Source organism: Aquarana catesbeiana, linkage group LG06 (assembly GCF_042186555.1).
Source record: "Aquarana catesbeiana isolate 2022-GZ linkage group LG06, ASM4218655v1, whole genome shotgun sequence".
NCBI classification, from domain to species: Eukaryota; Metazoa; Chordata; class Amphibia; order Anura; family Ranidae; genus Aquarana; species Aquarana catesbeiana.
The window spans coordinates 25,311,325-25,383,413 of record NC_133329.1 but is presented as its reverse complement, the minus strand read 5'-3'; positions in this window follow the sequence as shown (position 1 = coordinate 25,383,413).

Here is a 72,089-nt window from a genome sequence, read left to right as displayed (position 1 = left end):
TTCCACTGGTTCCAGCATGCTTGACCCCATGATTTGCGAAAAAGGTTTTTGTACCGTTACTAACAGATCTTTATTATTATATTTATCAGGTAAGTCCCGTATCCGTATATTTTGCCGGCGTTCCCTATTCTCAATATCGTCCAACTGATCTCTATAGGTATTCAACATGTCTTCCTGCTGTCTGATAATGTCTTGGACCTCTCCCACAGCTTGTTTAATCTCGTCTTGGACATCTTCCAGCACTTCCACTCTATTTCCCACTGCCACTATTTCTTCCCTGAGTTCCTCCACCACTTCTTTACATGACCTCTCTACCGTGGATATTAACTCTTGTATGTCTGTTTTTGTGGGTAATACTCTTAACATTTCTCTAATGCCTCTAAAGTCCTGGTCATTGCTACCCTTTATTGGTTCTCTCTCTATTTCTGTATCCTCTATGAAGAGTATATGTTCCTTAGTGGCACCTTCCATCAGCTCAGCATGGGGTGCAGGTGATGTTAATCCATCTGTTTTTTGGATTGTCTCTGGGGGACCCTTCCCTATTCCTGCAAAACCCTGGTCATCTCCCTTTGGGTCTGCTAATAGGGTAGCAGTTCTTATTGGGTCACTTGAGTTCTCTTTGGGGGTTACTTTCAGGATTACTCCCGGCTTGTTTACTAACTGTAGTGCTCTGTCCTTGGAGGGCATTAGTGTCTCCAGCCCCTGCCCTGTTGGGGTATCCCCCAGCTCTGGGAGTCCATCTTTGCCTTTTTTAAGTCCATTCCCCCACCAAATTTCTTCCATACCTTTGGGTGTCTGCGGACTACCACTCTGCTCCAAATCAATGAGCGTTGTGTGTCCATTGCAGCCACCTCCACTTCGCTCCTCTCCTCCTTCAGACATCCGCCTGCCTCTCCCGTTCGTAAGCGGGCTCCGGTTCTATGGGCTGTGGATGTGGGCAGTGTGAAGCATGGGTGAGCCGCGGCCGGCTTTCCCCTGAAGTCCTCTAATTTCTGGGCTTCCATATCGGCGCATCTCTGCTCCTGCAGTGCCACTGATCTTCTCCCCTCTCTGCGGCATCATGTATGCTCTCAGTCTGCCGGTCACGTTCCTGCTACCCCCTCCGGCTAGCTGAAGAGCTGCATGCCTGCGAGTGGTCATCTCTACCTCCACTGCAATTCCACCGCTCTCTCTCACCTGCTGCCTCTGTGTGCAGCTAACATCTGGAGCTGAGGCTATCAATCTCCAATCAGGTGCAGCTTTCTCTCTCTATGGTCCGGGTGTGTGAGGGAGCTCTCACTTCACACGTCTACTCCTCCCATCCCCCCAGATCAAGGTGATAATGAAACTAAAGGTGCTGTTTCCAAAATTGTTTGCCAGACATCATCTGAAATATCCCCTAGGTCTATCTCCCACCCTCTTCTACCTGGGCTGACACCATTATCTTGATATGATCTTATAAGTTGGCCGTATAAAGATGAAATAATGCCTTTTTTCTCAGTCGCCACTACTAATGAAATTAAGAGTGGCATAGATCTTATCACTATCTTTTCCTGTTTAAACTGTACCGCATGCCGTAATTGTAGATATTTAAAAACATTACGATGAGGCAATTGAAAAGATTCTGTCAGGAAAGGGTCCATCCGCTGGTAAGATATATCATTTGGCATGCAGTACTGGGGTCCACCAGCAGGTGTCTCCTGGCAGTGTTGAACTGTCAGGAGAATATTTCCCTGCTGGTGTCATTTCATCTTTTGGCCGCAGTACTGATGTCCACCAGCGGATGGATCCTGGCAGTATGGAGCAGACAACACTCCCTGCGCTCAGGTGTGACTTGAAGCCAATTAGAGTCAGCCCTATAAATACCCTGCAAGCCCTCACATGCTCGCCTTGGTATCTTTCTCCCTGTGCCTTGACCTTGCTGCCTGTATCCTGTTTGTGAACCTGCTCTGTCCCGCTCTGCTCTGCTCTGATCCGATCCAATCCGATCCCTATCCCAGGCCCATCCTGTTCTTGTCCCTCCTGATTCCCTTGGATCCCTACCCTGCAGCTTTACCATCCATCTTCTCCCCTTCCTGCTGGTTTCCCGTCCTTACCCATCTGCTGACCTCCTGTGTATGACCCTGGCTTGGCTAACGTTTATGCTTCTGGTTTATCCCTTGTTCCTGCTTACCTGCTGTGTATGACCCTGGCCTGGCTGACATCTGTGATTCCGGTATTGCCCCTTGCTGTATATACTATTGTTTGCTGTGGGTTTGTTGTGTTGGTTTTGCACTGTTTGTATTTTCTGAGTTATCACTTATTTTTAATAAATATTATTTATTCATTTACATACATTTGGGTTATCTCTGTGCAGTCCACATAGTCTGGTCTACTAATCTCCTGATAGATTCTTTCAGATCGTGAAAGGAGTGTAGAACGTTATGTGAATAAAGCTGGGCTATATATTGAATCCCCTGGGAACACCAACGCTCGAATCCCTCCAATTTACATAGTTCCTATTCCCCCAAAGTGGTGAGTACTCCGAAGCCCCTTTTTATTTCATTATATTCCTCATTTCCTGCCAGACCCTATTCATAATTGTCAATGTTGGACCTTTAGAGGTATAAGCGAAAGCTCCAGATTCCAGCTGAGCCAGAAGATTGTAACAAGAACAATTTCTTAATAATAGGGCCTATATAAGATCTTCTCAATTCATAACTCCCCAACCAACAAAATGCTTGCTGATAGCTTAATCCTAGGACTTTTCCTTTCCATAATAGCCTTCGAAATAGTGATTCTATTTTTTTGAACCATTTAAGAGGTATCCATATTGGTGAATTGTGAAGGACGTATAATAATTGAGGGACCCAAATCATTTTTATAAGGTTTGCTGGGCCCACCACCGATAACGGCAGCTTGATCCACATCATGCTCTTAAGTTGGAATTTGGTGAGAATAGGAGATAAACTATATATTAAGTAATCTTCTACCCTAGAATGTATCCATATTCCCAAATATTTAAACAATGACACAGTTTTAATTTGCTAAACCTCTCTTAATATGAACAAACTGGTATTATCTAAAGGAAGTATAACAGATTTATCCCAATTAATAACATATCCAGAGAAGAACCAACATTTTGTATAAGCTACATTAAAGAACTTAAAGAGTTATCTATCCCCAAGAAGCAACAAAGCATCAGCTTCATACAATGAGATTTTCTCTAATAAATCCACAAATAGATTCCGATTGCCGGACGACTTCAGCCAATGGTTCAAGGGCCAGTGCAAATAGCAGAGGAGACAGGGGACACCAATGTCTAGTACCTCTATATAATGAAAAAAATTCTGAAACCAAACCATTTATTTGCATACAGGCCCTCAGAGCAGGGCCGGATTGACCTACCGGGATACTGGGACATTTCCCGGTAGGCTGCTTGACCTGGGGCCACTTTGAGCTAAGCCGTGGCTGTGGGCAGCTGCAGTGCTCCCCCTCCCTCCTCCTGTCACACACAGCAGGCACAGAATTCAGTGTGAAAAGTTTGTCCGCACTGTGACAAAAGTCCCGCCCTCCTCCTAGACCATCTCGCATGATAGACGCAGTGTTCTGTCTATCACACGAGCTGGTCTAGGAGGAGGGCGGGACTTTTGTCACAGGCAGCGTGGCCGAACATTTCACACTGAACTCCGACCGTGACACAGAGTGATGGATGGAGATGGATGCCTGCTGTGTGCAATTCAGCCAGGCACTGACTGTAGTGAGGCTGCAATGATGAGCACAGTAATGCTGCAATTATGGGCACAGTGAGGCTGTAATTATGGGCATGGTAAGGCTGCAATTATGGGCATGGTAAGGCTGCAAATATGGGCACGGTGAGGCTGCAATTATGGGCACGGTAAGGCTACAATTATGGGCACGACGAGGCTGCAATTATGGGCACAGTAAGGCTGCAATTGTGGGCATGGTGAGGCTGCAATGATGAGCATGGTAAGGCTGCAATTGTGGGCATGGTAAGGCTGCAATTGTGGACACAGTAAGGCTGCAATTGTGGGCACGGTAAATCTGCAATTGTGGGCATGATAAGGCTGCAATTATGGGCACAGTAAGGCTGCAATTGTGGGCACGGTAAGTCTGCAATTGTGGGCACGGTAAGGCTGCAATGGGCATGAGAAGGCTGCAATTATGGGCACGGTAAGGCTGCAATGATGAGGCTGGTAAGGCTGCAATTGTGGGCATGGTAAGACTGCAATGATGGGCACAGTAAGGCTGCAATTATGGGCACGGTGAGGCTGCAATGATGGGCATGGAGAGGCTGCAATGATGATGCACGGTCAGGCTGCAATGATGGGCACAGTAAGGCTGCAATGATGGACATGGTGAGGCTGCAATTATGGGCATGGTAAGGCTGTAATGATTGGCACAGTAAGGGTGCAATGATGGGCACGGTGAGGCTGGAATTATGGGCACGGTGAGGCTGCAATGATAGGCACTGTGAGGCTGTATTGATGGGTACAGTGAGGCTGCAATGATGGGCACAGTGAGGCTGCATTGATGGGCAGTGAGACTGCCATGATGGGCACCGTGAGGCTGCAATAATGGGCACAGTGAGGCTGCATTGATGGGCAGTGAGGCTGCATTGATGGGTACAGTGAGGCTGCATTGATGGGCACAGTGAGGCTGCATGGATGGGCACAGTGAGGCTGCATGGATGGGCACAGTGAGGCTGCATTTGATGGGCACTGGTGAGGCTGCATTGATCTCCTGTACCATGCCCACAGCCTCTGACATCGCCTGTACCATGCCCGCAGCCTCTGCCATCTTGACATCTTCTGTACCATGCCCATAGCCTCTGACATCTCCTGTACCATGCCCACAGACTCTGACATCTCCTGTATCATGTCTGCAACCTCTGACCATCTCCTGTACTATGACCGCAGCCTCTAACCATCTCTTGTATCATGTCCACAACCTCTGATCATCTCTTGTCTTATATCATGTCTGCAGTCTCTGAGGGAGTCTGGAGAGGAGTCATGAATGGGAGCGCCGCCGGGATGGGGGTCATGGGAGAAGTCAGACTTGTGTGAACTGTAGAGAGGAGACTATAGGAAAACCATAGCCACCAAACTGGAGCAGACTGATTAAGCCCTGTAAGGTGCACCTGAGAGGAGGTCAGTGGCAGCACCGCCAGGCCAGTCTGGGGGGATCACTGATGTAAGGGGGGAGTGAATACAATAATGTAAGGAGGCACTGATATAAAGGTTTCCCCCTTATATCAGTAACCCACCCCCCTTACCTTAGTGTATTCTTTCTGCGGAAGGTCGTCTCTGGTCATCAGAGTGCCCCCACATTCCCTAAGTCCCAGGTGTCCCCCTAGATAATTGCTCCACTTTTACAACTTTTAACTGAAATTTGCTGTTATATATATATAGTGGGGATGGAAAGTATTCAGACCTCCTTAAATTTTTCACTCTTTGTTATATTGCAGCCATTTGCTAAAATCATTTAAGTTAATTTTTTTCCTCATTAATGTACAAACAGCACCCCATATTGACAGAAAAACACAGAATTGTTGACATTTTTGCAGATTTATTAAAAAAGAAAAACTGAAATATCACATGGTCCTAAGTATTTAGACCCTTTGCTGTGACACTCATATATTTAACTCTGTCCATTTCTTCTGATCGTCCTTGAGATGGTTCTACACCTTCATTTGAGTCCAGCTGTGTTTGGTTATACTGATTGGACTTGATTAGGAAAGCCACCCACCTGTCTATATAAGACCTTACAGCGCACAGTGCATGTCAGAGCAAATGAGAATCATGAGGTCAAAGGAACTGACTGAGGAGCTCAGAGACAGAATTGTGGCAAGGCACAGATCTGGCCAAGGTTACAAAAATATTTCTGCTGCACTTAAGGTTCCTAAAAGCACAGTGGCCTCCATAAGCCTTAAATGGAAGACGTTTGGGATGACCAGAACCCTTCCTAGAGCTGGCCGTCCAGCCAAACTGAGCTATTGGGGGAGAAGAGCCTTGGTGAGAGAGGTAAAGAAGAACCCAAAGATCACTGTGGCTGAGCTCCAGAGATGCAGTCGAGAGATGGGAGAAAGTTGTAGAAAGTCAACCCTCCACCAGTTGGGGCTTTATGGCAGAGTGGCCTGACGGAAGCCTCTCCTCAGTGCAAGACACATGAAAGCGCCCATGGAGTTTGCAAAAAAAACACCTGAAGGACTCCAAGATGGTGAGAAATAAGATGCTCTGGTCTGATGAGACCAAGATAGAACTTTTTGGTCTTAATTCTAAGCGGTATGTGTGGAGAAAACCAGGCACTGCTCATCACCCTTCCAATACAGTCCCAACAGTGAAGCATGGTGGTGGCAGCATCATGCTGGGGGGGACTGTTTGCAATTGAGGGAAAGATGAATGCGGCCAAGCACAGGGATATCCTGGACGAAAACCTTCTCCAGAGTGCTCAGGACTGTTCAACTGTTCTTGAATGGCCCAACCAGAGCCCTGACCTAAACCCAATTGAGCATCTCTGGAGAGACCTAAAAATGGCTGTCCACCAACGTTTACCATCCAACCTGACAGAACTGGAGAGGATCTGCAAGAAGGAATGGCAGAGGATCCCCAAATCCAGGTGTGAAAAACTTGTTGCATCTTTCCCAAAAAGACTCATGGCTGTATTAGATCAAAAGGTTGCTTTTACTAAATACTGAGCAAAGGGTCTGAATACTTAGGACCATGTGATATTTCAGTTTTTCTTTTTTAATAAATCTGCAAAAATGTCAACAATTCTGTGTTTTTCTGTCAATATGGGGTGCTGTGTGTACATTAATGAGGAAAAAAAAATGAACTTAAATGATTTTAGCAAATGGTTGCAATATAACAAAGAGTGAAAAATTTAAGGGGGTCTGAATACTTTCCGTCCCCACTGTATATGTTTCTTTTCTTCAGCATCTGTTGAGTCTTGATCAAGGGGACTTTTTGAACCCTTGAAACATGTTGGATTTAACTGTATTGGACTCTCAATAAATACAACTCTGCTGGTGCTTTTTGGCTTGTACGCTGGTTGTCATGAGCAGTGGCGTATCTAAGGTATAGCAGCGACATGGGGGGGGCAGCAAAAGCCGCTCTCGCACAAAAAAAACCCACCCTTCCTCCCGTGGCCATCTCCCGCACCAATATAGCCTCCGCCCCTGCGGCCGGCCTGCTGGAGTGTGGCTCCGGCACAGCAATTGCTTATGTTGCTACTTGGCCTGGGGAGGGGAGTGACAGGCACCCCCATGATGGCCGATGACTGCCCATATTGGATACATATAGGGTAGACTAACAGTGGTGGAGGCGAAGCCTAATGCTCCACCTACCCCTCTCTGCGAGGCATCATCTTCTCCCCGGAGCAGAGAATGTGACGTGAGGTGTGGAAGAGAAGAGGACGGGAGAAGGATTGGATGACGGCCCGAACCCCCAGCAGCAGAACCAAGGATAGCAACCTAGTAGCAGCCAGGTACTACTTCTTGATCGTCATCATGTTCATGTGTGTGTGTGCCAACTGCCAAGCAGAAGCAAGCAGCCAAAAATAGTGCTCAGTGGATTAAATAAATATGCATAGCCATATATATCATAAATAAACTGTAATAAAGTGTTTTGTGAACAGCTGTTGCACAAAAAACTTTATTACACTTTATTTATGATATCCATGGATATGCATATTTATAATTTATTTAATGTATATTGAGCACTATATTTCTGTAGCACTGACCCCCGAAGGAGCTGCTGGTATTTGATTGGGCCTGTACCCCCTATAACTTGGCTCAGTCCCCTTGACACAGCTGTGGTGCAGTGTTAGTGTGAAACTAACAGTGAAGGATAACCCCAAAATGTGCAATATAACAACAGTATACCTTTGTTATTACCTGGTTATCCAATGTTCCACCTGCTGGAAAAGGAAGAACACTCCACACAAGTTGTACTTAACCAAGAACGTAACTTTTACTGGAATCAGTATAAAAGTAATATTACAATATTTGCACTGTCACACAAACATAGTGAAACAGCCCACTGAGTATACACAACAATCTGTACACATAAGGTCTTAACTGACCCCTGGAAGTGCGTCTCCGAGTGGGACTAATGATCAGAGCACAAACGCCTTAACTCTGAGCACCTTCTCACTTCCAGCACACTCTGGCAATCACAGGAATGCAATGTTAATCAATAATGCACAACACAATTCCTAGCAAGCTCCCCCTACTTTATTATGCAGTTCCTTTTATCTTTAGCAGGATGCAAGGCCTTGCAATGAGAGATGCAGTCCTTTCAGTCTTCTGTCTTCTGCTAGCTATTTATAAATTGTAATCCAATGGTTAAATAAACCAGGGTTAGACAAAGTAGATGCCGAAGACTATTCTCGTGGTGCAGTAACCTGCAACTGTCTCCGATGCAATTAACTCTGTGCAACACAGTGCTATTAGTGCAGTGAAGGATAGGCTTGAGGCCTATTTGAACTCAGTCTCTAGTTCCTTCAATCCTCCTGTGTGGACCCCAGGTGCTTGTACTGTACATTACATCACCCAGGATGCACAAGAAGAGAGGAGGGGCCATCAGGGAGTGAGTGGTCTTATTATTACAGGCATTAGCTGAGCCTGTGTACTAATTATTTTTTACAGGAGTTTAGAGACACCAGGGCTGCCACCATCAGGGGAGGGGGGAGGAGGGGCAGCCAGTACAGATGTAGGGGGCCTGGACTCCAACAGGACCACAGAAGGCCCCAGGATACTCTCCTGGTCCCCCCACGTAGTGTCCTCCCCCCTCACATCCCCCTGTGTCCCCTGTCCACACTGCATTCCTCTTTGTCCTCATCACACTGCATCCCTCTGTCTGTCCCCAGCATCCCTTTCTGTTCTTGTCACACTGTGTCTCTCCCTGTCCTTGGTGTCCCTCTCTGTCCCCAGCGTCCCTCTCTGTCCTCGTTGCACTGCACCCCTCTCTGTTCCCAGTGTCCCTCCTTGTCCCTGGTTATCTGAAAGATGGGTTTCAAATGTTTTGACAGGGGCACAGTTTCAGTGCTTGCCATAGGTACCATTTTCACTAGATACGCCTCTGGTCACGAGGACAGAAAGTAAATGAAAAGAGCTTGTAAACTTTTACAGAATCTCAAACAACACAAAAATTTTGTTTTCACTTTAAAATGGCACTGAACAGGGGGCCTTGCAGTACCCTGCCTTAAAAACTCCTATAATGGTCTAAATCTTTCCTCTTGTCTCTTTCCATGCCACTTACAAAATGCCTATTTGCACCCACTTCACCACAGTGGAATGTTCACTCTTCCCTATTTACATCTTAATCTGCACTCCCCCCACTCATAGGCCAAACTCTGACCCCGCAACATACCCTTCAAGATTGGGACTTGTGAAATATTCTTGTAGTTTCATTTTCCTGCATCTACCTCTCTTGGGACTCTTCCGTACCCCTGTATTCCTTCCTCCCTGCCTATGGTGGTGGTCAATTGGGGTTAAGTATGTCTATGACTTGGCATTGGCTAATACCAGCCCTTTACCCCAAGCATCGTACACAGACAAGATGTTGAGGTAAAAAACAAAGAACAGACCTTATTAAACAGAAATACAGGTTTTTATACACTTTAGGGGCAGTCCCCACATGAACAATAAAAACAAATATTACACATTGGGTTAAAGATCCCACAATGGTTCGGTAAGGAGGTAAAGTTGCATCCCGGTCCTCCAGTTCTCTGTGTGTTCCGGGAGACATGGACTTGAATCCGAAGTAAAACTACTCCAAAGGTCCCCCAGGCACACACCTCCCAAAGAATAGACCCCCTCAAATGCCATGGCCCATACTCAGTAGGCAAGAGGCTGGCCTGAAGTGCCCTCAAAAAAAGCCCCTGTCCTGGTGGGGTCTGTCCCAATCCCTATTCTAGGTGTTTGTTTCCGCACTGTATGCATCTCTTACAGATTCTTTGGGTCCAACTAAACTACCTTATAAGGACAATTGTGAGAAGGAGTTGGGCAAAACCCCTGATTAGGGATGAACCAAACACCCCCCCCGGTTCGGTTCGCACCAAAACCTGTGAACGGACCGAAAATTTGTGCGAACGTTAGAACCCCATTGACGTCTATGGGACTCGAAAGTTTGAAATCAAAAGTGCTCATTCAAAAGGCTAATTTGCGTGGTATTGTACTAAAAAGGGTTTGGGGACCCGGGTCCTGCCCCAGGGGACATGTATCAATGCAAAAAAAACTTTTAAAAATGGCCGTTTTTTTGGGAGCAGTGATTTTAATGATGCTTAAAGTTAAAAAAAAAAAGTGAAATATTCCTATAAATATCGTACCTGGGAGGTGCGTGTTTCCCGTGCTTAGAACAGTCCCTGCACAAAATGTCATTTTTAAAGAAAAAAAAAGTCATTTAAAACTGCTTGCGGCTTTAATGTAATGTCGGGTCCTGGCAATATGGATGAAAATCAGTGAGACAAACAGCATGGGTACCCCCCAGTCCATTACCAGGCCCTTTGGGTCTTGTATGGATATTAAGGGGAACCCCGCACATAAATTGAAAAAAGGAAAGGCGTGGGGCCACCAGGCCCTATATACTCTGAACAGCAGTATACAGGCGGTGCAAACAAGACAGGGACTGAAGGTTTGTTGTTAAGTAGAATCTGTTTGTAATTTTGAACTGGTACATTTTTAACGTGTTTAGCTCCAGCCAAAAAATCTATTTTAAGCTTTTTGGAAAACATAGGGAAGGGTTATCACCCCTGTGACATTTGTTTTGCTGTCTGTGCTCCTCTTCAGAAGATTTCACCTCATTTTTTGTCCCAATGACAAATGTTTTTTGAAAATGTGGGTTTTTTTGTGAAACAAGGATTGGTGATAAAGAATCAGTGGAAAAGAGAAACGTTTTTCCCATATTAACTCTAACAGGAGAGAATTTCCCTTCCTAGGGGTAGATTTCATCTCACTTCCTGTTGTCTCCTTCCGTTTGCAAGTAGGAGTCGTTTGTAAGTTGGATGTTTGAAAGTAGGGGCTTGCCCTATATACTCTGCAGAAATTTGGGCCTTAGGTGTTGTTGTGGCCACAACACTGTAAGCCCTCATAGGGCCCTGCTGTGAAATATTAGATCAAGAATTGTAATTACATGCCCCTGTTGAACAGGGGCTGAAAAATTGGGCCTTAGGCACTGGTGCTGGTGCCACAACACTGCAACCCCTCACATATACTCTAGTTGAAACGCAGAAACGAGCCCTGCTGCGAAGTATTGCATCAAAAATTGTAATTACAGGCCCCTGTTAAACAGGGGCTGAAAAATTGGGCCTTATGCACTGGTGCTGGTGCACTGCACTGCAACCCTTCACAGATACTCTAGTTGGAACGCAGAAACGAGCCCTGCTGCAAAGTATTGCATCAAAAATTGTAATTACACGCCCCTGTTAAACAGGGGCTGAAAAATTGGGACTTAGGCACTGGTGCTGGTGCCACAACACTGCAACCCCTCACATATACTCTAGTTGAAATGCTGAAACGAGCCCTGCTGCAAAGTATTGCATCAAAAATTGTAATTACAGGCCCCTGTTAAACAGGGGCTGAAAAATTGGGACTTAGGCACTGGTGCTGGTGCACTGCACTGCACTGCAACCCCTCACAGATACTCTAGTTGTAACGCAGAAACTAGCCCTGCTGCAAAGTATTGCATCAAAAATTGTAATTACACGCCCCTGTTAAACAGGGGCTGAAAAATTGGGCCTTAGGCACTGGTACTGATGCCACAACACTGCAACCCCTCACAGATACTCTAGTTGGAAAGCAGAAACGAGCCCTGTTGCAAAGTATTGCATCAAAAATTGTAATTACACGCCCCTGTTAAACAGGGGCTGAAAAATTGGTCCTTAGGCACTGGTGGTGGCGCCCAGAACCAAAAATGTTCTTACAAGCTATCAGCGTGATGATTGAGGAGGAAGAGGATAATTACTCAGGGATAGTCACTCAGCACCAGCATAGGCAGTCTTTGAAGGGATCTGAGATTTCAAAAAAAATTATTCGGTTACATCAGCATCAGGTGCTTGGTAGCTGGTGGTGATCCAAGACTCATTCATTTTTATGAAGGTCAGTTGATCGACCGAGTCGGTGGACAGACGCACCCTGTGATCAGTTACAAAGCCTCCAGCAGCACTGAATGTGCGTTTCAAAAGAACGCTGGATGCAGGACAGGCCAGTAGCTCAATTGCATACTGTGCAAGCTCTGGCCAGTGATCCATCCTCAAGACCCAGTAACCCAGAGGATTTTCGGTGGGAAAGGTGTCCAAGTCAGATCTTGCCCCTAGGTATTCCTGAACCATGTAAAACAGACGCTGGCGATGGTTGCTGGAACCGATCATACCTTGGGGCTGCGGACCAAAAAATTGTCTGAACACATCGGTCAGACGGCCACCTTCTCCACCGCTCCTTCTTTGACTGACCGAAGCCTCAGCAACACGTTGTCCAGAAACAGGAGTTTGTAACCTCCCAGTCTCTGGGAACGCATTGCACAGACCTTTCTACAAGGCCTCCCAAAGATGTTTCATCCTCTGCTCCCTCTGCGATGGCAAGATAAGGTCCGCAACCTTACCCTTGTAACGTGGATCAAGGAGGGTTGCCAGCCAGTATTGGTCCTTCTCCTTGATACCACGAATACAAGGATCTTTACGCAGGCTTTGCAGGATCAGGGAGGCCATGCAGCGTAGGTTTACTGAGGCATTCGGTCAGGAGTCCTCTGGGTCACTAAGGACGACATGGTCCGCAGCCACATCCTCCCAGCCACGTACAAGTCCATGTGTTTCTTGGGACTGATCCCTTAAAGACTGCTGCTGATGCTGAGTGCCAGGCTCCACCTCCACACTGACACAATCCTCCTCCTCTCCCTGTGTTCGGTGGGCACCCAGGAACACTGTCTGGATAAAGGGGACCTTGAGAGCTAAGGAAGTCCTCCTCTTCCCGCCTCTGTTCTGCCTCAAGTGCCCTGTCCATTATTCCACGCAGCATGTCACTGCTTACCATCCTCGTGGCTTCCTCAAATGGTGACAGGACAGTGCATGCTGGGACTGTGATGTTTTAGGGGGCGTGGTCACCGGGTGATGTTGACCACGCCCCCTAAAACATCACAGTCCCAGCATGCCCAGGGACTCTGACATCATAAGGCTGCGGGGTCTCCGCCTATATAAGTCACAACGGAGCCCTCAGAGAGCAGTCCAGCCGGAGAGAGCATCGTGTCAACATCTGGAGAAGAGAAGAGGGAAAAAGACAAGAAGCCCAGAAGTCCGGACCTCCGCTGGCAAGAGAGCGGCCTGAAGACAGCGGAGGAGCCGGCCGAAGACCTGGAACACTGGGAGAAGAGGCCGGAGAGAGCGGAGAAGAACCAACCGGATGCCGGGAGAAGAGGAACCGGAGGGACCCCCGAAGCCGGAAGAAGACCCCCCGGAGCTGTTTAATAAATTATTTTAAAAACCTGTGTAGTGTGTTTTATTATTGACACTTTTACCCCATACTCATTCACATAGGGTGGAGGTCCGGGATCTGGGGGCCCTCTTATTATAGGGGGCTCCCGGATTCCGATAAGCCCCCCCGCCCGCAGACCCCGACAACCAACGGCCAGGGTTGTCGGGAAGAGGCCCTTGTCCTCATCAACATGGGGACAAGGTGCTTTGGGGTGGGGGGCCCCGCAGGGCGCCCCCTTCCCCAAAGCACCCACCCCCCCATGTTGAGGGCATGCGGCCTGGTATGGTTCAGGAGGGGGGCGCTCGCTCGTCCCCACCCCCTTTCCTGATTGGCCGGGCTGCGTGCTCGGATTGGGGTCTCGTATGGATCTTAGGGGGGACCCCACGCCGTTTTTTCAGTGTAGGGGTTTCCCTTTATAATCCATACCAGACCTAAGGGCCTGGTATGCCCCACGCTCGCCGCAATAGGAAAATTTGTTTTTCCTATTGCAGCGAGCGCGAAATACAATACTTTTTTTTTCTTTAAAAATGACATTTTGTGCAGGGACTGTTCTAAGCACGGGAAACACGCACCTCCCAGGTACGATATTTTTTTTTTTTAACTTTAAGCATCATTAAAATCACTGCTCCCAAAAAAACGGCCGTTTTTAAAAGTTTTTTTTGCATTGATACATGTCCCCTGGGGTAGGACCCGGGTCCCCAAACCCTTTTTAGGACAATACCATGCAAATTAGCCTTTAAAATGAGCACTTTTGATTTCAAACGTTCGAGTCCCATAGACGTCAATGGGGTTCTAACGTTCGTGCGAACTTTCGGTCCGTTCGCAGGTTCTGGTGCGAACCGAACCGGGGGGTGTTCGGCTCATTCCTAGTAGACAATGGGCACCCATTAAGAGTGCCCACATGGAGAGGGAAGGAGGGTGAAAGAGAGTGATTAATGTGGAGCCTAGCTCTGGGTTCAGAGTAAATCATGTACCCAATTAAAGAAGCTTTCACCCAACCTGAACTGAGCCAGGACCTCCCAGAGGTAAGTCCATTCGAACCTGTCAGAAGCTTTGGCTGTGTCTAAAGAAAGAATGACCCTACCTCCTGGATTATTCACTGGTACCTGTAAGCTGAGAAACAACCAATATTATCAGCCATTGACCTAGTAGGAATAAATCCTGACTGACCCCGATGTATTAGTTTACCAATAACCGGAGAGAGTCTGGTGGCAAGAACGCAAGCAAGGAGTTTGACGTCCATATTCAGCAAAGAAATAGGGTGGTTGAGTCCGGGAGGAGTTTGTCCTTCCCGCATTTGGGTATAACTACTACAATGGCCTCATTCATAGAATCAGGTAGATGTCCTGTTTTAAAAAAATTAAAAAAGGGGGGAGCTGCGCTAAATTGATTGATCTATGAGGCAATATTCCATACACTCACAATGTAAACGGATAGTGTACCACAACAGGTGAAATTGTGATTAATAAAAAAATGAAAATTTCTCTTAATATGGGTACACTGCCACAATGATTAAGCACCAATGCACCAACGGAAAACCTTCATTGAAAAAAGACAGCAATATCTGAAGAATATAGTAACAATATAAATGAAATAAATATTGACACCTAAATTTTTAGTGACAGTGAAAAAATGCTGGACTATATAAAAAAATAAACAGCTAAATATTGCTGAATAGCAAAGTCCATGTGTGATAATAGTGACCATAAAAAAATCAATCATGTATCAAAAATCGAATCCAAGAATAATATAAATATAGCCCATGCAGGATAACTGGTGACTCTTCTACGGTGACATAAAATGGAACACCCCAAGAAAACGTGAAAGATGAGAAATGCCTCCACCACAGCAAACACTGCCGCTTACCAGATCTCGGTGGTCCCTTATTACAGGGGACCACACTGAGCAGATGGCTATTACCCCAGCCCGGAATCTCTGTGGCATACACTAAACTCTTCAGCCTCAGCAGTGATGGTCCTCACACAGGTCAGGTCAGGCATGGTAATTGAATCCCCATAGAACAACACAGGTTCACATAGTGTAAAACCTTCACATTTATTTTAAATATCATAAGACAAATGGAGACTTACAATTAAGCAGATAAGATACAGCATTAAAAAGAATCGAGCCAGCCGGCCTCGAATAAAGCCCATTGCTTCCGGAACTAGGCGTATTGCGGTGATGTCAGTGTGACGCTACTCCCTATGCGTTTCGTCATACAACAGGGCGTCGTCACTGGGGAACTATTTTTGTTTATTTCTGTTTGGTGTTGTATAACATTTTGAGTTGCAGCTTAGGTAATTTTAGGTAATAGTGCAGTTTTCCTTTTATTATAGATGTCCTGTTTGAGCTGCTACACGAAGGGCCCACAGTTCCATATCAGGAATATATCTCCACTGGAAGGTCATAGGAGCCTGGGGACTTGTGATCTGGGGCACCCGCCAAAGCTTGCGACAATTCTTCAATGCTAATAGGAGAATTCAATGCAGCCCCGTCAAATGCAGACACTTGGTAAATAGGGCAGTCCCGTAAAAAGAGTGTAGCCTGAGTTTTAGAGGCATACAAGTCTGTATAAAAGTGATGAAATATGGATACTATTTCAGAATTAACAGTATGTATATCCCCAGACATATATTTTATCAAATTAATAGTGGAAACATCCTGCTGCTCTCTAGCCATCAGAGCCAGAAAGTGGTCATTATTTTCTCCCTCTTCAAAATAACTCTGTTGAAAGAAAATTAGTTGCTTTTTTCTTTGACTGCTGACAAAACCACAAAGTTGTAAAGGGATTGGGCCTTGACCCAACTACTGTGAGCATTTGCAGTAGGATTTTCCACTAGCTCCACCTCCCTACGCTGCATTTCATTCAAGACAGTATCCTCCCACTCCCTTGACCTTCGTTTGATACCGGTAATTTTGAGAATGATAAGACCTCTTAAGAACACATTGAGTGAATCCCTAATAGTGGCCTTAATAGCGGACCTCACATTAAGCTGGAGGAACTCAGCCAACGCTTTAGGGACAGTTTTAGGGGTTGGAAACAACATTAGTCAAAATGGATGAACTCACCATAAGGGCCTAGTAGATAAGTCAGCTGTAGCCAAGCGCACCCAGAATGGAGAGTGATCCGAGAGGAAGCGAGGTTCATATCGTTCAGTCCGCCTCTGAGACCCCGGTTCAATCCCAGCCATGGCCAATCTTTTTTCAAATCCAAAACTTAAATTGTTCACAAAGTAGCTTGATTGTCTAATTGTTTTTTTGTTTATTTGTTAATTGTTATTACAGTAGGTGACCGCGAGATTGTTCAAAAAATCAGTGCTGTATCGGCCAGATTGACCCCCTCGAGCGAGCCAGCGCCAAGCTCTATCGCTCATTCATTGTTTTTTTTCCTCTGGATTCCTGCCTAAATCACTTTCACCACTACTGTACTGTAGGTGTCGTGCGTGCTTTGTTTTCTACAGTACTGTATAGTACTTGTCTTTATGTGCCCTTTGGCTCATGACGATGCATCTTGTGGGTCGTCGCACTACTACTGTGGCTAAAGAAGGGCGTGTGAATCAGCAAAACTACAGTACAGTAGGTGGTCCAGCGGCTGTTTGTCAGCCTTTAACGCCGAGTGTCCAGAGTTCGATTCCCCCAGTTAACTTTTTATTTATTGTCTTTTTATAATAGAGTATATTCAAGTTCAGTGCTGTATGTATTTGATACGTGTTACTGTATGTTTTAAATGTCTAATAATATATGCATATTAAATAGAGTATTGTAAATGCAATTGTTTGCAAATCATGTCTGCACAGTTTAGCGTCTGTACTGTACACTTCCATTTTTTTTACAGATGTTTTAACATACAGTACAGTATCTTATCAAATATCTCAATGCTGTTTCAGGGTCCTTTCATGCATGCTGTATGGTAAAATTGATTGGACAGTACTGTACTGTATGTGGTCCTGCGTGTGCCTCCCACGGGGTAATCTAGGTGGGTGGGGCTCTGCTATGTACAGTAATGTAGTACTGCTTTTCAGAAACCATTCGTCCTGGTGCGCAGCACGATCGCCTGTCCGCCCCAAGTGCCGAGTTTTTTTTTTGGGGGGGGAAATCCAATCATTGTGAAATACAATAATAAAAGGTGCAGTTTAGAAATACTTATTTGTGTTTATTTATTCTGTTAAATGTGTATTTTGTGTAATGTTTTGCTCCTGCCAGGAGGTTCTGCCGTCTAAGAAGCGCCAGCTGCATTTAAGCCAGCGCCGCAGATAAATATTGTAGACAATAGATATGGTAGAAAGACTACATTAAAAGTACCATAGACATACTGTAAGAAACATACTTCCCCCCACCCCCATGTACATAACAACTCAGCCAGTTGGGGTGTTGGGCCAGTTTACAGGCACCGCCCATGGCGCTCATTCTCTTCCCTCCCTGGCTCTCAAGGTTGCAATGTGAACAGAGCAGGGGGAGGGGAGCTGTTATTTACAGTAAGCTTGCTGAGCCAGAGCTGAGAGAAAAAAGAAAAAAACAATACAACTGTAACCAGAAACAGAATTAACACAAAATAATTAACTAACCCCTTAAAGCAGCTGATGTGACTCCGTGTCCTCCTGGGCATTGTATGATTAATCAGGATTTCACTACAGGTCAGACTTGTTGTCACCGAGCTTCACATATTAGTATAAACACAGGACACCTTCTCACAATAGCAGGAGCTAATTACAATTAACAATACAAACCGTGATTCCCCCCCCCCCCTCCTCAGCCTAGTAGGCAACAAACTATAGTAGGAGTAGACTGTCCAGCTCCTACCCAGTTCTAGAGGCCAATGTGATCAGCTCTCTCAACTAACATGTTGAGTTCAGGATCAAACAAACCAAGAATAGTCTTTACATATATCCTGGGAGATATTGTGGATAAATATTACTGTCCCATTTTAAGTAATCCAAGATATATTTTCTCAGTCACCCTGTGCCCAAAAGTGACTCCCGTCACAAACTATTTTTATTTTATTTGTTTTTTACCTCACTTTAAACTTGTTTCATATTTCCCTTGCGGAAAAATGATTCAAATAAAACCAAAAGCTTTAGATGCAGGCTAGAGTAGAAGGAATTAAACATTGTTACAGTATGTTGCTTCATACTTACAGTATAAGAGAAATGGGTCTTCCAATTTGGAAGATTGAAGATCTCCTAAAGTGAAGAAATGGTCAAATAATTTTAAATCAATCTGCACTGCACAAACCAAAAAGCTCATGTAATTTTCAATCTAAGCCATAAAAAGGAGTGAAGTATACCTATAAAATTAAATCACTATATGCTGTATAGAATCGTGTGGTAATACAGCTGAGGAGGAGATGATATCTTGAATTTACCTAGAGTTTAGAACTTTTAGCAACATTAAAATATTAAAATTATAAGTTGACCAACATCTTCAAAAAGTATATTTATTTAAATGAGACCGTGCTAATTAGCATGTATTATTATGTTTAAAACTTCTAAAAAAAGGTACATTCCTAGTCAAAAAAAGAAAAGAAATCTAAAATCAATCACTTTCTCATAACTAAATTTTATCTGGTGAAACAAATAAAGTAACCTTTCTACCATAACCCTGCAATACAAAATTACAAAATACAGTGAACAAAATAAATAATCATTGAATCTTAATATTTAAAAAAAATGTAACAGTGTCTAAAATGTGTTTCATAGTTGGCAGTAGAAAATAATTCAGGCACTAGCAATCTATTTTAGCTATTGACAAAGGCATATCTATTCGTGTTTCTATCAAATGATCATCCATTTTCATTCACCAATGACACTGCCTTACAGTACCAATCTCTGTGGCTGAGTGTTCCTTTTTTCTTTTTAAAGAAAAACATGAATTCAAGAAAACCAGCCTGACCACCCCTCTTTTTTCTGCAGAATTCTGTCTGTGCATATTGACGCATTAATGCTTGAGGATGATGAACGGACTGCTGCACAAGTACAGAGGTTGCTGCTGTCTGAACATGGGATTAGCGTGGGTAAAGGACTTCTCAAAGTCCGTTGGGATTTGGGTCGGCAGTGGCGACGAGCTAAGTATAAATATTTTAATATTAATTAGAACTAATGTATAATCCGTTACCCCACGTACTGTACAGTAGATTTTTAAAAGTGCTTTTAAAAAATATGACAATCCTCTGTATTTACTGTACTGTACATTGTTACCGTAGGTTTTCACCAATGACAAGAGAAATCAACAAGCAGAAATCGGTGGCACACGCCAAGCTCTGATTCAAAACTTTTCACCGATGAATCCACAATTTTGCTTGTGAGATTTAATACAATGGCTTTCTGCAAAAAAGGACACCTGTCTAATAAGCCGCAGCCAAAACATCCAATTAAAATCCATGTGTGGAGTGGCATCTCAAAGTTTGGACCTGGACCATTGGTGCTATTTGAAAGTACAGTACTGTACAGCTGCGACAACCTGATTACAACTCCCTTAATCTTTTCATTCGATTGCTTTAATGTTGTGCATCTTCTGTCCTCACGGGTATTATGAACACCACCCCTATGGTGGCCCATAGGGGGCGCCAGGGTGCCGCCCCCCCCTCCAGGCAGTCTCAAAAAAAAATGTAAATAAAAATTTTTTTTTTAAAGCTGGCCCTTTAAAAAAAAAATACACAAAAAGGTCCTTAAGTGCACTGTGTTCGGACGCCGGATACAGTGCGACGCCGGACACAGTGCACTTATGGGAAGCACCACGTCTATGCAATCAAGAGATTGCATACGTGGCGCTTCATTTGCGGGCGTTTAGCCCGCCTTACGGTGCTTTCTGAAGCACGAGTAGCTTCCGCCCGGGGCTAGTATCTATTACTATGGCCGGGCGGTTTGATTGACATCTTAGTATGAAGTCACTTCCTGTTTCTCTCCAATTGCACCCAGGAGAGAGAAGCAGGAAGTATGAGAACAATGGAGCTCTCCAGGAGACACGGGGGAGGGGGGTTTGATTGTGACACATGCTGCAATCTGGTGACACATGCTGCAATCTGGTGACACATGCTGCAATTTGGTGACACACGCTGTAATCTGGTGACACATGCTGCAATCTGGTGACACAGGCTGCAATCTGGTGACACATGCTGTAATCTGGTGACACATGCTGCTGCAATTTGGTGACACACGCTGCTGCAATTTGGTGACACATGCTGCTGCAATTTGGTGACACATGCTGCTTCAATTTGGTGACACATGCTGCTTCAATTTGGTGACACATGCTGCTTCAATTTGGTGACACATGCTGCTGCAATTTGGTGGTGACACATGCTGCTGCAATTTGGTGGTGACACATGCTGCTTCAATTTGGTGGTGACACATGCTGCATTTCATGTGACACAGGCTGCATTTTATGTGACACAGGCTGCATGTAAGGAGGGACTCTGCAGGGGGCACCTGATGTAAGGAGGGACTCCGCTGGGGACACCTGATGGCATCTGGTGGCAGGGGACGTGGCTAGTGACATGCTCAGGGCTCCCACTGATTCTGCATTATGGTGAGTTGAATGATTTCATTTTATATTACAATGTAATAATAGAAATAATGCGCTTCAATTATCCTGACACCATAACAACCATGGTGCCGGGATGATTGAAGCACTAACACCAGCCGCCACTGCTGTACAGTACATGATCACTAAATTTACAGATCGGGGAATATGGCCCGACTTGTTTTGAAACTTTTTAATCTCATGGGAGCAATATCTGCAGTGGACTGAGAGGGTTAATTTTGATGGTGATAATCGCAAACTGGGAATCCCCGCAAATCTGAAAGCAACCATTCTCAACTTTGTCCACAAAAGATTCCAAGGGGACAATGTGCAAGCTTGTAGGGACAAAGTTAACGAATTCCTCAGGATGTCACGACAATGCCCTTTGTCAAAGTTGGAATAAAGACACTTGAGTTACAGTGTTAAATAATATCATATACAGTAGTTAATGTGCTGTAGACACTGCAGAAATAAAGATACATTATATGTGAAAAAAACTATTGCCTTTTTTGTTTGGTTGAACTATAGTAGAATATTGTGCACTGTTCAGTACCATTTTGCTGTGCTGTAGATTGGTGTGGGTGGGAGGAGGGACACCTTTTAGTGCTAGACAACCTTGTGGCCTGCCTACAGTAACAGACTGCCTAGGGCTGAATCTTTTTTCTTTTTTCTCACAGCTCTGGCTCAGCAAGCTTACTGTAAATTACAGCTCCCCTCCCCCCGCTCTGTTCACATTGCAACCTGTAGAGCAGAGGAGGGAAGAGAATGAGCGCCATGGGCGGTGCCTGTAAACAGGCCCAACACCCCAACTGGCCGAGTTGTTACGTGGGGGGGTGGGGGTAAGTATCTTTCCTACAGTATGTCTATGGTACTTTGAATGTAGTCTTTCTACCATATTTATTGCCTACAATATTTATCTGCGGGGCTGGCTTAAATGCAGCTGGCGCTTCTTAGACGGCAGAACCTCCTGGCAGGAGCAAAACATTACACAAAATACACAAATAAGTATTTCTAAACTGCACCTTTTATTATTGTATTTCACAATGATTGGATCCCCCCCCCCCCAAAAGGAACCTGGCACCTGGGGCGGACAGGCGATCGTGCTGCGCACCAGGACGTATGGTTTCTGAAAAGCAGTACTACATTACTGTACATAGCGGAGCCCCACCCCCCTAGAGTACCCCGTGGGAGGCATGTTCTGAACTACAGTACATAGCGGAGCCCCACCCACCTAGAGTACCCCATGGGAGGCATGTTCTGAACTACAGTACATAGCGGAGCCCCACCCACCTAGAGTACCCCGTGGGAGGCATGTTCTGAACTACAGTACATAGCGGAGCCCCACCCACCTAGAGTACCCTGTGGGAGGCATGTTCTGAACTACAGTACATAGCGGAGCCCCACCCACCTAGAGTACCCCGTGGGAGGCACACGCAGGACCACATACAGTACAGTACTGTCCAATCAATTTTACCATACAGCATGCTTGGTGCATGCATGAAAGGACCCTGAAACAGCATTGAGATATTTGATAAGATACTGTACTGTATGTTAAAACATCTGTAAAAAAATGGAAGTGTACAGTACAGGCGCTAAACTGTGCAGACATGATTTGCATACAATTGCATTTGCAATACTCTATTCAATATGCATATATTATTAGACATTTAAAACATACAGTAACACGTATCAAATACATACAGCACTGAACTTGAATATACTCTATTAAAAAAGTTAACTGGGGAATCGAACTCTGGACATTGGGCGTTAAAGGCTGACACGCAGCCGCTGGACCACCTACTGTACTGCAGTTTTGCTGATTCACACGCCCTTCTTTAGCCACAGTAGTAGTGCGATGACCCATGAGATGCATCGTCATGAATCAAAAGGGCGCATAAAGAGACGTACTGTAGAAAACAAAGCGCGCACGACACCTAGTGGTGAAAGTGATTTAGGCAGGAATCCAGAGGAAAAAAAACAATGAATGAGTGAGAGAGCACGGTAGAAATGCGCACACTGAAATATTTTGTTTCGGAATTTCGTTTTCGTCCGAAAAATACATTTATTTAGTTACTCCCGAAATTAGTTTTTATTTATTTCGTTTTTCGTTAAAAATTGCATTCGTCCGAAAATCCAAATTAAGGTTGAATCTGTCATTGAAGGCTTATGGTGTCTGTCGAATGTTCAAAGAAGATTCGACGGAGCAGCTAAACTGTACGACGCCGTATAGTTTACCTGCTCCGTCAAATCTTCTTAGAACTTTCAACAGACACCATAAGCCAAAGTATGTGTGTACTTAGTTCTAGATATTTTACTGCTCCTCCTCTTTGGTTACAATCAGCCAATAACATTGATCATCATCATTATTTTTATTTATCTTTTCTCCTCTACGTCAAATCTTTTCTCTCTATGTAGAATAATCTTGGACTAATAGAGTTAAGGTTAGGCACATTCGACCACAGGTTCGATAGACACAGATTGTTATTGTCATCATCATGTCGAATCTCCTATCTATATCTAACTGTTGTAGCAACGAAAACAAAAATAAAGCATTTGTTTATGTCAGATCTCTCGTTTTTTGGATTCTGCACTTTCGTTATCGTTTGTTCGTTAAAACGATAACGAAAATACCCGAAATTCCGACAAATGCATTCGGACGAAAATGAATGCACATATCTAGAGCACGGTGCTGGCTCGCTTGAAGGGGTCAATCTGACCGATATAGAGCTGATCTTTTGAACAATCTCGCGGTCACCTACTGTACGTTGTTCACGCTCCCTCTGTGATTGGACACAGCGGGAGCCAATTAGCGGGGCCGGCAGCCACGATGGACACAAGCCACCCATGATCATTCTCGGGAATGACAGAATGTAAACAAGGCAGATTGATTCTGTCAAACAGGGAGAGAGAGAGAGTTCTGGGATTTCTGCTAAACAGGAACACAGATCTTTTTCTTTGTCCAGTGTCAACATCCCCCACACATTTAGAAAACACTCCTAGCAGAGGTGTAACTAGAACCTTCAGGGCCCCGGTGCAAAAAAACATGATGGACCCCCTGACCCCCCCACCTCTTCCATCTGACCCACGGGCTTCCTATTTTGGCAGGGTGTCCATGGATATCCTCCCAGAACTCAATCACGGTAGTCCTTTACCATGTGATTAGCTATTTATATGTAAACAGACTTGCTGGATATCGGCAGCCCTTTTCTCCCACGTGTCTGTGTTAGGAAAAGAGAGGTGTTAACTCCAAAGAATGTCAGTAAATTGTTTACACTGATAATCAGTGCCACCTATCAGTGCTCATCAATGCCACCTATTAGTGTCCATCAATGCTGCCTATCAGTGCCGCATTTCAGCGCCACCTATGATTGTTAATTAACGCTGCCTATTAGTACCACCTATCAGTGCCCATCAATACCACCTATCAGTGCTGCATTTCAGTGCTGCCTATCCGTGCTCATCAATACTGCCTATCAGTGCCATCAATGCTGCCTGCCAGTGCCCAGTGCTGCCTGCCAGTGCTGCTTATCAGTGCCCAGTGCCACCTATAAGTGCCCATCAATGCCACCTATCAGCGTCCATCAGTGCCACCTATCAGTGCTCAATGCCCATCAGTGCAGCCTATCAGTGCTCATCAATGATGCCTATCAAGTTGTAAAGCGCTACGTAAACTGTTGGCGCTATATAAATCCTGTATAATAATAATAATATCAGTGCCACCCATGAGAGCTTATCAATGCTGCCTATCAGTGCCCATGAGTGCCACCTATCAGAGCTTATCAATGCTGCATATTTACTTATTTATTTATTTCAGGTACTTATATAGTGCCGTCAATTTACGCAGAACTTTACATATACATTGTACATTCACATCAGTCCCTACCCTCAAGGAGCTTACAATCTAACTCACATTCATACATACTAGGGACAATTTAGACAGGATCCAATTACCCTACCAGCATGTCTTTGGAGTGTGGGAGGAAACCGGAGTACCCGGAGGAAACTCACACAGACACAGGGAGAACATGCAAACTCCAGGCAGGTGGTGTCATTGTTGGGATTCGAACCATCGACCCTTCTTACTGCTAGGCGAGAGTGTTACCCACTACACCACTGTGCCACCCCATATCATATCAGTGCCCATCAGTGCCACGTATCAGTGCCCATCAATGCTTCCTATTAGTACCCATCAGTGCCACCTATCATTGCTCATCAATGCTGCCTATCAGTGCTCGTCAATGCTGCCTATCAGAGCACATCAATGCCCATCAGTGCCGCACCACCAATCCTTGCCACAGACCATTGCTCATCAATGCAACCTATCAGCGCTGCGTATCAGTGCCACCTTCCAGTGCCTATTAGTGCCAATTATCAGTGCCCAGTGCCACCTATCAGTGCTCATCAATGCCCATCAGTGCCACGCTGCCTTTTAATGCCACAGATCATTGCTCATTAATGTCATCAATGCCATTGCCACCTATAGGTGCTCATCAATGCCTCCTATCAGCACTGCCTATCAGTGCAGCCGATCAATGCTCATCAATGCTGCCTGCCTCCTCAGCACGGCTCTGTGTGAAGAGCATATCTCTCATACAGCTCAGAGCCGACAGTTCTCCCTGCTCTCCCCTCCATGGGAGGTGTGAGCTCATTAGCTTCACACTTGACTTTCCGCAAAGCACACAGGAGAGGGGAGGGGGGAGCAGGGAGAATTGTCATCTCTGAGCGGTATGAGAGACGCACACCGTTCAAAGCCGTGGAACTAGCAACCCCACTGGGGTCCCTGACAGTGGCAGAATGCCAAGGCCCGGTCGCAAGTGCAACATCTGCGACCCTGGTAGGTCCGCCACTGACTCCTAGGGAACACATTTAACCCTTTGATTGCCCCTGATGTTAACCCCTTCCCTATCAGTGTCATTTATACTGTGACAGTGCATTTTTTATCACCAATCACTGTATTGGTGTCACTAGTGCCCAAAAAGTGTCACTTAGGGTTAAATTTGTCCACCACAGAGAGGGGAGGGGAGGGAAGAACCGGCGTCATGACATGACACTTGTTTGTTTACAAGTGATCGCTCTGTCATTTGACGGAGCGATCACGTGGTAAACGGCCGCTATCAGCAGCTGTTTACCATGATCTGTAAAGCGCCGGGTCTTCCGGACCCGGCGGTCATGGATGTTCCCGGGTGCGTGCCCCAGGGGGCACGGGAGCAAGATTCTGGGAGGACGTCCATGGACGCCCATCCAGAATAAGCTGACCATGCTGTAGCCGTCTTTTGGCTATGGCCCGGTCGGCAAGCGGTTAATTAAATAATCCTTCCAGGGCTGAAGTAATCATACAAGGGAAATTGTATTGATAATTAGCACACTCAAACCTCTAGAGATAGAGGAGTAGGTATAGTGAAATTGCACAGGAAATTTATGTGAGTGCAGCAGGAGGACACAGCCCAGTTGCAGATGCATCTCCTGCAGACAAACCAAGTATGGTTGCAATCTAGAGAAATATTAAAAGATCGCTATACGCTTATTTGTGTCACTCATCCCTCTAACATTCCATGAAAGTAACAATAAACCAGTGGCGTCACTAGGGTTGGTGTCACCCGGTGCGGAAAAAATCATCAGTTTAAGCCAATATATATTCTTGTACATATTTTTGGTAAAAAAATAGCAATAAATTTATATTGATTGGTTTGGGCAAAAGTTATAGCGTCTACAAAATAGGTAATAGATTTATGGTATTTTTATGAAATTTGTATTATTTATTTATTTGTTACTAGTAATGGCGGCGATCTGCGATTTTTAGCGGGACTGCAACAATGTAGATAGATCAGACACTTGACACTTTTTTGGGACAGGTTTTTTTTATCTTTTTATCTTAATGCATAGAATGCACCCTTTAAAATCACTTTAAAACACATTAGGCTCCCCAAAAAACCACCTTAACCACTTGCCAACCAGCCGCCACAGTTTTGCTGCGGCAGCATGGCTTGGCTGGGTGAAATGACGATCTGTCATTACCCCTAGTAAGTCCCAATCCCCCTTCAGTTAGAACATGCAGAGGGAACACAATTAACCCCTTGATCGCCCCCTAGTGTGAACCCCTTCCCTGCCAGTGACATTTTTACAGTAATCAGTGCATTTTTATAGCACTGATTGCTGTAAAAATGCCAATGGTCCCAAAAATGTGTCAAAAGTGTTCGATGTGTCCACAATAATGTCGCAGTCCGGATAAAAATTGCAGATCGCCGCCATTACTAGTAAAAAAAAAATAATAAAAATGCCATAATTCTATCCCCTAATTTGTAGACGCTTTAACTTTTGCGCAAACCAATCAATATACACTTATTGCAATTTTTTTTATCAAAAATATGTAGAAGAATACATATCAGCCTAAACTGTGGAAAAAAAAATGTTTTTTTATATATTTTTGGGGATTTATTATAGCAAAAAGTAAAAAATATTGTTTTTTTTTCAAAATTGTCAGGCATTTTTATGTTTATAGCGCAGAAAATAAAAACCACAGAGGTGATCAAATACCACCGAAAGAAAGCTCTATTTGTGGGAAAAAAGGATGCAAATTTTGTTTTGCTTCTTTTTTTTTGTGACAGCTCCTGCTGAATTGTTGGGAACTGAGACAGGGAAGCGTCCTGGCAGCAGAGCAGAAGGACTAGATGTACTAGACATGATCTGTGTACTCTGATGACATGTTTTTGGGCGTTTCTTGTGTGCCCAAAGTCTGCAACTGGTTAAGGATTGTAAAAAAATGGTTAAATGTGAATAACTTTTGGGGTGATTTACCAAATGTCCGGAATTCTTGGATAGGTTTGGGAAGTTGTGATCTTAGGCTGTGCAAAGTTTAAGACAATTGATTGAGGTTAAGGGACATTATGGTACGTTAAGCTCTTTACATTAAATGTTTTAGCATTGTAAAATATAGCTTAATGTAAATAACTTTTGGTGAGATTAACCAAATGAGCTGAAATTTCCAGAATATATATCACATGAAACTTCTTGGATAGGTTTGGGAAGTGGAGATCTTAGGCTGTGCAAAGTTTCAGGGCAATTGATTGAGCTTTAGGCACTTTATTACACAATAAGCTACATTAACCACTTGACGACCGCCGCACGACGATGTACGTCGGCAGAGTGGCACGGGCAGACAAAAGGGCTTACAGGTACGTCCTTGCCTGCCCGCGGGTGGGGGGTCCGATCGGACCCCCCCCCCCGGTGCCTGCGGCGGTCGTCAAATCCTCCCCAGCGATCGGTGGTGAGGGGGAGGCCATCCATTCGTGCCCCCCCCTCGCGATCGCTCCCAGCCAATGGGATCATTTCCCTGCCTCTGTATTGTACACAGAAGCAGAGGAAATGATGTCATCTCTCCTCGGCTCGGTATTTTACGTTCCGGTGCCGAGGAGAGAAGACTGGAATGTGAGTGCACAACACAAACACACACAGTAGAACATGCCAGGCACACAATACACCCCGATCCCCACCCCGATCCCCCCCGATCCCCCCACAATCATCCCCCCCCTTGTCACACTGACACCAAGCAGGTTTTTTTTTTTTTTTGATTACTGCTGTGTCAGTTTGTGACAATTACTGTGGTGGGACAGTTAGTATTAGCCCCCTTTAGGTCTAGGGTACCCCCCTTACCCCCCCAATAAAGTTTTAACCCCTTGATCACCCCCCGTCACCAGTGTCGCTAAGCGATAATTTTTCTGATCGCTGTATTAGTGTCACTGGTGACGCTAGTTAGGGACATAAATATTTAGGTTCGCCGTCAGCGTTTTATAGCAACAGGGACCCCCATATACTATCTAATAAATGTTTTAACCCCTTGATTGCCCCCTAGTTAACCCTTTCACCACTGATCACCGTATAACCGTTACGGGTGACGCTGGTTAGTTCGTTTATTTTTTATAGTGTCAGGGCACCCGCCGTTTATTACCGAATAAAGGTTTAGCCCCCTGATCGCCCGGCGGTGATATGCGTCGCCCCAGGCAGCGTCAGATTAGCGCCAGTACCGCTAACACCCACGCACGCAGCATACACCTCCCTTAGTGGTATAGTATCTGTACGGATCAATATCTGATCCAATCAGATCTATACTAGCGTCCCCAGCAGTTTAGGGTTCCCAAAAATGAAGTGTTAGCGGGATCAGCCCAGATACCTGCTAGCACCTGCGTTTTGCCCCTCTGCCCGGCCCAGCCCAGCCCACCCAAGTGCAGTTTTGATCGATCACTGTCACTTACAAAACACTAAACGCATAACTGCAGCATTCGCAGAGTCAGGCCTGATCCCTACGATCGTTAACAGTTTTTTTGGTAGCGTTTTGGTGAACTGGCAAGCACCAGCGGCCTAGTACACCCCGGTCATAGTCAAACCAGCACTGCAGTAACACTTGGTGACGTGGCGAGTCCCATAAGTGCAGTTCAAGCTGGTGAGGTGGCAAGCACAAGTAGTGTCCCGCTGCCACCAAGAAGAAGACAAACACAGGCCCGTCATGCCCATAATGCCCTTCCTGCTGCATTCGCCAATCCTAATTGGGAACCCACCACTTCTGCAGGGCCCGTACTTCCCCCATTCACATCCACAACCAAATGCAGTCGGCTGCATGAGAGCCATTTTTATGTCCTCCCGAGTACCCCTACCCAACGAACCCCCCAAAAAAGATGTTGTGTCTGCAGCAAGCGCGGATATAGGCGTGACACCCGCTATTATTGTCCCTCCTGTCCTGACAATCCTGGTCTTTGCATTGGTGAATGTTTTGAACGCTACCATTCACTAGTTGAGTATTAGCGTAGGGTACAGCATTCCACAGACTAGGCACACTTTCACAGGGTCTCCCAAGAGGCCATCACATTTTGAGAGACCCGAACCTGGAACCGGTTACAGTTATAAAAGTTAGTTACAAAAAAAGTGTAAAAAAAAAAAATATATATATATAAAATAAAAAAAAAATAGTTGTCGTTTTATTGTTCTCTCTCTCTCTCTCTCTCTCTCTATTCTCTCTCTATTGTTCTGCTCTTTTTTACTGTATTCTATTCTGCAATGTTTTATTGTTATTATGTTTTATCATGTTTGCTTTTCAGGTATGCAATTTTTTATACTTTACCGTTTACTGTGCTTTATTGTTAACCATTTTTTGTCTTCAGGTACACCATTCACAACTTTGAGTGGTTATGCCAGAATGATGCCTGCAGGTTTACGTATCATCTTGGTATCATTCTTTTCAGCCAACGGTCGGCTTTCATGTAAAAGCAATCCTAGCGAATAATTAGCCTCTAGACTGCTTTTACAAGCAGTGGGAGGGAATGCCCCCCCACCGTCTTCCGTGTTTTTCTCTGGCTCTCCTGTCTCAACAAGGAACCTGAGAATGCAGCCGGTGATTCAGCCAGCTGACCATAGAGCTGATCAGAGACCAGAGTGGCTCCAAACATCTCTATGGCCTAAGAAACTGGAAGCTACGAGCATTTCATGACTTAGATTTCGCAGGATGTAAACAGCGCCATTGGGAAATTGGGAAAGCATTTTATCACACCTATCTTGGTGTGGTCAGATGCTTTGAGGGCAGAGGAGAGATCTAGGGTCTAATAGACCCCAATTTTTTCAAAAAGGAGTACCTGTCACTACCTATTGCTATCATAGGGGATATTTACATTCCCTGAGATAACAATAAAAATGATTACAAAAAAAAGGAAAGGAACAGTTTAAAAATAAGATAAAAAAGCAAAAAAAAAAAAAGCAAAAAAAAAAAAAAAAAGCAACCCTGTCGCCCCCTGCTCTCACGCTAAGGCGAACGCAAGCGGCGGTCTGTCGTCAAACGTAAACAGCAATTGCACCATGCATGTGAGGTGTCACCGCGAACGTCAGATCGAGGGCAGTAATTTTAGCAGTAGACCTCCTCTGTAAATCTAAAGTGGTAACCTGTAAAGGCTTTTAAAGGCTTTTAAAAATGTATTTATTTTGTTGCCACTGCACATTTGTGCGCAATTGTAAAACATGTCATGTTTGGTATCCATGTACTCGGCCTAAGATCATCTTTTTTATTTCATCAAACATTTGGGCAATATAGTGTGTTTTAGTGCATTAAAATTCAAAAAAGTGTGTTTTTTCCCCAAAAAATGCGTTTGAAAAATCGCTGCGCAAATACTGTGTGAAAAAAAAAATGAAACACCCACCATTTTAATCTGTAGGGCATTTGCTTTAAAAAAATATATAATGTTTGGGGGTTCGAAGTAATTTTCTTGCAAAAAAAATAATAATTTTTTCATGTAATCAAAAAGTGTCAGAAAGGGCTTTGTATTCAAGTGGTTAGAAGAGTGGGTGATGTGTGACATAAGCTTCTAAATGTTGTGCATAAAATTCCAGGACAGTTCAACCCCCCCCCAAATGACCCCATTTTGGAAAGTAGACACCCCAAGCTATTTGCTGAGAGTCATGTCGAGTCCATGGAATATTTTATATTGTGACACAAGTTGCGGGAAAGAGACAATTTTTTTTTTTTTTTTTGCACAAAGTTGTCACTAAATGATATATTGCTCAAACATGCCATGGGAATATGTGAAATTACACCCCAAAATACATTCTGTTGCTTCTCCTGAGTACGGGGATACCACATGTGTGAGACTTTTTGGGAGCCTAGCCGCGTACGGGACCCCGAAAACCAAGCACTGCCTTCAGGCTTTCTAAGGGCGTACATTTTTGATTTCACGCTTCACAGCCTATCACAGTTTCAGAGGCCATGGAATGCCCAGGTGGCACAAACCCCCCCCAAATGACCCCATTTTGGAAAGTAGACACCCCAAGCTATTTGCTGAGTGGTATAGTGAGTATTTTGCAGACCTCACTTTTTGTCACAAAGTTTTGAAAATTGAAAAAAGAAAAAAAAAATGTTTTTTGTTGTCTTTCTTCATTTTCAAAAACAAATGAGAGCTGCAAAATACTCACCATGCCTCTCAGCAAATAGCTTGGGTGTCTACTTTCCAAAATGGGGTCATTTGGGGGGGGGTTGTGCCACCTGGGCATTCCATGGCCTCCGAAACTGTGATAGGCAGTGAAGAGTAAAATCAAAAATTTACACCCTTAGAAATCCTGAAGGCGGTGATTGGATTTCGGGGCCCCGTACGCGGCTAGGCTCCCAAAAAGTCCCACACATGTGGTATCCCCATACTCAGGAGATGCAGCTAAATGTATTTTGGGGTGCAATTCCACATATGCCTATGGCCTGTTTGAGTAATATATCATTTAGTGACAACTTTTTGTATTTTTTTTTTTTTTTGTCATTATTCAATCACTTGAGACAAAAAAAAAAAAAATATTCAATGGGTTCAACATGCCTCTCAGCAATTTCCTTGGGGTGTCTACTTTCCAAAATGGGGTCATTTGTGGGGGTTTTGTACTGCCCTGCCATTTTAGCACCTCAAGAAATGACATAGGCAGTCATAAACTAAAAGCTGTGTAAATTCCAGAAAATGTACCCTAGTTTGTAGACGCTATAACTTTTGCGCAAACCAATAAATATACACTTATTGACATTTTTTTTACCAAAGACATGTGGCCGAATACATTTTGGCCTAAATGTATGACTAAAATTGAGTTTATTGGATTTTTTTTATAACAAAAAGTAGAAAATATCATTTTTTTTCAAAATTTTCGGTCTTTTTCCGCGTATAGCGCAAAAAATAAAAACCGCAGAGGTGATCAAATACCATCAAAAGAAAGCTCTATTTGTGGGAAGAAAAGGAGGCAAATTTCGTTTGGGTACAGCATTGCAATTAGCAGTTAAAGCGACGCAGTGCCAAATTGGAAAAAGACCTCTGGTCCTTAGGCAGCATAATGGTCCGGGGCTAAAGTGGTTAGCCATTTTCACATTAAATGTTTTAGCATTGTAAAATACAGCTTAACCACTTCAGCCCCGGAAGGATTTATCCCCTTCCTGACCAGAGCACTTTTTGCAATTCGGTACTGCGTCGATTTAACTGACAATTGCGCGGTCATGCGATGTGGCTCCCAAACACAATTGATGTCCTTTAGGCCAATACGTATTCTTATATTACAAATGGTAGAAACCACCAACCCACGCAGGAGGAAACTGATGAATTAAATAACGGGCATCGCACCTTCTATTGGTACACAGAGCCTATTATACCCCCAAGAAACTGTATAGATTTGGAAAAAGACCAGATGACAAGTGCCCTAGATGCTTGGAGACAGGCGACCTTGTACACATGATGTGGAGGTGTCCGAAATTAGCAAGGTACTGGACTGAGATCCTAAGTATTATAGAAGCAAGACTTGGGAAAAGAGTGGAATACGAGGCTAAGGCGTGTGTACTGGGGCTATTTAGTAAGAACATGGGGGAGGATCACATAGGTATAGCAATAGTGCGGGGGCTATACCAGGCGAGGAAGCTGATTGCGAAAGCATGGTTGTCAGCAACGCCCCCTACTTCGGAAGAATGGGTTAATACAATGAACGCACTGGTCAGAACAGAGAGGACTATATACGGTAGAAGGGGGAATTATAAGAAATTTTCAAAGATCTGGGGTTTGTGGTGCCAGGGTAGGATTATATAATACTCTAGTGCTGGTAGGACTATTAGTAACTATGAATATAGATCCAAGGGAAATGGTATTTAGGAGTATGTACATGGTTGGTAATAAGGTGTGTTAAAGTTAAGATATTTTTTATATTTTTGGAAAGCAACTGTGGGGGTGGGGGGAGGGATAGGTTAAAAGGGGGTAGAGCAAGGGGTTGATATTTTCACTTGTTTTCTTAGCTAACTCGATGTGGGACAATATATGTATTAATGATTTGTTCATGACTGTTTGATTTTATAACGAAAATTGTATAACTTGGAAAATTAATAAAAATGACTTGAAGGAAAAATAATATTTTTTTAGGAGCAGCACATTATAAAAAAGTAAAAAAAGGAAAGAATAATTAACAAATTAATTACAAACCGCACTCCCTCTAAAGTGCCAGTGCAAATAATTAAAGCGGGGGTTCACCCACACCGCCAAAAAAAAAAAAATATTAAAAGCCAGCAGCTACAAATACTGCAGCTGCTGACTTTTAATACATGGCCACTTACCTGTTCCCAGGGTCCAGCGATGTCGGCAGGGGACGCCGAGAACCCGCTCGGTTCTCGGAAGCTGCCGCCGCCATCCTGAGTGAGGGAATCAGGAAGTGAAACGTTGCGGCTTCACTTCCCGGTTCCCTACTGCGCATGAGCGAGTCGCGCTGCGTGTCCCTAGTGGTCCCCGCTCTCTCCTGGGAGCTATGTGATTCCCAGGAGACAGCGCGGAGGGACGGGAAGTGGCGTAGACTCCCATGGGAGTCTATGCCGGAAGTGGGTGCAAATACCTGTCTTAGACAGGTATCTGCACCCCCCCTCCCCCCTGAAAGGTGCCAAATGTGACACTGGAGGGGGGGAGGGTTCCGAAAAGCGGAAGTTCCATTTTTGTGTGGAACTCCGCTTTAACAATCATAAAATTGTTGCAAAATTTGTGTAGAGATCTCAAAAAAGGTGAGAAATAATGTATCATTTCACTATTTCTCACCTTTTTTGAGATCTCTACACAAATAGACTCTGTGACATCAGCCGAGAGCAAGCTTAAGCCAGTCAGTCGACGGTTTGCGGTTTCCATAGCTTTTGTGATGATTGAAATTTACCCTGAGATGAAGCGAACATAATTTTGTATGTAGCATGTGCATTGGTTGTTATTATTACTTCCTTTATTGTGGGTGTTCCCTGATCTTTCCAATGTCTCATGATCACTAGTCTAGTGCTCAATAAGATATGGGTCGTTATTACTCTGGTATCTTTTGGGAACGAGTCTATACCTAAGGATAGAATAGCTAATCCTGGAGTTTTGGGGAAATGGAGTTTCAGTATTTGTGCAATTATGTTGAATACTTTGCCCCAGAGCTTACGGATGTGTGGGCAATCCCACATTATGTGGTACAGAGTACCAACATTTTTGCAATCTCTCTAGCATATTGGAGAAGCATGAGTGTCAAATTTAGAAATCCTGTATGGGGTTAGATACCAGCGTAATAATATTTTTTGGTGTCAGTTCCCATAGGTTGATGCATTTAGTGGCGGAATATGTGGTTTGGAGTGCACTTTGCCATTGTTCTGGTGTGTATAGGGTTCCCATTTCTTGTTCCCAGGCTTTGATATTGGAGAGTTTAGTAAATGTTAATTTGTTATTTAGGGTGTTGTAGAATAGGGAGATTCCTTTGATGTTAATAGAGTGTTTGGTTAGGTATAGTATTATTCTCCAAGCTAGTTGAACGGAAAGTGGAGGATTAGTTCGAAGGAAGTGTTTGATCTGGAGGTACCTGTAATACTCAGACTCCCCCAGGGTCAAATTTGATTTGTATTGTTCTGAATGTTTTCATGGTGGGTCCTACCATAAGATCTGTAATGTTTATTATTTCCTTTTCTACCCAATGTGTTATGTGGAGATCTGGTATTATTCCAGATAGGCTGGTGATAGGAATTGGAAGTAAAGAAGTGGGGGTATTTGAATGTTGTGTTTCTATTAATATCTTCCATGCTCGTAGTGAAGCTTGAATCGAGGGAGCTAGGTTAGTACTGTGTGGAGGGTTGAGTGTACTTGCCATTAAGTAATCGTGAAGGTTATTGTTTGGAGTTTGATTTTGCTTTATATCCTTCCATCTTGGTCTAGATGAATTAGGGAACCATGTTCTCAATTGTGCAAGAGTCGAGGCAACATAGTAATCTTTGATCATCACATTTCCCACCCCTCCCACTTTTCTTGATGCTATTGATTTAGTGAAGGCCCATCTCGCTTTCTTCCCTTTCCATAAAAACCTGTTAACTATGGATTGGATTTTGGAGAAATAAGAGTTGGGAACTGGGATTGGAAGCGCTCTGAACATGTACATTAATTGTGGTAGTATCACCATCTTCAAGGCTGCTAAACACCCTGACCACAAAAGTTCAGATTTTGGCAAATCTTGAAGTTTCGACGTCAGGGGATTGAGAAAGGGAATATAGTTAGCTGAGAATAGCTCTTCTGTAGACACGGTTAACGTGATTCCTAAATATTTTATTCCATCATTACTCCACGTATATGGAAACTGTGAACTGAGTTTGTTCTTTAATTGTGGTTTTATGCTCATTCCTAGTACATAAGATTTATTTCCATTCACCTTATAGTAAGAGATTTTGTTGAACAGTTGTAGTACTGCATGTACTGAAGCCAGGGATGATTCAGGATCTGTGAGCATCAAGATGATGTCATCAGCAAATAAACTGATTATATGTTCGGACTTGTGGGTTTGGAATCCTTTAATGCCCTGGTGCGATCTAGTATGTGTAGCCAAGGGTTCTAATATTAGGTTGAAGATTAAGGGGGATAATGGACAACCTTGGCGAGTTCCGTTTGTTATGCGGAATGGTTTGGTGAGTACTCCTGATGTGTATACTCGAGCTGAAGGCTCTCAGTAGAGGGCCATTATTGCCATTAAGATGGTTCCAGAGAACCCAAGTTTCTTTAGTACCAGATCTAGATATCCCCAGTGGACCCTGTCACAGGCCTTCTCTGCATCCAACGCTAGTAGCAGAGAAGGCCTTTGCTGGATCTTGGCTAAATAATTAATGTTTGTCAGCCTCCTAGTAGCGTCGGAGGTCTGACTCCCCCTGGTGAATCCAGTCTGGTCTGAGTTAATCAGGTGTGGCAAAAAACTATTATTGCAATTGGCTATCAATTTAGCATACAATTTAAAATCAGTATTTAGTAACGATATGGGTCAGAAATTCGCTGGTGTGTTAGGCTCTTTCCCTGGCTTGGGTAAAGTTACAAACAGAGCATCAAGTATTTCTGGTGGGAAGGAGGAAGAGGCCACGGCTGCATTAAATAGTTTGCCCAGATAAGGTGACAAGAGTTTGTATGTATGGTATTATTCCCTTATAAAACCATCTGGGCCTGGAGATTTGTTTGCAGGTAGTCAGTCTATTGTTTTATGTATTTCTTCTGTAGTAAATGGTAGGTTTAGAGACCCTATCTGTTGTGAGGATATTGTTGGCAATGAAATGAAATGAAAATGAAATTTGCTGTAAGAAATTGTTTATCATTTCAGTATTGGGTTGGGTTGTTTATGCATCATCTTTAAGATTATAGAGGGTTCCATAATAATGGCTAAACACATCCGCTATGTCTTGTGGATGATGCATTTTGTTTTTGCTTACAGGATGTAATACATAGGGAATTTTGGTCTTACTTATATGCCTTTAAGCTGATGTGCTAAAAGCTTCCCAGCTCTATTGCCATGTGCATAGTGGGTCATTTTAAGTCTTTTGTTGTTTTTCTCAAACGACTCTAACCACTTGCCGACCGCCGCACGCCGATGTACGTCCAAAGTTTGCCGGCGGATATTGTTGTTATGGCAGCAGCTAGCTGCCATAACCCCGGTATCCCCGTTTTCGTGTGGTGGTCGGCTTTCAGGTAAAAGTAGTCTCTGCGGCGCCGGTAGCGGCGGAGGTGATCGCGTCTGTCTCCCTGCTGTGCCTGGAGACGAATGAGGCTAAGATGGCGCCCACTTGTCTACATGACACTGCTGGGCGGAAGCAACGTCAAAAGGTCACTTCTGCCCATATGTCTTAAAAGGCACATTTTTTTCAATGTAATTTTTTTAAATTACTTTTTTTTTCTTTTTTTTTTTTTTTATTGCATTTTAGTGTAAATATGAGATCTGAGGTCTTTTTGACCCCAGATCTCATATTTAAGAGGTCCTGTCATGCTTTTTTCTATCACAAGGGATGTTTACATTCCTTGTAATAGGAATAAAAGTTACGCAATTTTTTTTTTTTTAACAGTGTAAAAATAAATAAAATTATGTAAAATAAATAATAAAATTAAAAAAAAATTAAAAAACCTCTGTCCCGATGAGCTCGCGCGCAGGAGCGAACGCATACGTGAGTAGAGCCCGCATATGAAAACCGTGGTCAAACCACACATGTGAGGTATCGCCGCGATCGTTAGAGCGAGAGCAATAATTCTAGCACTGGACCTCCTCTGTAACACAAAACATGCAACCTGCAAATTTTTTAAACGTCGCCTATGGAGATTTTTGAGGGTAAAAGTTTGATGCCATTCCCCGAGCGGGCGCAATTTTGAAGCGTGACATGTTGGTTATCAATTTACTCGGCGTAACATTATCTTTCACGATATAAAAAAAATTGGGCTAACTTTACTCTTGTCTTATTTTTTTATTCAAAAATGTGAATTTTTTTCCAAAAAAAGCGCGCTTGTAAGACCACTGCGCAAATACGGTGTGAAAAAAAAGTATTGCAATGACCGCCATTTTATTCTCTAGGGTGCTAGAAAAAAAAAATATAATGTTTTGGGGTTCTAAGTAATTTTCTAGCAAAAAAACCTGTTTTAAACATGTAAGCACCCAAATTCCAAAATGAGGCTGGTCCTTAAGTGGCTAATAAATGGACTCTAAGGTCGTGTCTTAATTGAGTTAGCCTATTGGATATTAATGGGGATGAATGTTTTTTGTTTTTAGATTCCAACTCGAAAATTTCGACTGTAATGTCTCCTAATTTCTTTTGCTGCTGCCTCTTCGCCCTTGCCCCCATTTTTATGAAGATCCCTCTTATATATGATTTATGGGCGTTCCATAAAGTAAATTGCTTTTCCACCGAGGCTTCATTTATGGAGAAAAATTCTTTCAGGTGGTCTTCTATAATTTGTTTGTATTCTGGTTGTTGCAGGAGAAACACGTTAGCTCTCCACAGTGGGATGGAGTTGACTGTTGAGGCATCAGTTACGGACAGTTCTAGTTAAAGTCTGTTGGTCTACCAGGAATAGGTCAATTCTTGTGTATATACGATGTGGGGCGGGGAAGTATGTATAGTCTTTTTCTCCTGAATGTAAGCACCGCCGACCATCATACAGATCTTCTTTGGAAAGGGTTTCTTGAAGGGATGTGTTTGAACGTTTCGGCACAGTGGTGTAGTGGATAGCACTTTCACCTAGCAGTAAGGAGGGTCACTGGTTCGAATCCCAACCATGACACTACCTACCTGGAGTTTGCATGTTCTCCCTGTGCCTGCGTGGGTTTCCTCCGGGTACTCCAGGTACTGGTAGGTTAATTGGATCCTGTCTAAACTGTCTCTAGTATGTATGAATGTGAGTTAGGGACCTTAGATTGTAAGCTCCTTGAGGGTAGGGACCGATGTGAATGTACAAAGTATATGTAAAAGCGCTGCGTAAATTGATGGCGCTACATAAGTACCTGAAATTAATAAATAATAAACGTTTTGACTTTGGTCCATGGTTGGATCTGGCACTATATTAAAGTCTCCACAAAGCACTAATAGACCTTTCCTATGATTGTTTATTTTTTTCATGAGTTTGTGAAAAAAAAAATTTGGTGAGTGTTTGGAGCGTACACATTCACAATTGTGTATGTTACTTGGTTAATGTCACATACTAGAATTAGAAAGCGTCCTTGGGGATCTTTGTACTCTGTGTGTAAAACAAACTCTACAGTGTCCCTTATTGCAGTCAGCACTCCTCTAGTTTTGGATTCTGCATTAGCAGTGAAAATGTGTGGAAAGTTCCTGTGCTTACATGGCGGAGTGGATATCTTGCAAAAATGAGTTTCCTGAGCACACAATATATCACTAATATTTGTTAGGGCTTCCGTCCACATGGATTTTCTTTTTACAGGGTGATTAAGACCCTTGGCAATTATAGATAGGAAGTTGATAGCCATAATAATAATGGTTGTTTATGCTTTAGATGAGATCCTTGTTTGTGCACAGATAATACAAGAGCTCCCTCTTGTGGATGTTGTGAGAAAGGCACTGTTATATATGTAGTATGTTTACTCACTGTGCTTCTAGGGCAATTTGTGAACCCATATTGATTTCTCCAGATCTTGGCTCAATCTGGTTTCTGCAGAGCGTAGATTCTGTGACATGTTGTACTTGAGGTTTGACACTTATCTGTATATTTCCAGAAATAGAAAGAGAAAACAAGAAAAAAAAAAAAAAAACAGAAAACATATTTTGTTATATAACATTTCAACTTTCCAGGAATTTTAAAATGTTCCACATGGAGAACTTCCTCCATGTGATCCTAGTGGGTTTTACCCGAGTGCAGCTAGCTGCTGCTCAAGTGTATTGGGGGTAAGTTCAAGCCTATTGGCTATTCCGGGACCCCTCGTGTGGACACATAGTAACTCCTGTGTACTAAAGGTATTAATTATGTGATCTGGCGTTTCTTTGCGTAACAGTTTTCCAATCCAGGGTGAGCTCTCGTCTATTTATTGTGGTGTTGTCTTCACTGGGGTCCGGAAGAATTTTCCAATCCTTCAGTAAGGAGAGACCTTTTCTAGAGAATCCACAACATATATTTGGTCTTGCTTAGTCCCCACTTACTTTGTGCATATAGTTCATCATCCGTTTGTAATGTGCTTCTTAGTGATACAAGCATGTCTTTGAGGACAGTGTCCATCATAGTTTGGTTCATAGTTGGGAATGTGGTGATTGAGTCAGGTAGTTCTCTGGTGTCATCCCCTGAGTCTGTTACTGGGCTTATTGCTGGGCTGCATCCGGTGCCATCCAGCCTTAGTTTAGCTCTGGCTGGGCTCCCTGATGGTGAGTAGGGAGAGGGGGGTATTGGCTGCTATGGGCCTCGTTATTTTAGGTCTATATGGCCGCTGTGTGTGGTTAGGGTTGATGTTTGTGAGCCGGGGTGGATGAGGATCCGGCGCCATTTTGCCTACCTCCATGCCGCGGCTGTGTGAAGTCATCCATCAGCCGTTGTGGTTTAGATGACCCCTTTCTTTTGTTGGTCATGGTCTCCAGAGGTGCCCGGATCAGATCACCAGATGGGGTGGTTAAAACAGAGTGGTTTTGTGCCTTTTTTAGCCACTGTGTCCTCAGGTATGCCGGAACTCCGGAGTTATGCTGCCATTCAGCTCCGTTGCAGGCCACGCCCCCATGCCTCGTACTTTTTAAGTGAACAAAAGTAATGGGACAATTGGCTGCTCAGCTGTTCCATGGCCAGGTGTGTGTTATTCCCTCATTATCCCATTTACAAGGAGCAGATAAAAGGTCCAGAGTTCATTTCAAGTGTGCTATTTGCATTTGGAATCTGTTGCTGTCAACTCTCAATATGAGATCCAAAGAGCTGTCACTATCAGTGAAGCAAGCCATCATTAGGCTGAAAAAACAAAACAAACCCATCAGAGAGATAGCAAAAACATTATGTGTAGCCAAATCAATTGTTTGGAACATCCTTAAAAAGAAAGAATGCACCGGTGAGCTCAGCAACACCAAAAGACCCAGAAGACCACGGAAAACAACTGTGGTGGATGACTGAATAATTCTTTCCCTGGTGAAGAAAACACCCTTCACAACAGTTGGCCAGATCAAGAACACTCTCTGGAGGTAGGTGTATGTGTGTCAAAGTCAACAATCAAGAGAAGACTTCACCAGAGTGAATACAGAGGGTTCACCACAAGATGTAAACCATTGGTGAGCCTCAAAAACAGGAAGGCCAGATTAGAGTTTGCCAAACAACATCTAAAAAAGCCTTCACAGTTCTGGAACAATATCCTATGGACAGATGAGACCAAGATCAACTTGTACCAGAGTGATGGGAAGAGAAGAGTATGGAGAAGAAAAGGAACTGCTCATGATCCAAAGCATACCACCTCATCAGTGAAGCATGGTGGTGATAGTGTCATGGCGAGGGCATGTATGGCTGCCAATGGAACTGGTTCTCTTGTATTTATTGATGATGTGACTGCTGACAAAAGCAGCAGGATGAATTCTGAAGTGTTTCGGGCAATATTATCTGCTCCTATTCAGCAAAATGCTTCAGAACTCATTGGACGGCGCTTCACATTGCAGATGGACAATGACCCGAAGCATACTGTGAAAGCAACCAAAGAGTTTGTTAAGGGAAAGAAGTGGAATGTTATGCAATGCCCAAGTCAATCACTGGACCTGAATCAGATTGAGCATGCATTTCACTTGCTGAAGACAAAACTGAAGGGAAAATGCCCCAAGAACAAGCAGGAACTGAAGACAGTTGCAGTAGAGGCCTGGCAGAGTATCACCAGGGATGAAACCCAGCGTCTGGTGATGTCTATGCGTTCCAGACTTCAGGCTGTAATTGACTGCAAAGGATTTGCAACCAAGTATTAAAAAGTGAAAGTTTGATGGATGATTGTTAATCTGTCCCATTACTTTTGGTTCCTTAAAAAGTGGTAGGCACATATACAAACTGTTGTAATTCATACACCATTCACCTGATTTGGATGTAAATACCCTCAAATTAAAGCTGGAAGTCTGCAGTTAAAGCACATCTTGTTTGTTTCATTTCAAATCCATTGTGGTGGTGTATAGAGCCAAAAAGATTAGAATTGTGTCGATGTCCCAATATTTATGGACCTGACTGTATTTCAAATTGGGTTGTTCTCCCATCTGTTGAGGCAGGGCATCTGGGGATGGGCACAGGCCCATCTCCTGTGCCTTCCCTAAAAAAATGGGTGCCAGTTTAGGATCAGAGTGTAAAGAATTAGTAGTAGGAAAGATAATGTTCAAACTGCCTACCTTATTAGAAGTACTTGGTGACGCACGTGCAGATAGAGCTATATTCAGGTCCGTAGTTAAAACCGGTGTGAAAGTGCCAGACACAATATTGGATAAGGAAGGCTGTGGGATGGACAGTTGTGATTGTGTACACCTTGGACGGCCAGAAGGTCTACGATTCTGCGTTGTTCCAAAAGTGCGTTTAAAGGACTCCAAGAATTGAGCATCAGGATTTCCTTTTCTTTTTTTGGTTAATGTATCTTCAGATAGATCACGGTACGATGTAGATTGGCTAGAGGAGATTGAAGATGTAGAAGAGATGTTAGGAATGATGTTATCTCCATTAGGGAGTGCATAGGTTCTTTCCCTAGCGAAGTGTCTAGGACTTGGTTGTGCATTTAAGTTCCATTTGTAAGCATAACCTCCCTCATGTGCCAATTGGTCCCACAAAAATTTAGTTTCTTTGCCTTTAATGATGTCGGCAGTGTATTTTTCAATCACTTCTTTAGCCTCCTGTGCTCGACAACCCATTTCTGTATCTGCTCATCAAGTAAGGAAATGTCATGCTCATACTGGGAGCTAGACATGTGCACACTGAAATATTTTGTTTCGGAATTTTGTTTTCGTCCGAAAAATACATTTATTTAATTACTCCCGAAATTCATTTTTCTTTATTTCCTTTCGTTAAAAAATGCATTCGTCCGAAAATCCGAAATAATTAAGGTTGAATCTGTCATTGAAGGCTTATGCCCCGTACACACGGTCGGATTTTCCGACGGAAAATGTGTGATAGGACCTTGTTGTCGGAAATTCTGACAGTGTGTGGGCTCCATCACACATTTTCCATCGGAATTTCCGACACACAAAGTTGGAGAGCAGGATATAAAATTTTCTGACAACAAAATCCGTTGTCGGAAATTCCGATCGTGTGTACACAAATCCGACCGACAAAGTGCCACGCATGCTCAGAATAAATAAAGAGATGAAAGCTATTGGCCACTGCCCCGTTTATAGTCCCGACGTACGTGTTTTACGTCACCGCGTTCAGAAGGATCGTATTTTCCGACAACTTTGTGTGACCGTGTGTATGCAAGACAAGTTTGAGCCAACATCCGTTGGAAAAAATCCTAGGATTTTGTTGTCGGAATGTCCGAACAAAGTCCGACCGTGTGTACGGGGCATTATAGTGTCTGTGGAATGTTCTAAGAAGATTCGACGGAGCAGCTAAACTGTACGACGCCACAATCGTACATTTCCGGTCAAATGTTCCAACTACAAGCTATAGTAGAATTCTAATGTTGTATTATTATTATTACTAGTCAACCAACATTAGAATTCTTCTATAGCCTATGGGCGGAGCATTTAACCATAAATGTCCGCTCGCGGCGACTGCTTCGTCGAATCTTCATGTCGAATCTTTTCTCTCTATGTCGAATAATGTTGGACTAACAGAGTTAGGTTAGGCACATTCAACCTTTTTTGCTATTGTCTCTATGATATTGAATCTTTTCTCTCTATGTCGAATCTTTTCTCTCTATGTCGAATAATCTTGGACTAATAGAGTTAAGGTTAGGCACATTCGACCAGAGGTTCGATCTACATAGATCACTATTGTCAGCATCATGTCGAATCTCCTATCTATATCGAACTGTTGTCGCAACGAAAACGAAAATAAAGCATTTGTTTATGTCGGATCTTTTGGTTTTCGGATTCTGTGCGTACATTATCGTTAGTTAAAGTGATAACGAAAATACCCGAAATTTGGACGAAAATGCATTCGGACTAAAACTAATGCACATGTCTATTGTAAAGTGCCTTGAAAAAATATATTGCAGCTTTTGCAGCAGAGCAAAAAAGGTAATTCCTGGATCCGGCAGCCCCTGCGAGTTATAGACTGATATCACTGCTAAATACAGATATAAAGATCTTCGCTAAAATAATTGAAGAAAGAGTAAAACCATTATTGCCGAGATGGATCCATAACGATCAGATAGGTTTTGTGACAAGGAGGGAAGGGAGTGACCATTGCCCTAATTCCCTGTTTTTGATAGATGAAGTGAGAAAGAACTATGCCCCAGTCGCACTCTTGTCAATAGATGCCGAAAAGGCTTTTGATAGAGTGGACTGGGGCTTTATGTTGGGAGTGCTGAGACATCTAGGTATTGGTGATAGGATGATGTGATGGATTTCCCCATTCTATCACCATCCAACAGCTAAAATGAGAATAAATGGAAACCTACCTCCCTCTTTTGAACTATTTAATGGCACAAGGCAAGGATGCCCCTCTCCCCATTGTTGTTTGTAATAGCACTGAAACCCCTGCGAGCTGCGATTCACAAAAAACGCAAACATCAGAGGGGTGAGAATAGGGGACAGGCAGTATAGAGTGGCTGCATATGCAGATGATGTGCTATTCTATATTTCCAAACCCAGGATTACAATACAAAACGTGCTAGAAGAACTGGGCCGATATGGGAAACTATCAAAATTTAAAATGAATGTATCTAAATCAGAGATCTTAAACATAACAACTCCATGGAAAGAACAGCAGGCAATTCAACTTAAATTCAACTTTCCACCCAAAAAAAAAAACTACATGAAAAATCCTAAAAAAATACAAAAAAAACATTTGGATATTTTTTTTTTTTTTACTTACCTCTAAATGCCTGTTGCTAGGGGGTCACTCGTAGTCTGCCTCTTCCAGTGCCTGGGCTGGTGACATCACTTCCCCCTCGGCACAGGAAGGGCTCAGCTCTGCTCCCTCCCTCCTGTCAATCATCTAGGACCCATTACAGGTCCCAGGTGACTGAGCGGCCAATCAAGGCACGCGGCGCCGCTCGCGTATGCACAGTGGGTGCCAGGCTGTGAAGCCACAGCCCGGCGCCCACAGTTGCAATGCCGGTGCCACTGAACGGAGGGGGAGACGAGCGGGGCTTCGATCCCCCGCATCGCTGGACCCTGGGACAGGTAAGTGTCCAATTAAAAGTCAGCAGCTGCAGTATTTGTAGCTGCTGACTTTTATTTATTTATTTTTTTTGACTGGCCCTCCTCTTTAAATTCCCCTTTGTATGGTGTAGAGAGGAACTGGGATATCTAGGAGTAAAGCTAATCACATCTTTAGTGACCTTTATATAAGGCCAATTATATTCCAATGCTCAATAAGTTTAAGGAACAACTAAACCACCTGAAACATAAACCCCTTATTTGGCTAGGTAGAATAAATGCTTTAAAATTAATATTCTGCCAAAATTAACATACATATTTCAAACGAACCCTATTACATTACCTCAGAAATACTTTAGGAAATTAAGATCTATAGTGTTAAAATATATATATGGGTACATAAACACCCTAAGATCTCCTATACAATGTTGGCAAATGAAAAAAGACAGGGGGGTTAGCAGCACCTTATTTTAAGAAAAATACTATCAGGCAATTACTATTTCATGGATAGTAGATTGGAAGCACATTAAGGAAGGTAAAAGCTAGGTAGATAATAGACATGTGCACACTGAAATATTTTGTTTCGGAATTTCGTTTTCGTCCGAAAAATACATTTATTTAGTTACTCCCGAAATTCGTTTTTATTTATTTTGTTTCATTAAAAAATTCATTCGTCCGAAAATCTTAAATAATTAAGGTCGAATCTGTCATTGAAGGCTTATGGTGTCTGTCGAATGTTCTAAGAAGATTCAACGGAGCAGCTAAACTGTACGACGCCGCAATTGTACATTTCCGGTCCAATGTTCCGCCTACAAGCTATAGTAGAATTCTAATGTTGTATGACACTAATAATAATTATATTTATTAAATATTATTACTAGTCAACCAACATTAGAATTCTTCCATAGCCTATGGGTGGAGCATTTGACCATAAATGTCCGCTCGCGGCGACTCCTACGTCAAATCTTCATGTGGAATCTTTTCTCTCTATGTCGAATAATCTTGGACTAATAGAGTTAGGTTAGGCACATTCAACCTTTTTTGCTATTGTTTCTATAATATCGAATCTTTTCTCTCTATGTAGAATAATCTTGAATAGGGATGAGCCGAACACCCCCCGGTTCGGTTCGCACCAGAACCCGCGAACGGACCGAAAGTTCGCACGAACGTTAGAACCCCATTGACGTCTATGGGACTCGAACGTTCGAAATCAAAAGTGCTCATTTTAAAGGCTAATTTGCATGGTATTGTCCTAAAAAGGGTTTGGGGACCCGGGTCCTACCCCAGGGGACATGTATCAATGCAAAAAAAACTTTTAAAAACGGCCGTTTTTTCGGGAGCAGTGATTTTAATGATGCTTAAAGTAAAAAAAAAAAAGTGAAATATTCCTTTAAATATCGTACCTGGGGGGTGTCTATAGTATGCCTGTAAAGTGACGCGTGTTTCCCATGTTTAGAACAGTCCCTGCACCAAATGTCATTTTTAAAGGAAAAAATCTCATTTAAAACTGCTTGCGGGTTTAATGTCATGTCGGGTCATGGCAATATGGATGAAAATCAGTGAGACAAACGGCATGGGTACCCCCCAGTCCATTACCAGGCCCTTTGGGTCTTGTATGGATATTAAGGGGAACCCCGCACCCAAATTAAAATAAGGAAAGGTGTGGGGCCACCAGGCCCTATATACTCTGAACAGCAGTATACAGGCGGTGCAAACAAGACAGGGACTGTAGGTTTGTTGTTAAGTAGAATCTGTTTGTAATTTTGAACATTTTTAACGTGTTTAGCTCCAGCCAAAAAATCTTTTCTAAGCTTTTTGGAAAACATAGGGAAGGGTTATCACCCCTGTGACATTTGTTTTGCTGTCTTTCCTCCTCTTCAGAAGATTTCACCTCACTTTTTTGTCCCAATGAAAAATGTTTTTTGAAAATTTGGGTTTTTTTGTGGAACAAGGATTGGAAAGCATCAGTGGAAAGGAGAAATTGTTTTCCCATATTAACTCTTACAGGAGAGAATTTCCCTTCCTAGGGGTAGATTTCATCTCACTTCCTGTTGTCTCCTTCCGTTTGCAAGTAGGAGTCGTTTGTAAGTTAGATGTTTGAAAGTAGGGTCCTGCCCTATATACTCAGCAGAAATTTGGGCCTTAGGTGTTGCTGTGGCCACAACACTGTAAGCCCTCACAGGGCCCTGCTGTGAAATATTAGATCAAGAATTGTAATTACATGCCCCTGTTGAACAGGAGCTGAAAAATTAGGCCTTAGGCACTGGTGCTGGTGCCACAACACTGCAACCCCTCACAGACACTCTAGTTGGAACGCAGGAACGAGCCCTGCTGCAAATTATTGCTTCAAAAATTGTAATTACACGCCCCTGTTAGACAGGGGCAGAAAAATTGGGCCTTAGGCACTGGTGCTGGTGCCACAACACTGCAACCCCTCACAGACACTCTAGTTGGAATGCAGGAACGAGCCCTGCTGCAAAGTATTACATCAAAAATTGTAATTACACGCCCCTGTTAAACAGGGGCTGAAAAATTGTGCCTTAGGCACTGGTGGTGGCGCCCAGAACCAAAAATGTTCTTACAAGCTATCAGCGTGATGATTGAGGAGGAAGAGGATAATTACTCAGGGATAGTCACTCAGCATCAGCATAGGCAGTCTTTGAAGGGATCTGAGATTTCAAAAAAAATTATTCGGTTACATCAGCATCAGGTGCTTGGTAGCTGGTGGTGATCCAAGACTCATTCATTTTTATGAAGGTCAGCCGATCGACCGAGTCGGTGGACAGACGCACCCTGTGATCGGTTACCACGCCTCCAGCAGCACTGAATGTGCGTTCCGAAAGAACGCTGGATGCAGGACAGGCCAGTAGCTCAATTGCATACTGTGCAAGCTCTGGCCAGTGATCCATCCTCAAGACCCAGTAACCCAGAGGATTTTCGGTGGGAAAGGTGTCCAAGTCTGATCTTGCCCCTAGGTATTCCTGCACCATGTAAAACAGACGCTGGCGATGGTTGCTGGAACCGATCATACCTTGGGGCTGCGGACCAAAAAATTGTCTGAACGCATCGGTCAGACGGCCACCTTCTCCACCGCTCCTTCTTTGACTGACCGAAGCCTCAGCAACACGTTGTCCAGAAACAGGAGTTTGTAACCTCCCAGTCTCTGGGAACGCGTTGCACAGACCTTTCTGCAAGGCCTCCCGAAGATGTTTCATCCTCTGCTCCCTCTGCGATGGCAAGATAAGGTCCGCAACCTTACCCTTGTAACGTGGATCAAGGAGGGTTGCCAGCCAGTATTGGTCCTTCTCCTTGATACCACGAATACGAGGATCCTTACGCAGGCTTTGCAGGATCAGGGAGGCCATGCAGCGTAGGTTTGCTGAGGCATTCGGTCCGGAGTCCTCTGGGTCACTAAGAACGACATGGTCCGCAGCCACCTCCTCCCAGCCACGTACAAGTCCATGTGTTTCTTGGGACTGATCCCTTAAAGACTGCTGCTGATGCTGAGTGCCAGGCTCCACCTCCATACTGACACAATCTTCCTCCTCCTCCTCTTCCTCCTCGTCCTCTTCCTGTGTGATCGGCGGGCACGCAGGAACACTGTCTGGATAAAGGGGGCCTTGAGAGCTAAGGAAGTCCTCCTCTTCCTGCCTCTGTTCTGCCTCAAGTGCCCTGTCCATTATTCCACGCAGCGTGTGCTCCAACAGGTGGACAAGGGGGACAGTGTCACTGATGCATGCACTGTCACTGCTCACCATCCTCGTGGCCTCCTCGAATGGTGACAGGACAGTGCATGCATCCCTGATCATGGCCCACTGGCGTGGGGAAAAAAAACCAAGCTCCCCTGACCCTGTCCTGGTGCCATAGTCGCACAGGTACTCATTGATGGCCCTCTGCTGCGTGTGCAGCCGCTGCAGCATGGCCAACGTTGAGTTCCACCTGGTGGGCATGTCACAGATTAGGCGGTTCTTGGGCAGGTTAAACTCCTTTTGGAGGTCCATCAGCCGAGCACTGGCATTATATGACCGGCGGAAATGCACACAGACTTTCCTGGCCTGCCTCAGGACATCCTGTAAGCCCGGGTACCTGCCCAAGAACCGCTGCACCACCAAGTTAAGGACGTGAGCCAAACAGGGCACATGGGTCATTTGTCCCTGTCGGAGGGCAGAGAGGAGGTTGGTGCCATTGTCGCAAACCACCATTCCTGCCTTAAGTTGGCGTGGCGTCAACCACCTCTGAACCTGCCCCTGCAGAGCTGACAGAACCTCTGCCCCAGTGTGGCTCCTGTCCCCCAAGCACACCAGCTCAAGCACCGCATGGCATCTTTTGGCCTGCGTACTTGCGTAGCCCCTTGAACGCCTACGGAGCACCGCTGGTTCCGAGGAAGAGGCCATGGAGGAAGAAGAAGAGGAGGGGGTGGAGGAGAGAGGTGTGTCACAATCAGCATTTTGGAGGCGTGGTGGCGGAACAACCTCCAACACTACTGCACCTTGTCCTGCATCCTTCCCAGCTGCCAGCAGAGTCACCCAATGCGCCGTGAAACTTAGGTAACGTCCCTGTCCATGCCTGCTGGACCATGAGTCAGCGGTAATATGCACCTTACCGCTGACCGCCCTGTCCAGCGAGGCATGGACATTGCCTTCCACATGCCGGTAGAGAGCCGGAATCGCCTTCCGTGAGAAAAAGTGGCGTTTGGGTACCTGCCACTGAGGAACCGCACATTCCACAAACTCACGGAAGGGGGCAGAGTCTACCAACTGAAAAGGCAGCAGTTGAAGTGCTAGCAATTTTGCCAAGCTAGCATTCAACCGCTGGGCATGTGGATGGCTGGGAGCAAACTTCTTTCGGCGGTGCAGCAGCTGGGGCAGGGAAATTTGCCTGGTACAATCTGACGTCGGTGTACCAAAAGCAGATTGCCCACAAGTACTTGGCTGTGACACACCTAATTCTACACCTTCATTCCTCTCACTGCAGGTCTCAGAGAGGACTGAAGGTCTAGTGGGGTTGGAAATCTCAGCTGATGAGGAGCAAGGAGAGATCCTCTTTGTTCTTTGGTGTGGGTCTTTTAGATACGCTTGCCAACGAACTGCATGGCAGGTCAACATATGTCTGGTCAAGCATGTGGTACCCAAGCGGGAGATATTTTGGCCACGCGAGATACGCTTGAGACATATGTTGCAAATAGCAGCGGTGCGATCTGATGCACTCGTCTCAAAAAGGCCCACACCAAAGAACTTTTTGAATAACGCGCAGAGACTGCAGCGCCCTGCACATGTGGAGCTTTGGGGTGTGATGCAGTCAATGTGCTGCCCTTAGGCTGGCCCCTGGAGGGCATCCTGCCTCGTTGGTGATGTGCTGCCGCCTCCTCCTCCTCCTCCTCCTCCTCCTCCTCCTCCTCTCTCCTATCAGGCACCCACGTTGAGTCAGTGACCTCATCATCCCCTCCCTCCTCATCACTGGAGCAAACCTGGCAGTATGCTGCAGCAGGGGGAGCATGACTGCCAGATTGCTGTCCTTCTTGGGCACCCCCTCTGTCCGCGCTCATGTTACTGCCTTCATCGAGCTCAGTATCGTCATCAGAGCCTTCCAAACGCTGGGCATCCTCCTGGAGCATGTACCCAACACTGTGGTCAAACAGTTCGAGGGAATCCTCATGAGGACATGGTGGAGCTAGGGAAGGAGTCACTGATGACATTGAGCTGAGGGAAGAGGCCGCTGCTTTGCCAGACAAAGCACCCTGGGCATGGGTGAGAGAGGATGAGGAGGATGAGGACGGCTTGGTCATCCACTCGACCAAGTCTTCCGCATGTTGCGGCTCAACATGGCCAGCTGCCGAAAAAAAGGCCAAGCGTGTCCCATGGCCACGTGCTGATGAGGATGCACCGTCTCCACGACCAGCACTAGACACAGAGCCTGCTTGCCCTCTCTTATTGGCTTGTGACTGTCTGCCTCTCCTTCTTGGCCTTCCAGACATACTAATGGCCTGTAGCTGCACTAAGCTGGGATAGAACACCTGTAATTTTCTTCAAGTAGCTTTATATACTGTAACCAGACAAGCCTGCCTGTCAGTAGGAAGATAACAGGAACGGATCTAGCTGAACACTGTGAGCAGGACGCACTGTACTAAATGTAAATAGTCTAGCTGCCTGACCGTGGTACTAATAGGATCAAATAGAACACCTGTAATTTTCTTCAGGTAGCTTTATATACTGTAACCAGACAAGCCTGCCTGTCAGTAGGAAGATAACAGGAACGGATCTAGCTGAACACTGTGAGCAGGACGCACTGCACTAAATGTAAATAGCAGGAACGGATCTAGCTGAACACTGTGAGCAGGACGCACTGCACTAAATGTAAATAGCAGGAACGGATCTAGCTGAACACTGTGAGCAGGACGCACTGCACTTAAATGTTAAATAGCAGGAACGGATCTAGCTGAACACTGTGAGCAGGACGCACTGCACTAAATGTAAATAGCAGGAACGGATCTAGCTGAACACTGTGAGCAGGACGCACTGCACTAAATGTAAATTGCAGGAACGGATCTAGCTGAACACTGTGAGCAGGACGCACTGCACTAAATGTAAATAGCAGGAACGGATCTAGCTGAACACTGTGAGCAGGACGCACTGCACTAAATGTAAATTGCAGGAACGGATCTAGCTGAACACTGTGAGCAGGACGCACTGCATTAAATGTAAATAGTCTAGATAGAAGATAACAGGAACGGATCTAGCTAAACTGAATACAGTGTATATATATATATGCAACACCTGGGATGCATATATATACACAATACACTGTAAGTGCAGCTAACTGACTGACTGTTCTGCCTAATCTATCTAACTCAAATCAAATGACACTGTCTCTCTCTCTCTCTATCTCTCAGCACACCGGAACACACACTACACAGGGCCGCCGTGCAGGCGGCCTTATATAGTGTGGGGTGTGTACTAAATCCCCTGAGCCATAATTGGCCAAAGCCACCCTGGCTTTGGCCAATTACAGCTCTCTCTACTGACGGCGCTGTGATTGGCCAAGCATGCGGGTCATAGTGCATGCTTGGCCAATCATCAGCCAGCAATGCACTGCGATGCCGCAGTGAATTATGGGCCGTGACGCGCCACACGAATTTAGCGCGAACGGCCCATAACGTTCGCAATTCGGCGAACGATCGAACAGCCGATGTTCGAGTCGAACATGGGTTCGACTCGAACACGAAGCTCATCCCTAATCTTGAACTAATAGAGCTAAGGTTAGGCACATTCGACCACAGGTTCGATGGACACAGATCGCTATTGTCAGCGTCATGTCGAATCTCCTATCTATATCGAACTGTTGTTGCAACGAAAACGAAAATAAAGCATTTGTTTATGTCGGATCTTTCGGTATTCGGATTCTGCACGTTGGTTATCGTTTATTAAAACAATAACGAAAATACCCGAAATTCGAACGAAAATGCATTCGGACGAAAACGAATGTACATGTCTAGTAGATATTGAGATGACACAAAGTAAAGTAGATTTAGGAAAGATGGTATGGATACCACGGCAACACCGAGAATTATCTAGTAGCACAAATCCACTGCCTAGGAATACTTTTAGGATATGCGATGGTCTTTGTAGATTATATCATTTGGAACATATTGCACCTTTAATCTCTTTATTAGACACAAATTATTTTAAACCAGGGAAAGAGGATTATGTATACTTTATTAGATGAACAAAAAAAAGAGGAGATACTGTTACAGGATGTGATGAAAGGGAATAGAATCTGCGTGTTCACTGAAATAACACAAAAATGGGGAAGTATGCCACAAGACAGATGGAGGTACATACAATTGCAGCACTTTACACAATCACTACCGCAGCAGCTGCGGGGAAAAGGAAATATGAGGTTAATAGAGAAATTGTTCTGCTCCTCATTGTGTCTAAAGCAAAGTATATCTAAAATATATAAAATACTGGTAGAGGAAGCAGAACCTAAATGCCAACCATATTTAGGGAAATGGGAGGAGGAAATCCGAGATGGGGAATATAGGAGGAAGATTTTAGGATTAGCCTGCTTCTCATCAAGTGATGCTAAGACAATAGAGATGTTGTATAAATTATTATCAAGATGATATGTGACCCCACAAAGACTTTAACATTTGCCGGATGATGCTGAAGATGTTTTATGAGCCTGTGGTGGCCAGCGCTCTTCTGTATGCAGTGGCATGCTGGGGAAGCAGTCTTAGGGGGTCCGACACCAACAGACTCAACAAACTGATTCGCAAGGCGAGTTATGTTGTTGGATTGGAATTGGAGTCTTTTACAACAGTGTTGGAGAAGAGACTGTTGTTCAACTTACGTTCTATCTTGGACAACTCCTTCCACCCACTCCACAACACGCTGGTCAGTCTGCGGAGTACTATCAGTGACAGATTGTTACACCCACAGTCACAGAGCGACACAGGAAATCATTTTTGCCAGTGGTGATCAAGATATATAATTCTTTTCTGTGAGGGCTGGAGGTAAAGATTTAATTCTGGTTGTTTATGATCAGAATTTTGTGTTGTTTTTATAGTATGTTGGTATTGTGTTGGTTATTATCTGGGGTGGTGTTAGAGAAAGTGGTGTATTATTTTTATTTGGTAGTTATTTTAATCTGTTATATATTCTATTTTGTATTTTGATTGTATTGATGTTTTATTTTTAGTGTAGTTTTAATTGTGTTATTTGGTGTTAATGGCTGTTATTGGTAATTTTGTTGTGTTTTTGCATCTTGTTCAGTCTATTGTTGTGATCTTGTGTTGTCTTTGTTAAGTGTGTCTGTGTCGTAACAGTTTCTCAATTTCCCTTTGGGATTAATAAAGTATTCTATATTCTGTAAAGAGCATGGAGGTTCGGAGCGGATGTTTCCCCAACATTTTGGAGGGGGGTGCGGCGCTCAGGGGACCTTTGCGCACTTGTGGTGCGAATTCATAAAGATACAGCCTTACTGGGAGGAAATGACTAGGGCAATTTATAAAATCACAGGAGAATATACCCAGGTGGAGCCATGGAAATGTCTGTTCCATGGCATGGAAAAAACGGTGGCTCAGTATAAGAGCACCCTAGTTCCACACTTATTAAATGCAGCTAAAAGTCTGATTCCGAGGCTATGGAGAACCTCAGAAGCTCTGACTATGAAGGAATGGGTGGCAAAGTTTGACTGGCTGAGATCTATAGAAGAAACAATGTATACAGTAGAGGACTCTCTAGAGGTATACAATTTTTTTTTTTAACACACTGTAACCAGAGCAATAAAATGTAATAGTACTAGGAAGGGATCAGAATTTTATCTTTTTATTTTTTTTTTTTTTACACATTATGTTTGGATTACATTGCTATAAGCAAGCATTTTACTGAATAGAACTGATTCACTCAGTCTGTTGTGTGTTGCTGTAATTGGTCAAAGCTAATCACAAGGTACGGATGAGCTGTGATTGGCCTTGTCTGTAGCATGTGATCGAATTGACCAATCACAGCTAGCAACACAATTGTACACATTGGATGGTTTAAAAGGAACCATGTAACCTGCTGTGATTGGTCACTGCGATCATATGGTATCGGCAGCGAACCGGTACTCGGATCAGTCATCAGCTGTAACCTGTGTACACATAAAGAAAAAATACTTCTGCGCTACTATTACTACTACAGTAAATAATAAAGGACTGTGTATAAAATATTAGAGGTTGCTGCTATACACCACACAGATGAACCCGTGGACACAGCCGGTGATGGATCACACTGCTGCACGGCACTGCATTCATCCGATTGGCTCATACTGACAGGACATCACATGATGCCCAGGCAAGATAACTAAACCACCGCCCGCCCATCATTTTTCTTTAGGCCAGATGGGAAGTGGATTAACCACTTGCCAACCGGCTCATGCTGATATACGTCGGCAGAAGGACACATACAGGCAGATTAACGTACCTATACATTGCCCTTTAAGAAATGGTTTGCGTGTGCCTGTCGCGAGCTTCGTGAGTGTGATCCTAGGTCCCGTGGACTCGATGTCTGCGGGGACACCCGCGATCGTCTCACGGAGAGGAAGAACTGGGAAATTCTAATGTAAACAACATCTCCCCATTCTGCCTAATGATACTGATCACAGCTCCCTGTAATCGGGAGCGGTGATTAGTGTTGTGTCACATGTAGCTCCTCCCCCCCCCACAGTTAGAATCACTCCCTGGGACACACTTAACCCCTACAGCTCCCCCTATTGAATAGCGCCAAAAGTGTCCACCATAATATCACAGTCACGATAAAAATCACAGATCGCTTCCATTACTAGTAAAAAAAAAATTATTAATAAAAATTCCATAAAACTATCCCTATTTTGTAAACGCTATAACTTTTACGCAAACCAATCAATATTGGCTTATTGCGATTTTTTTTTACCAAAAATATATAGAAGAATGCGTATCAGCCTAAACTGAGGGAAAAAAAATGTTTTCTTAGATATTTTTTGGGAATATTTATTATAGCAAAAAGTCTATAATAAATATGTTGGTCGTTTTTTGTTTATAGCGCAAAAAATAAAAACCACAAAAGGTGATCAAATACTACCAAAAGAAAGCTCTATTTGTGGGGGAAAAAAAATGTCAATTTTATTTGGGTACAGCGTCGTACGACTGCGCAATTGTCAGTTAAAGTGACGCAGTGCCGTATCGCAAAAAGTGCTCTGGTCTTTGGCCAGCCAAATGGTCCGGGGCTGAAGTGGATTAAGTGGTATTAAACTCAAAAGCAAACATTTATTATATTGCAGCTTACCAGTTCTCAGATGTGGTGGCTGCATTCGTTTTCTTTTTTAGTCTCGTTCCTTTGTTTTCATCTGGTGTGGACTTGACCAGTAAGTCTGTTGTTTTTCAAAAGAGCAAGTTCTCCTGTAGATGTAGCAGTCAGAGGAATGAGACAAACCATTTACCACTGGCAGGGGTCCTTACAACAATCAGCTTTTATTTATTCATGTACAACCTTTATCTCAAAAGGAACGAAAAACTTTGCTGTAACTGATTATAAAGATGTGAGCTGCAGTTTGGCTTCAATTTGTTAGTGTATCTAAATCTGCTAGTCCATCTGATGCTGGCCCCATACACTATACAAAAATATCATTCAAACCCAATTTAAAAAAAATGAACATTCGGGCGTGAGAGCAAACGATGCCATCATGTAATGACTGATAAATCGTTCAGTGGGCATAAATGAAAGTTTTTTTGCTTGTTTTTTTCACATATACCTAGTGCAAACAGTTTGGACGGCAAACACATTAACCTTTTAATTTATCGTTCGTTCGGCAGAAAATTTCCAAACTTATCCTTCGTTTTTTTTCGGCTCAAAAACATCCCAGCCGATTACTGATTTTGTGCACATTAACTGGCCTGAAAAACAAACAAACTGTCTAAATGACCGAATTTTGGCCGAATTTTCGTATAGTGTACGGCCAGCATAACACTCCCCTCCTCACCGGGGCTGACAATGCTGCTGTCCAAAGGTGCCTCATGTGCTCCTTCATCCAGATTGGGGGTGCTCTAATAGAGGAGGTGTGTTATTGGCCAGATCACCAGGTGGAAACACAGGGGGGAAAAGCCTGAAATAAAAGAAAACAAATGCAGCCACCACATCTAATGATTGGTAAGCTGCAACGCTTCATTTTTAGTTTTGAATTCAATACTGCTTTAAAATATTTTTTCTAAAAATACCACATAATGACCACTAGATGGTGCCTGAGGTGCAGTGTATTGCTCAGTACTCCTCCTGTGCTCAGTGCAATCACAACACACTCTGAAACACCAATGTACTATAAATATCAGCCTCCACCCACAGACCCCGCCCCTCCCGTTACACATACAGGATTATATCACAATGGGCAGCACAACATTTATAGCTTTGTAAGAATTTTTTTTTTTTAGAAGCACAATTGTTATGTGCAACAAAATAATATTTCTCTGCCAGTGACTAAGTTTACTAAGATCAGGGAAGTGATTGAGGAAAAAACAATGAGACATTCAGTAATAAAGTGGAGGAACATGTAGTGTATGTGCTGGAGGGTGCTGAAGACATTTTTGGGGTGCTTCAGCAAACCCAGGGGCGGATTGACCATTCGGGCACTCGGGCACTGCCCGAGGGCCCCATGCCACTAAGGGGCCCCATCAGGGTTGCCAGCCTCAATAAAACCAGGGACAGTATGTCAAAATCTGTGTTTTTTTTAAAAAAATACCAAGATTATAGCTGCCCCGCCTCTCCAGTACCTTTTCAGTGTGTGTATGTGTATACTGTGTGTGTATGTTGTGTGTCTGTGTGTGTATACTGTATGTGTGTGTGTGTGTATACTGTGTGGCCCCATAATCTCCTATTACCCGGGGGCCCCATAATCTTCCCTTTTGCCCAGGAGCACCATAATCTCCTATTGCCCGGGGGCACCATAATCTCCTATTACCCGGGGGCCCCATAATCTTCCTCAATAAAACCAGGGACAGTATGTCAAAATCTGTGTTTTTTTTAAAAAAATACCAAGATTATAGCTGCCCCGCCTCTCCAGTACCTTTTCAGTGTGTGTATGTGTATACTGTGTGTGTATGTTGTGTGTCTGTGTGTGTATACTGTATGTGTGTGTGTGTGTATACTGTGTGGCCCCATAATCTCCTATTACCCGGGGGCCCCATAATCTTCTCCTATTGCCCAGGAGCCCCATAATCTCCTATTGCCCGGGGGCACCATAATCTCCTATTACCCGGGGGCCCCATAATCTTCTCCTATTGCCCAGGGGCCCCATGAGTTGTCAGTCCACCCCTGGGCAAACCCATACACTCCTCCTGTTACTGCTAGTAGATTTGGATGGACTTGGCTGACATATAAATCACTTAAAACGGTTGCATACTCAAAATTTTCACTTTGCATGTCTTTTTGCATATTATTATTACAGACAGATTGCCAGTAGTCTTTTTTACTATACCTGTTTCCTTTTCTTTTTTGAAGAGTGGATACGTGTAATGCGCATGCGCCGAATCCTCGTTCATTCCGGCAAGCCGAGACTCTACCGGAAAAATTCATTGTTTATGTCGGGGCTGCATCATTTCCTGATGTAGACGTCAGCCCCGACATCCCGCGGCGCTTCGTCAAGATTCCTCCCTAAGAGCATCATGGTTAACATGTGACTTGCACATCACAGAATCGAGGAGAGACAGATGGCGCAAGAGAGCAGCATTAAACAGATTTTGATCGTAGTGCGCACGCACGGGATAATGGAGACAAGGATGAACTGTGGGCGGAAATACAAATAGATTCAGACACGGAAGACCACAGTGGAGATGGCGCGCAGGCTTATATGATGAAAAACAGTTCACAAGATCAAGATTGTATACAGTAAGAAAAATAATATAGATATATATAAAGCAATCAAATTGATTTATAAATACCTTGTCTTTATGAATATGGTAATTATCATGTTAGTATCGGAGGGTTTACTACCGCTTTAAGGGCCGAGCCTGTTTTTCAGACTCTGTGTTTACAAGTTAAATTTTTTTTTTTTTCCTAGAAAATTACTTAGAACCCCCAAACATACATTTTTTTTCTAACACCCTAGAGAATAAAATGGCAATTGCAATACTATCTGGTCATTGCAATACTTTTTGTCACAACGTATTTGTGCAGCGGTCTTACAAGCGCACTTTTTTGGAAAAAAAAAATCACTTTTATGAATTAAAAAATAAGACAAAAGTAAAGTTAGCCCAATTTTTTTATACTGTGAAAGATAATGTTACGCCGAGTAAATTGATACCCAACATGTCATGCTTCAAAATTGCGCCCGCTCATGGAATGGCGTCAAACTTTTACCCTTAAAAAATCTCCATAGGTAAAAATCTCCAAATCTCCTGTAGGTAAAAAACTCTACAGGTTGCATGTTTTGAGTTACAGAGGAGGTCTAGGGCTAGAATTATTGCTCTCACTCTATCGATTGCGGCGATACTTCACATGTGTGGTTTGAACACAGTTTTCATATGCGGGTGCTGCTCAGGTATGCGCTCGCTTCTGCGTGTGAGTTTGTCGGGACGGGGCCATTTTCCCCTCACTCGTATCCATACCAAGGAAGGAGAAGGACCTGATCGCCTCCGCGGCTAGCAACGGCTCTGGTAAGCGGCGGAGGGCGCGGGAGAGCAACGGGATGGGGGGCCCCTCTCCCGCCGCTGATAACGGTGATCTCACGGTGAAACCACCACAGAGTCCACCATTATCGTAAACAGAACCGCCCACTGAAAATATGGATACCTTGGTTGTGGCAGCAGCTGCTCCCGTTACCGAGATATCCATCTTCAAAGTGCTGATGTATATATACAGTGGGCGGTCGTTAAGTGGTTAAAACTGAACTCCATCTAACACTTTTTAATCAGTTACAGCAAACTTTTTTTTTTCCTTCTGGTTTTTCTTTTGGTTTTAAAGGTTTTTCTATAAATAAATAAAATCTGATCAACATAAGCACGCCTGTCAGTGGTAAATGGTTTGTCTCATGCCTTTAACTGTCATTTTTTTGCTTGACAGCTTGGTCTGTTAAAGGAAGTTGAAAAATAACAGATTTGCTTGTAGGAATATCAGGTGAAAATAAAGAAAAAATGTCTACAAACAGCAAACAAACGATCAGGGCACAGATAAGATGGTTATTAACCACTTCATCCCGGAAGATTTTACCCCCTTCCTGACCAGAGCATTTTTTGCAATTCGGCACTGCATCGCTTTAGCTAACAATTGCGCGGTCATGCGACGTTGCACCCAAACAAAATTGATGTCCTTTTTTTTCCCACAAATAGAGCTTTCTTTTGGTGGTATTTGATCGCCTCTGCGGTTTTTATTTTTTTGCGCTATAAACAAAAAAGGAGCGTAAATTTTGAAAAAAACACACAAATTTTTGTACTCTTTGCTATAATAAATATCCCCATTTTTTTTTAAAAGCCAATTTTTTTTTCAGTTTAGGCCGATATGTATTCTTCTACATATTTTTGGTAATAAAAATCGCAATAAGCGTATATGGATTGGTTTGTACAAAAGTTATAGCATCTACAAAATAGGGGATAGATTTATAGCATTTTTATTATTATTTTATTTTTTTACTCGTAATGGCGGCGATCTGCGATTTTTATCGGGACTGCGTCATTATGGCGCACACGTCGGACAATTTTGACACATTTTTGGGACCATTGTCATTAATACAGTGATCAGTGCTATAAAAATGCATTACTGTAAAAATGTCAATGGCAGTGAAGGGGTTAACACTAGGGGGCGATCAAGGGGTTAACTGTGTTCCCTAGTGTGTGTTCTAACTGAAGGGGGATGGGACTGAGTAGGGGAGGTGACAGATTGCTGTTCATACTTTGTATGAACAGACGATCTGTCACTTCTCTCCTCAAAGAACTGGGATCTCTGTGTTTACGCACAGAGATCCCGGTTCTCACCATGTCACGAGAGATCGTGGGAGCCCGGCGGTCGTCGAGACCACTGGGCACTCGCATTGCCCCCTAGTGGCCACCTAAGGAAGGGACATAACATAACGCTGATTCGCCTGCTCGTGCCATTCTGCCGCAGTAAAACTGCGGCGGCTGGTCGGAAAGCGGTTAAGGAGCGGGGTTGGGAAGCCGGGTGTGGCGTCCTTAACAACCAATGAGCCATCAACTGTCAATGGGTTTCCCCGCTGACAGCTAAATAAAAAAATTAAAAAATTGCCAGTTAAAAAAAAAAGAAAAAGAAAACGGTGTGGGGGTCCCCCCCAAAATCCATACCAGACCCTTATCCGAGCATGCAGCCTTGCAGGTCAGGAAAGGGGGGATGAGCGAGTGGTCTCCCCTCCTAAACAATACCAGGCCACATGTCCTCAACATGGGGAGGGTGCTTTGCTCTGACCCCACCCCAAAGCACCTTGTCAAATAGTGTCCCCCGATGTAAATCGATTGTCAATCACGCCACATGCCGCACCCGAAAAATAAAAAAAAAAATAAAAAACGCTCCCGCCGTCCATGAAGGCTGGCTGCCTACTGTTCTTATATAGGTAAAGGGCGAGGCCACCTGTTGAAATCACCTGGTGGCACCACCCCCTTCTGACATCACTGACCCAACATGCACCGGTCCGTGACGTCAGAAGGTCAAACATTGTTTTTTTCTCCTTTTCAATTGCCTGATGCTGGCAATTGCAACCGCGAGTCATTTTAAATTGTGATTTGACTCTTTTTTTTTTCTTTATAAATGTCATTATTTCTGTTCTATACACGGTACAGATGTGCCAATTTACAGGCAGACCCCCAGGCATGATATTTAAAGGAATTTTTCATTTTTATTGCTACACTTTAAGCATCATTAAAATCACTGCTCCTGAAAAAATTATTGTTTTATTGTTTTAAAAAAATATTTTTGCATTGATATATATCCCCCAGGGCAGTACCCAGACCCCCATACCCCTTTTTATGGCCAATTACTTGCATATAAGCCATCAAAATGGGCACTTTTGATTTTTCCTGTTCGGCTTCCATAGACTTCAATGGGGTTCACCATTTCGGTTAGAACTTTTGTTCGGCCCATCCATAGTCACCATGTTTCCTGCAGCCAAAACTGGGATTTCCTGGTTCTCAGGGTAGCCTGGGAAGTTTGTTTTTAAAGGGGAGGACATGTTTGAGCACATACTGGTTCCAAAAATGTGTCAAACATTCATTAAAAAAGCAGTACCTGCATTTTTAATGTGGGCCCATTGAAGTCTATTAAATGCAAACCGCTGCATGCTGTGAGAAAAAAAGTCCCTGAGGCTCAAAAATGCATTGATGTGAAAGTGTTCCATATGAATACATGTTAAAAAGAATGTCCTGCGTTTCTGCAAAAAGCAATGAAAAAACTCACTGGTATGGACCAAAATTCACCCTCTCTATTCTGGTTACCAATATCATTAAAAATGAAAGTAAAAGAAATTCCCACATTTTGGGCTGATCCCAGAAAAGTAATAGAGGGGAAATGTTCAAATGGGGACACTAGTTCTTGTGACCTGGGTCCCCAGGGAATTTCCTTAACTTGCAGAGATTTCCTCTCACTTTCTGATTGGCTATGGGACACAGATGGTGAAAAAAAAAATCTGTTAGGAGTCCTAACCCTCCCTTTAAAGTGTTACCTATGGACAACTTTATGTACTGTAGTTTTTAGTTTTTAGTCACCATTAGGGATGAGCCGAACACCCCTGGTTCGGTTTGCACCAGTACATGTGAACAGGCAAAAAGTTTGAGCAAACATGCAAACCCTATTAAAGTCTATGGGACACGAACATGAAAAATCAAAAGTGCTAATTTTAAACGCTTATATGCAAGTTATTGTCATAAAAAGTGTTTGGGGGCCCGGGTCCTGCCCCAGGGGACATGTATCAATGCAAAAAAATGGAAAATTGTATCAAATACTTACCGTAATTTTCCTTTCCTGATGTCAAACCATGGCAGCATACTAGTGATAGAGCTCCGCCTCTTGACCACTCCCTCAGGACCAGTGAATAGCATAAATGGAAGGCCTAGTTAGGCCCCACCCCATTCTTTGTAACAAGCCACATACTGAAACGTACAAGGGTGGGACCGTATGCTGCCATGGTTTTGTGTCAGGAAAGGAAAATTACGGTAAGTATTTGATACAATTTCCGTTTTCCTGATGCCAACATGGCAGCATACTAGTGATGAATAACTATCTGACAGGGTGGGATCTACTTGTCAAACCAATCTTCTAATTAGGATGAGACAGAGGACTGAATAGTCCTTCCCCCGATGACAAGGCCCCTGGGTCTATTCCGTCAAGTTTGAGTAGGAATATTGCCCCTGTACAGATGGGCACCATAGATTCTCTTTGTAACTAAACGTCTCAGACTCCGCTTGAGTGCTTTCGTCATATACCACTTCCTGCCAGTCTGAATATCGATATCGGATATTCCAACCGCTCACAAGCACAAAACAAGACAATACTTGTTTAGTTGCTGAACATGGACTCTTTTATTAGAACCAAAATACAAGTCTTTATATACAGTTAAAGAGGAGGTTCCCCCTTCTGCTCATATTACTCTAACACAACTGTAACCAGAAACAGAATTAACATGAGCTAATTAACTAATCCCTCAAAGCAGCCGATGTGACTCCATGCCCTCCTGGGCATTGTTATGATTAATCAGGATTTCACTACAGGTCAGACTTGTTGTCACCGAGCTTCACACAGTAGATTATAAGTATAAACACAGAACTCCTTCATACAATTGCAGGGTTAATTAGAACAAACAATGGGTGAAAGACTCTTATGCCGCGTACACACGGTCGGACTTTTCGTCTACAAAAGTCCGACAGCCTGTCCGACAGACTTCCGGCGGACTTTCGGCGGACTTGCAGCAGACTTTCTAACGAACGGACTTGCCTACACACCACCACACAAAAGTCAGCCGGATTCGTACGTGATGACGTACACCGGACTAAAATAAGGAAGTTCATAGCCAGTAGCCAATAGCTGCCCTAGCATGGGTTTTTGTCCGTCGGACTAGCACACAGACGAGCGGATTTCTGGGTCCGGCGTAGTTACGACGTAAAGATTTGAAGCATGTTTCAAATCTAAAGTCCGTCGGATTTGAGGCTGAAAAAGTCTGCTGAAAGTCCGGAGAAGCCCACACACGATCGGATTACCAGCCAGCTTTAGTCCGTCGGCGTCCGTTGGACTTTTGTAGACGAAAAGTCCGACCGTGTGTACGCGGCATTAGAAGCTGTGGCAAGCCAGACTAGACTCATTTACATTATAGAAGACAACAGACAGGTGGCTGGAGTTGATGACATTAGCATCTAACAGTATGTGTCCCAATGGTATGAATCAGTCACTATTTTCTCATATGGCATATAAAGGGTCCCCAGAGTCTGTGTGTCTTGGGGACATTGACCTGAATCCAAATTAACACCACCTCAAGAATCCCCAGGCACACAGCTCACAAAGAGCACAGTTCCCCCAAATGCCAGGGCCCATGATCAGTAGGCAAGAGGCTAGCATTCAGTCCCCTCCAAAAGCCTGTGTGATATTCTAGAAAGTTAGGCAATGTCCAGCTGTCTGTTAAATAGCAGGCTGTTGCTACGTTTGATGCAGGATGATCTACAAGACCCAACTCTACTCTTTCTGGAAAGAAAGGAGAATATATTATATATATATATATATATATATATATATATATATATATATATATATATATATATTTTTTTTTTTTTTTTTTTACTTTGAAGTTCCAAGAGCTTGAATCTCTGATAACCTTCTGCTTAAAGTTCTTGCAATTGATACTGCCTTGTAGGTGATGGCCTGAACCGAACACTGCTCTGTTGGAACAAACGGTTAAACTGATATGAGATTCAGCAACTGCAATAGATCTTTCTTACTTGGTGACCGACTCCTCACGACTGCCCTCAAAAGTTGTGCAAACTGAAGGATTCTTGGCCCATTCAAATGTGTTATTGCCGATTTAGCCCACACTCGTGAGCTATGTGAGGATAGGCTAAGGCCTGGAGGAAGTATAGAACAGCTGACACTGGAAGGGCAGCAGGATCAATGTCTTGCCCTACCAAGAAAAAGCTAACTTGTTCCAGAATTAGACCTAGTTTTATGTACAATGTCTTCTCGCACACAACAAAGTAGAGATCACGCTGGAAAGAAACTGGAGCAACCGGAGTTGCCCATCCTCCCCCTTTAGTGCCTCTGCTTGCAGCCCCAGTTTACGTATGTTATAGAGGGGAAATGTCTTCTGTATCCTGAAATGAATGGCCAGGGAAAACCGAGGGCCTCCTGGTCAATATGGTCAACTATGTTCTCGCTTGACAGCCTCAAGGGGAATCTCATTTACCAGAAATATTGGGGAAAAATATATAGGTTAGATTGCAGTCCCAGGGAGAGACCAGAGCATCTGCCCCTTGCGCCTTGGGGTACAGAAACAAAATCAGACAAATGTTTGTGATTACTGTGGGAAACGAGGAGGTCTGTCTGTGGTAGGCCCCACCTGTGGACCAGCTCAGAGAAGACCTGGGTCGTAGACCCACTCGTTGTGCTCTGGGAAGCTTGTACTTGTTCAAAAGAAACCGCTGGGAGGTAAACTGCTTCCGGAATTTTGCTGGTGATCTTCTGCCCCAGGCGTTATGGGATTCACCTCTCTCAATGACATATTGCTGCGAGTTTCACCCTGGAGCTGAATATAGGCAACTGCTGCCCTGTTGCTAAACTGCAAGGAGATTGGTCCTCCTTGACTCTGTGTAATAAGGCCAAAGTGCTAAAAGGGCTGTTTGAACCCCCAGCGCGTTCAAGATTACCCTCCTTGGCTGGGAATCTCTGCTTGCCTTGACCGAAAGTCCCTCGCATTGCATCTTCCCAGCTGTCTTGCAGACATGATTTGTAGCAATTCTCAAGTCTGAAGGTCCTAACGGGCCGAGACGACTTCAAGGTCTTTCCATCACCGCGGACCACTACTCAAACTGAGTAACACTTATTAACTGTGTTTGATCCTTATTCCTCCCTTGCACTAAGAATTCTAGTTGTAATTTGCACAGGTGCTTATGCACCCCAGGAAACATCTATATGCATGATGACGTTGTGCCCAGATGACTGAGGCACTGAAGCCATCAAACAAGCGGAAGTATTCATCCTCAGAATTCTGTTCCTGACTGTCACCACTCTGATGGAAATAAAACAAAGGAACTAACAGAGCACCCTCGGGTACACCAACCATTGGGATGGAGAAAGTTGGCTTTGCTTTCCCTCTAAGGTGTAAGGATAGGATAGGCATCCTGAAGATCCAGCAACAGCCTCCAGCCATGTGATTATACTGTTTAATGGACTCCGTCTTAAAGATCTCAAAGAGCACCCAAAAGGGTTCGATCTCTTCCGATCTGCCACTGGACACTAACCTACATCCCCTGCAAGCTCCAAACAGGATTGGGTAGAAAACCTGCAATCCCTCTTGAGTCTGAGGTGTCTGTAAGCAATGTAAAAGCCCATCCGCTGTTGTAGTGGACTTGGCAGCTCCGTGGGAGAGAAATGGTCTGGAGAAGGAGCAGTGAGGAATCTCCCAAAGTGACCATGAGTGCCTGATAGCTTAATCCAAGGCTCTGTACAAAATGCTGTCCAAAAACCAGTGAAGCGTGCCCTCTAGGTCTTACCTTAAGAGTCTGGGTATGCACTTGTGTGATTATTAGACATGTGCATTAGTTTTCGTCCGAATTTCAGGTATTTTCGTTATCGTTTTAACAAACGATAACAAAAGTGCAGTATACGAAAACCGAAAGATCCGACATAAACAAATGCTTTATTTTCATTTTAGTTGCGACAACAGTTCGATATTGATAGGAGATTCGACATGTGGCTGACAATAACAATCTGTGTCTATCGAACCTCTGGTCGAATGTGCCTAACCTTAACTCTATTAGTCCAAGATTATTCTACAAACAGAGAAAAGATTGGACGTAGAGAGAAAAGATTCGACATAGAGAGAAAAGATCGCTGCTGGAATTGGGTGGAGGAAGTAAAATAAAAATAATGATGATGATGAATGTTATTGGCCGATTGTAACCAAAGAGGAGGGGCAGTAAAATAGCTAGAACAAAGTACACATGTACGGCCAACTTATTTTTACTTACGATTTGCTAGCAGAGAGAGACACACACTGAATCATTTCAGAAGACAATCAAGTCAATCTTAGCTGGTCCCTTTGTCAGAGAACCTGAATTATTTAGCAATTAAGCATAAGCACAGCAGCAGAACAATACTAGTCTCACCCAGTACATGGGCTGGTTATTGCTGGTCTGCCGGCACCTGCAGATGCTACAGAATGTAGGAGCAGGTTGACCTTTAGCTTGTTCAGGGTATACAGTTTAGACAGTCTGTTTATACGGGCATTTTTTTCAAACCCCCTCCATTCTTCCCCACTGTTGTTTCTAGGAAGCAGTACGCAGCCCAGGGTCTCAACCATATGGCCTCCCTAGCCGCCAAAGTGCCAGGGTGCTCTTCCAGTGGTTATACAAGCAACTAGGAGGGACTTCCCGGTCAGCCTCCATATTTTGAGTAGCAGACTGCCACATCTGTAATATATGTATCAAGGATCCAGGCATCCTTTAGTCCAATGAGAACCTCCAGAGCCATGATTTGTCGACATCCCTCCACATAGAGTGGGTCGCAAGGCATAGTAGGTGCAGTGCAAAGTAGATTCATGGGCGCCAGACACCTAGGGTGTGCCCCCTGTCCAGGATTCACCCGGGCAGTTTGGGTTTTGAATCATGTGTCAGGGTTTCAGTCCACCTGAGACCCGGACATATTACACAGACCAGGCTGTGGCTCCCCAAGTAACCGAGATAGTCATACACAAATCTGTTGCCGCTGTAGGCGGCTGTTTGGCCTCACTGAAGGGTGATGTCAGCAAGGGCAATTTGGCCACACCCACTAGTGCGCTACATTACTACTCTTCTTGGTGCACCCAAATGTGTCTGTGCAGTGCCAACCCAGCAGAGTCCCAGACTTCTACAGGAGGACAGCCACGCAGGGAAAAGCATCCAGCAAGATGCCACATCTGCATGGACAAGAACGCTGTCTCCTATGGCAACAGTCTCCAATACAAGTGTAACAGTTGCTTCAGGTAATTAAGGTGAGTTCAAAACAGAATCTTGTGCCACTCTTATCAATGATAAAGACATTTGGCATTACCTGTTAGCTGCATACTACTCCAGGCAGTGTCTACTCACCAGCCTCCTGGGTATAGATACTGCACCACAGGCCCTGCAGTACTCTTGCTAGGGCGCTGGCTCTGGGGAAGAGGAGCAAAGACATTTTCCTGGGAGCTCTTCTCCTGAGTGGGAGTGCCATCTGGGCTATGCTCCTCTGAAGAACGTCCCCCTTGCCTTGGCCCGGACCTTTTGAGAGCGTGGGCGTGCGGGGCTGAAGCAAATCAAAGCAATCTGCACGAGAGGGCACTGTTTTCATGAAAACATATCGATACAGTGGTCCCCACCCTAGTTGTTGAGGGTTTTTGTATGAGCGGTAACTGACTCTTGATCTGTGGAGAAATGGGACGGCCAGCTGAGGTAAGGATAGCTGAAAAGTGACAGAAGGAGCCAAAGTAGATATAGGAGAAATGTTTTTTTATTTATCTACATATACCTACATGCATATACACACATATCTATCTATAGATAGATAGATAGATAGATAGATAGATAGATAGATAGATAGATAGATAGATAGATAGATAGATAGATATACACATATACAGTGGGGATGGAAAGTATTCAGACCCCCTTACATTTTTCACTCTTGTTATATTGCAGCCATTTGCTAAAATCATTTAAGTTCATTTTTTTTTTCCTCATTAATGTACACACATTACCCCATATTGACAGAAAAACACAGAATTGTTGACATTTTTGCAGATTTTTTAAAAAAGAAAAAATGAAATATCACATGGTCCTAAGTATTCAGACCCTTTGCTCAGTATTTAGTAGAAGCCCCCTTTTGATCTAATACAGCCATGAGTCTTTTTGGGAAAGGTGCAACAAGTTTTTCACACCTGGATTTGGGGATCCTCTGCCATTCCTCCTTGCAGATCCTCTCCAGTTCTGTCAGGTTGGATAGTAAATGTTGGTGGACAGCCATTTTTATCTCTCCAGAGATGCTTAATTGGGTTTAAGTCAAGAACAGTCGTGGAGTTGTTGTGAAGCCACTCCTTCGTTATTTTAGCTGTGTACTTAGGGTCATTGTCTTGTTGGAAGGTAAACTTTCGGCCCAGTCTGAGGTCCTGAGCACTCTGGAGAAGGTTTCCATCCAGGATATCCCTGTACTTGGCCGTATTCATCTTTCCCTCAATTGCAACCAGTCATCCTGTCCCTGCAGCTGAAAAACACCCCCACAGCATGATGCTGCCACCACCATGCTTCACTGTTGGGACTGTATTGGACAGGTGATGAGCAGTGCCTGGTTTTCTCCACACATACCGCTTAGAATTAAGGCCAAAAAGTTCAATTTTGGTCTCATCAGACCAGAGAATCTTATTTCTCACCATCTTGGAGTCCTTCAGGTGTTTTTTAGCAAACTCCATGCGGGCTTTCATGTGTCTTGCACTAAGGAGAGGCTTCTGTCGGGCCACTCTGCCATAAAACCCTGACTGGTGGAGGGCTGCAGTGATGGTTGACTTTCTACAACTTTTTCCCATCTCCCGACTGCATCTCTGGAGCTCAGCCACAGTGATCTTTGGGTTCTTCTTTACCTCTCTCACCAGGGCTCTTCTCCCCCGATAGCTCAGTTTGGCCAGACGGCCAGCTCTAGGAAGGGTTCTGGTCGTCCCAAACGTCTTCAATTTAAGGATTATGGAGGCCACTGTGCTCTTAGGAACCTTAAGTGCAGCAGAAATTTTTGTAACCTTGGCCAGATCTGTGCCTTGATCTGAGCTCTTCAGACAGTTCCTTTGACCTCATGATTCTCATTTGCTCTGACATGCACTGTGAGCTGTAAGGTCTTATATAGACAGGTGTGTGGCTTTCCTAATCAAGTCCAATCAGTATAATCAAACACAGCTGGACTCAAATGAAGGTGTAGAACCATCTCAAGGATGATCAGAAGAAATGGACAGCACCTGAGTTAAATATATGAGTGTCACAGCAAAGGGTCTGAATACTTAGTACCATGTGATATTTAAATTTTTCTTTTTTAATAAATCTGCAAAAATGTCAACAATTCTGTGTTTTTCTGTCAATATAGGGTGCTGTGTGTACATTAATGAGGAAAAAATGAACTTAAATGATTTTAGCAAATGGCTGCAATATAACAAAGAGTGAAAAATGTAAATACACACACACATTTACTACAGAGGGTCATTCTGGGGCGGGTTAGGAAAGGGTTAATTAAAGAGAGCAGGAACTTCCTCTTCAGACCTGCTTACTGTCAGCTTAAATATTTCAGAGGAGTTGTATGTTTGGAGAGAGAGATACACAGCCCCATGCTGTGTCAGAGGATTCATTGCTGTATTGTGAACCTGCTGGGGTGAGCAAAACCATACCAGAGACTGTAGCTGTGGCTAGAGCCATGTACTTTGTCTATATATCAGCCTGCTGGCTAAAGAGACTGAACTTTTCCTATCTCTGCACCTGTGTGACAAGACATTGTGTGACATTTCTTCTGTTTGTTTTGCTGAATAAAACCATTTTTATTTTACTGAACTGTCTGAACCGGCCTTTCACCCCCCTGATCCCCTACAATACATACATGAATTTACATACACCGTCACATATATATACATACACATATGTATACCCACACATCCACATAAATTTTTTTTTAAACGTGTATATACATATACACACACACCCATATCACATATACATACATACATACATACATACACACATACACACACATGCAACACCTGCAGAGGACAGCAGGGAATGGGAAAGGTAATGAAAGACAAAAGAGGGAGACATAGATAAAAGGTACAGGTGACCCTGTATGGCACAAGGGGCTAAGAGAGAGATAAAGCCTAGCTGCCCCCCCCCATATTCCACAAGCGCTGCAGTTACCAATTTTAAAAGCAGATTTCGTTCCTAAAGAGGAAACACTGCAGGGGCACCAATAAGACCCACAGCAGGGGCTCCCAGACTATAGCACATTTAGCAGCCTGAGCGCTGGGACTTCGCACTGGGAGAGGCTTGAACCCAGCCGGATGCTGCACGGAGGCAGGGGGGGACATAGTACAGCATACTCTTCACTGGTGAGTTGAGGCATGTGGAAAAAAAGAAGAATGGGTGGAGCCTAACTAGGCCTTCCATTTATGCTAGTCACTGGTCCTGAGGGAGTGGTCAAGAGGCGGAGCTCTATCACTAGTATGCTGCCATGTTGGCATCAGGAAAAAGGTTTTAAAACAATAATTTTTTCAGGAGCAGTGATTTTAAAAATGCTTAAAGTGAAACAATAAAAATGAAATATTATTTTAAATATTGTGCCTGGGGGTCCCCTTAGTATGCCTGTAAAGTAGTGTATCTTTCCCATGTTTAGAACAATACCACAGCAAAATGACATTTCTAAAGGAAAAAACGTCATTTAAAATTGCTTGTAGCTGTAATGTATTGTCGGATCCCGGCAACATAGATGAAAAATCCTTGAAAAAAATTGGCGTTGGTTCCCTTCCCCCCAGTCCATACCAGGCCCTTCGGGTCTGGCATAGATTTTAAGGGGAACTTAAAATTTTTAAAAATTGGCGTGGGGTCCCCCCAAAATCCATAACAGACCCTTATCCGAGCAAGCAGCCTGGCAGGTCAGAAAAGGGGGGGCACAAGCGAGCCCCCCCAAACCATACCAGGCCGCTTGCCCTAAACATGGGGAGGGTGCTTTGGGGTCCCATGTCGATGGGGACAACTGCCTCTTCACGACAACCCTGGCTATTAGTTGTCCGGAATCTGGAAGCCCCCTTTAACCCCCCAAGGGTGCCCCCAGATCCCGCCCCCACCTATGTGAATGGGTAGGGGTACATTGTACCCCTATCCATTCACCAAAAAAAGCACCAAAAAGGAAAATCCACAAT